General features: G+C 46.7%; 1 protein-coding gene across 1 annotated transcript; it reads left to right on the forward strand.

The window, feature by feature from the left end:
- The first annotated feature begins 32,931 nt into the window (after nt 1-32,931).
- LOC134902353 (serine protease ami-like) lies at nt 32,932-49,045 on the forward strand. The gene is made up of 5 exons (XM_063914381.1): nt 32,932-33,036; nt 37,009-37,165; nt 37,303-37,438; nt 46,037-46,294; nt 47,771-49,045. Exons 1-5 carry the CDS (start codon nt 32,979-32,981, stop codon nt 48,020-48,022), a joined length of 861 nt encoding a protein of 286 aa, XP_063770451.1. The 5' UTR covers nt 32,932-32,978; the 3' UTR covers nt 48,023-49,045.
- Nucleotides 49,046-72,089: the final 23,044 nt, after the last annotated feature.

Genomic DNA, 72,089 nt, shown 5'->3' on the forward strand with positions numbered 1-72,089 from the left:
CCTGGAGACAGCGGATGATGTGGCCCTGTGCAGCCTCCTGATGTTCTAGTCGGGCTGCCAGTTCTTGCATCGGCCTGGCCGCTTGATCCTGGTCTCCGGCTGGATTCATTAGGTCAGTGCTTACTGTCACAACTGAGGGCCTGAGCTGACGGGAGGCAGCCTCAGTTGTAGGGGCTGAGATGTACCGGAACCTGGGAGGTTGTATCAGACCCCTGGACATGTAAGTAACATGAAGAAGAACCGCCCGAAGGCGTGACCACGACAACTTGAATAAAAGTCAATGATGTTTATTTATGACAAACTCCATGCATCACAGTAGCAGTAAAAGAAACATAAAAGTCAGCAAAGAATAAATACAGTTCCTGGGAACTACAGGGTGGCAGGAGCCACAGGGCACTGGTAGTGTGAGATAGTTCTTATAATCTTCTAGATGGAAAGTCCTTACCAGGCCCGACTGTAGCAATGGAGATAACCCAGGATTGTACCAGCTGGTGTTCCAGGAAAAGCTGGGCTGCTGTAGATAAAACGGCTGCTGTGGATACTGGCTGGAACCAGACTGTTGTTGGCACGGAGTGGATACTGGCTGGAACCAGTTAAATAATAAATGAACTTGGGAGCGATGAAATATGAGCTGAAGTTAGGAGTTTGAGAGCGGTGAAATTATAATACCGGTGGAGAGTGGTAAACTGTAGAAAGGACACCGGCCCTTTAAGAGAAGCTGTACTCTGCTGGAAGCTGGGCTGGAAGCAGGTAATGTTGTAGCTGGAAACAGATGAATCCAAAATGGATCGGAGAGTCAGGCTACACCGCAGGTGGAATGCTGGTGCGGGTCTCTATGGTGGAAGTCTTGAGACAGGAGCTGGAACCTGGAAGACAATCACAGGAGAGAGACAAACAGGACCTAGGTTTGACAACCAAAGCACTGACGCCTTCCTTGCTCAGGCACAGTGTATTTATACCTGCAGCAAGGAAGGGATTGGCTAGGCAATTATGCAGATTATCAATACTGAGAACAGATTGGTGGAAATGATCAGCTGACAGAATCCAAGATGGCTGCGCCCATGCAGACACTTGGAGGGAAGTTTGGTTTGTAATCCATGTGGTAATGAAAACAGTAATGGCGGCGCCGGAGACAGGAGGCGCCAGGCTGACAGATGCACATCCAACCACGCGGACACAGCGGAGGCCGCGGCTGACGTAATCGCCACTCAGACACTCTGCATGCAGAAGTTCAGGGACGGCGGCGGAGGCCGCGGGAGACGCCATGCCAGGTGTAATATGGCATTTTCTGTGACAGCGTCCCAGAGTGACAGGAGAGGATACAGGAATGTACACATCAGGATAAGAGATGGGATCCGGTCCTGGAGCGCTGAGCCAGCCTTAGGAGGCATCTGATGGGTAAGAAATGGCGTCCAGATACCCGGATCGTGACAATAAGCATATTAAACTAGTGTTACTCTGAATAAGTCTGCAGTGCTTTTTACCTTCCTGATTATTGTATAAAACCTCAAATAAATGTGCCACCAAGAGGAGATTGGAAGGCCCTACACTGTAGATACATTGGTGGGTTAACCAGCAATAGTCACCATCAGTGTTTCCATAGGTGCTAAGAATTGAAGTATGAAACCATTGATGGGGAACTAGTGGATGGCTAGCTTGATGTGGGTGTGCCGGTGACAGCGTCTGTGTTTGCGCTGACACTGGACACCATGGGGGTGGATCAGACCTGATTGTAGATGTGCTAAATGTAGCACATCTACGATCAACTTCCCTGACGTGGGGGGAAGCCCAGCACAGGTCTAGTCCGGCCATTCCTGGAGGGTAGGCAAGTCTGACTAAAGTGCGTATTTATAGAAGTAGAGATCTGGCCCATAGCAACCAGTCAGATTCTACTTATAATTTTATATAGTACCTTCTTTTTTTTTTAATTCAACAATTTTTATTAGATTTTTTATAGAAATACAAGAACAGAAAAGACCTTCATGATACGGACATACCAAAAACCGGAGAGAAACCGGTATAGTTACAATAATCCATCAAAAGGTGCTTTTAAGCCACATCAGTGAAACCACAGTTACATAGTCGGTACTTGTAGGCTTGAGTAAGAGGTAAAGGATAAACAATCTTAACCTACATGAGATCTAGGAAATGGTGAAAACATTACCGACGTGCGTCTTAGCATAAGAAATCACCATATACCTAAGGCTAAGCATACAATTCTACCTGAGGATTCACAGGACATCAGTATACCCGAGAGGTCAGTAAAGAAGACAGACAGGAGGGGGGGGGGGGTGGAGAAACAAATGAGGAAAACAATACAAGTATAATCATATCATGAATGAGTAGCGGCCAAAGAAGTCCTAAGTAAAATATAAAAGAAGTAATTCAGGCATGGTTAGCCATTCTAACCAAAGAGAAGGTTCAGTACCCATATGGCATCAGACTAAACATACAGCATGGGGGTATTAAAATTAATATAATTGCATTTCCTAAGAAAACAGCAGGGGATCCCAAAGGAACAGTACATGGGCCTAGGTTGTCAAGAGGTCCTATCGATTTGTCTATATAGATACCACGTTGTGGTCTCAAAAAGTTTATAGATGAACGACTGTACATCCGGGTCTAGAGTATCAATATACCTCTCCCACTTCTTGGCAAACCGCCTGACCCCCAATTCAATATCAGGAAGAGTAGCACGCCTCTCAAAATAAATAATCCGGAGGGTCATGTGTTTCACAGCCATCAAAGAAGGGGTAGACGGTTTGATCCAATTATTAAGAATTTGTTTCTTGGCAATTGTCAGGATAACAGAGAGTACCGGAACAATGTCTCTATCTTCAGGCCCAAGAGACTTTTCCTAAAATCAAGTAGCAAACAAGCCCTCGGGCGTTTTATTAACCGTAAGTTAAATACTGTGTTGAGATAAGCGACCACCTTGTACCAAAACTTAGATATTTTCCGGCAAGACCACATATTGTGGTACAAGGTGGCACTCTGCGCAGTACATTTGATGCAACAGCCAGTGTCGTCTGGGACCATGTGTGCCCTCTGATTAGGCGCTATATATGCCCTTTGGAGCGTCTTCAAGTGAACCTCTTGCAAAGAGGCAGAGTATAAGAACCTAAAAGTGGGTAAAATGTTATCTAACAATTCAGCGCACGATCCCATATTGGGGATATCTCTGGCCCATGAAGACAAAACGGAATCCCAGAGCCGGACTCTATATGAGACCCTAAAGGTGTTTCTGAAGTAACTAAGATGGTAAGGACAATCTTTAGTAAGTACCATTAAGGTGCGCAGTGGGTCTGTGGTAGCCTCAGAAATCATTGGGTGAGACTGGGATTGAGCAAAGTGTTTAGCCTGCAGGTACATAAAAAATTCCCGGTGGGAAATACCAAATTTTATCTGGATATCAGAGAAAGAAAGCACTGCGTTGCCTCCTGGGTCGTATATGTCTCTAATAGCTGCGATCCCCTTTTCTCTCCAACTCAAAAAATGTGCGTTATCAAGGCCAGGAAGGAAACATGGGTTACCCCAAAACGTAGTGTGAAGAGAGGTGTCAGGTTTTCTCTGGGCTTTAGTGTGAGTGGCCTGCCATGCTCGATATGTATGCCAAAATAGAATATTATGTTTTATCTCAGATGGGAGACGGGATTTTGGGGTGTGTAAGAGTGCAGCAGGGGAGAAAGGATGGAATACGGCCAGTTCAAGTGGCAAGTTCGTAAATACTGATCTGCCCCAAAGCCAGTCTGTGATATAGCGGTACATCGCTGCTCTACTAAATAGAACAGGATCCGGGATTCCCATACCTCCCTCTTCACGTAATAGCTGTAACCTAGCGTAGGGGACTCTTGGTCGTTTACCTGCCCATAGAAATCTAGTGAAACACTGTTTAAGAAAAAGGACATCTTTCTCAACAAGGGCAATAGGGAGCATAAGAAGAAAATAAGCAATCTTGGAAAAAACAACAGATTTAATAACTTCTGCGCGACCCATAAGAGACAAGGGCAGAGACGCCCAGTCTGTAAGGATTTTAGACACCTTGGACAAAATAGGGCCAAAATTAACCGCATATAGATCCGGGAGGGAAGTAGGGATCTGAACTCCTAAATATCTAAGACTATCTCGAGCCACTGGGAATCGGGACAGGACCGGGTGTAATGGAAAGAGGGAAGAGTCTCCTGAAAGGAGGAGAAGTTCGGATTTAGATATATTCATTTTGTATCCCGCAAAGGAACCAAATTGTTCAATCAGGGAGACAATCGCAGGGATGGACGTATCAGGCTGAGAAATAAATAGAAGCATGTCGTCAGCATACAGTGATAATTTTACCATGGTGTCCATTATTTTTATGCCTGTAAATCTGGGAGAATTTCTCAGGGAAACAGCTAGGGGTTCTAAAGCTAAGGCAAATAATAAAGGTGACAAGGGGCAGCCCTGACGTGTGCCACTCTGGATAAGAAAAGGGGATGAGAGGATACCATTCCCCAAAACTTGAGTGGAGGGAGATTCATATAATCGGGAAATAATAGAGACAAAGTCCTCAGGTGCACCAAAGCGGTGAAGCGTTTCATAAAGATGGTCCCAGGTGACCAGGTCGAACGCCTTTTCGGCATCAAGTGACAATAATACATTAGTGTCAGTGGGTTTGGAAAGCTGAAAGGCCTGCATAACAGTCAAGACCTTTCGGATATTGCTCACTGATTGCCGACCCCAGACAAATCCAGTCTGGTCCGAATGAACTATATCAGGGACTATGAATTTGAGTCTATTCGAGAGGATTTTAGTGAACAATTTATAATCCGTGTTTAGAAGGGAGATCGGACGATAAGAACTGGGAGACTCAGGATCCCGGCCAGGCTTCGGGATAACCTTTATGACCGCGGAATTAAAATATTGGGGCAAGGAAGCACCCTGCATAAAAGAATTAAATAAGACAGAAAGAGGTTCGCACAGTCTAGTAGATAGAATTTTATAGTAGTCATTGGCAAAACCGTCAGGGCCCGGAGTCTTCCCAGTCTTCAGTCCAGCTATTGCTAAAGAAACTTCCTCAGTGGTGATAGGTGCAAGAAGAGAGGTACAGTGCGACTCTGACATTTGAGGCAGATCAGTAGAAGACCAAAAGCTAGACTTGTGGGTCTGGTTAATAACAGGACGTGCATAAAGAGTGGTATAAAAAGACTGTAGCACCTCAGCAATCTCGGCCGAGGTCCGTACTCTGGGGGTCATTCCGAGTTGTTCGCTCGGTATTTTTCTTCGCATCGCAGCGATTTTCCGCTAACTGCGCATGCACAATGTTCGCACTGCGACTGCGCCAAGTAAATTTGCTATGTAGTTAGGTATTTTACTCACGGCATTACGAGGTTTTTTTCTTCGTTCTGGTGATCGTAGTGTGATTGACAGGAAGTGGGTGTTTCTGGGCAGAAACAGGCCGTTTTATGGGAGTGTGTGAAAAAACGCTACCGTTTCTGGGAAAAACGCAGGAGTGGCTGGAGAAACGGAGGAGTGCCTGGGCCAACGCTGGGTGTGTTTGTGACGTCAAACCAGGAACGACAAGCACTGAACTGATCGCAGATGCCGATTAAGTTTGAAGCTACTCAGAAACTGCTAAGAAGTGTCTATTCGCAATTTTGCTAATCTTTCGTTCGCAATTTTGATAAGCTAAGATTCACTCCCAGTAGGCGGCGGCTTAGCGTGTGCAAAGCTGCTAAAAGCAGCTTGCGAGCGAACAACTCGGAATGACCACCTCTATCCCCGCCTTGGGTGAGCAGAGAGTGAATGACCACTTTAGGGTGTCTGCCTTTTAACAAACGGGATAACAGTTTGCCAGACTTATTGCCATATCTGTAAATGCCACAGTCTCTTGAAAATGAATATTTAGCTTCCATTTGAGAAAGGAGGGTATCAAACAGTGTTTTTTGTGTAAGGTAGAGATGAGCGCCGGAAATTTTTCGGGTTTTGTGTTTTGGTTTTGGGTTCGGTTCCGCGGCCGTGTTTTGGGTTCGACCGCGTTTTGGCAAAACCTCACCGAATTTTTTTTGTCGGATTCGGGTGTGTTTTGGATTCGGGTGTTTTTTTAAAAAAACCCTAAAAAACAGCTTAAATCATAGAATTTGGGGGTAATTTTGATCCCAAAGTATTATTAACCTCAAAAAACATAATTTACACTCATTTTCAGCCTATTCTGAACACATCACACCTCACAATATTATTTTTAGTCCTAAAATTTGCACCGAGGTCGCTGTGTGAGTAAGATAAGCGACCCTAGTGGCCGACACAAACACCGGGCCCATCTAGGAGTGGCACTGCAGTGTCACGCAGGATGGCCCTTCCAAAAAACCCTCCCCAAACAGCACATGACGCAAAGAAAAAAAGAGGCGCAATGAGGTAGCTGACTGTGTGAGTAAGATTAGCGACCCTAGTGGCCGACACAAACACCGGGCACATCTAGGAGTGGCACTGCAGTGTCACGCAGGATGTCCCTTCCAAAAAACCCTCCCCAAACAGCACATGACGCAAAGAAAAAAAGAGGCGCAATGAGGTAGCTGTGTGAGTAAGATTAGCGACCCTAGTGGCCGACACAAACACCGGGCCCATCTAGGAGTGGCACTGCAGTGTCACGCAGGATGTCCCTTCCAAAAAACCCTCCCCAATCAGCACATGATGCAAAGAAAAAGAAAAGAAAAAAGAGGTGCAAGATGGAATTATCCTTGGGCCCTCCCACCCACCCTTATGTTGTATAAACAAAACAGGACATGCACACTTTAACCAACCCATCATTTCAGTGACAGGGTCTGCCACACGACTGTGACTGATATGACGGGTTGGTTTGGACCCCCCCCAAAAAAGAAGCAATTAATCTCTCCTTGCACAAACTGGCTCTACAGAGGCAAGATGTCCACCTCATCTTCACCCTCCGATATATCACCGTGTACATCCCCCTCCTCACAGATTATCAATTCGTCCCCACTGGAATCCACCATCTCAGCTCCCTGTGTACTTTGTGGAGGCAATTGCTGCTGGTCAATGTCTCCGCGGAGGAATTGATTATAATTCATTTTAATGAACATCATCTTCTCCACATTTTCTGGATGTAACCTCGTACGCCGATTGCTGACAAGGTGAGCGGCGGCACTAAACACTCTTTCGGAGTACACACTTGTGGGAGGGCAACTTAGGTAGAATAAAGCCAGTTTGTGCAAGGGCCTCCAAATTGCCTCTTTTTCCTGCCAGTATAAGTACGGACTGTGTGACGTGCCTACTTGGATGCGGTCACTCATATAATCCTCCACCATTCTATCAATGTTGAGAGAATCATATGCAGTGACAGTAGACGACATGTCCGTAATCGTTGTCAGGTCCTTCAGTCCGGACCAGATGTCAGCATCAGCAGTCGCTCCAGACTGCCCTGCATCACCGCCAGCGGGTGGGCTCGGAATTCTGAGCCTTTTCCTCGCACCCCCAGTTGCGGGAGAATGTGAAGGAGGAGATGTTGACAGGTCGCGTTCCGCTTGACTTGACAATTTTGTCACCAGCAGGTCTTTCAACCCCAGCAGACCTGTGTCTGCCGGAAAGAGAGATCCAAGGTAGGCTTTAAATCTAGGATCGAGCACGGTGGCCAAAATGTAGTGCTCTGATTTCAACAGATTGACCACCCGTGAATCCTTGTTAAGCGAATTAAGGGCTGCATCCACAAGTCCCACATGCCTAGCGGAATCGCTCCGTGTTAGCTCCTTCTTCAATGCCTCCAGCTTCTTCTGCAAAAGCCTGATGAGGGGAATGACCTGACTCAGGCTGGCAGTGTCTGAACTGACTTCACGTGTGGCAAGTTCAAAGGGCATCAGAACCTTGCACAACGTTGAAATCATTCTCCACTGCACTTGAGACAGGTGCATTCCATCTCCTATATCGTGCTCAATTGTATAGGCTTGAATGGCCTTTTGCTGCTCCTCCAACCTCTGAAGCATATAGAGGGTTGAATTCCACCTCGTTACCACTTCTTGCTTGAGATGATGGCAGGGCAGGTTCAGTAGTTTTTGGTGGTGCTCCAGTCTTCTGTACGTGGTGCCTGTACGCCGAAAGTGTCCCGCAATTTTTCTGGCCACCGACAGCATCTCTTGCACGCCCCTGTCGTTTTTTAAAAAATTCTGCACCACCAAATTCAAGGTATGTGCAAAACATGGGACGTGCTGGAATTTGCCCATATTTAATGCACACACAATATTGCTGGCGTTGTCCGATGCCACAAATCCACAGGAGAGTCCAATTGGGGTAAGCCATTCCGCGATGATCTTCCTCAGTTGCCGTAAGAGGTTTTCAGCTGTGTGCGTATTCTGGAAAGCGGTGATACAAAGCGTAGCCTGCCTAGGAAAGAGTTGGCGTTTGCGAGATGCTGCTACTGGTGCCGCCGCTGCTGTTCTTGCGGCGGGAGTCCATACATCTACCCAGTGGGCTGTCACAGTCATATAGTCCTGACCCTGCCCTGCTCCACTTGTCCACATGTCCGTGGTTAAGTGGACATTGGGTACAACTGCATTTTTTAGGAGACTGGTGAGTCTTTTTCTGACGTCCGTGTACATTCTCGGTATCGCCTGCCTAGAGAAGTGGAACCTAGATGGTATTTGGTAACGGGGGCACACTGCCTCAATAAATTGTCTAGTTCCCTGTGAACTAACGGCGGATACCGGACGCACGTCTAACACCAACATAGTTGTCAAGGACTCAGTTATCCGCTTTGCAGTAGGATGACTGCTGTGATATTTAATCTTCCTCGCAAAGGACTGTTGAACAGTCAATTGCTTACTGGAAGTAGTACAAGTGGGCTTACGACTTCCCCTCTGGGATGACCATCGACTCCCAGCGGCAACAACAGCAGCGCCAGCAGCAGTAGGCGTTACACGCAAGGATGCATCGGAGGAATCCCAGGCAGGAGAGGACTCGTCAGACTTGCCAGTGACATGGCCTGCAGGACTATTGGCATTCCTGGGGAAGGAGGAAATTGACACTGAGGGAGTTGGTGGGGTGGTTTGCGTGAGCTTGGTTACAAGAGGAAGGGATTTACTGGTCAGTGGACTGCTTCCGCTGTCACCCAAAGTTTTTGAACTTGTCACTGACTTATTATGAATGCGCTGCAGGTGACGTATAAGGGAGGATGTTCCGAGGTGGTTAACGTCCTTACCCCTACTTATTACAGCTTGACAAAGGGAACACACGGCTTGACACCTGTTGTCCGCATTTCTGGTGAAATACCTCCACACCGAAGAGCTGATTTTTTTGGTATTTTCACCTGGCATGTCAACGGCCATATTCCTCCCACGGACAACAGGTGTCTCCCCGGGTGCCTGACTTAAACAAACCACCTCACCATCAGAATCCTCCTGGTCAATTTCCTCCCCAGCGCCAGCAACACCCATATCCTCCTCATCCTGGTGTACTTCAACACTGACATCTTCAATCTGACTATCAGGAACTGGACTGCGGGTGCTCCTTCCAGCACTTGCAGGGGGCATGCAAATAGTGGAAGGCGCATGCTCTTCACGTCCAGTGTTGGGAAGGTCAGGCATCGCAAACGACACAATTGGACTCTCCTTGTGGATTTGGGATTTCAAAGAACGCACAGTTCTTTGCGGTGCTTTTGCCAGCTTGAGTCTTTTCAGTTTTCTAGCGAGAGGCTGAGTGCTTCCATCCTCATGTGAAGCTGAACCACTAGCCATGAACATAGGCCAGGGCCTCAGCCGTTCCTTGCCACTCCGTGTGGTAAATGGCATATTGGCAAGTTTACGCTTCTCCTCCGACAATTTTATTTTAGGTTTTGGAGTCCTTTTTTTTCTGATATTTGGTGTTTTGGATTTGACATGCTCTGTACTATGACATTGGGCATCGGCCTTGGCAGACGACGTTGCTGGCATTTCATCGTCTCGGCCATGACTAGTGGCAGCAGCTTCAGCACGAGGTGGAAGTGGATCTTGATCTTTCCCTAATTTTGGAACCTCAACATTTTTGTTCTCCATATTTTATAGGCAGAACTAAAAGGCACCTCAGGTAAACAATGGAGATGGATGGATTGGATACTAGTATACAATTATGGACGGACTGCCACGGTTAGGTGGTATAAAAAAACCACGGTTAGGTGGTATATATTATAATAATAATACAATTATGGATGGACGGACTGCCTGCCGACTGCCGACACAGAGGTAGCCACAGCCGTGAACTACCGCACTGTACACTGGTTGATAAAGAGATAGTAGTATACTCGTAACAACTAGTATGACACTATGACGACGGTATAAAGAATGAAAAAAAAACCACGGTTAGGTGGTATATATTATAATAATAATACAATTATGGATGGACGGACTGCCTGCCGACTGCCGACACAGAGGTAGCCACAGCCGTGAACTACCGCACTGTACACTGGTTGATAAAGAGATAGTAGTATACTCGTAACAACTAGTATGACACTATGACGACGGTATAAAGAATGAAAAAAAAACCACGGTTAGGTGGTATATATTATAATAATAATACAATTATGGATGGACGGACTGCCTGCCGACTGCCGACACAGAGGTAGCCACAGCCGTGAACTACCGCACTGTACACTGGTTGATAAAGAGATAGTAGTATACTCGTAACAACTAGTATGACACTATGACGACGGTATAAAGAATGAAAAAAAAAACCACGGTTAGGTGGTATATATTATAATAATAATACAATTATGGATGGACGGACTGCCTGCCGACTGCCGACACAGAGGTAGCCACAGCCGTGAACTACCGCACTGTACACTGGTTGATAAAGAGATAGTAGTATACTCGTAACAACTAGTATGACACTATGACGACGGTATAAAGAATGAAAAAAAAACCACGGTTAGGTGGTATATATTATAATAATAATACAATTATGGATGGACGGACTGCCTGCCGACTGCCGACACAGAGGTAGCCACAGCCGTGAACTACCGCACTGTACACTGGTTGATAAAGAGATAGTAGTATACTCGTAACAACTAGTATGACACTATGACGACGGTATAAAGAATGAAAAAAAAACCACAGTTAGGTGGTATATATTATAATAATAATACAATTATGGATGGACGGACTGCCTGCCGACTGCCGACACAGAGGTAGCCACAGCCGTGAACTACCGCACTGTACACTGGTTGATAAAGAGATAGTAGTATACTCGTAACAACTAGTATGACACTATGACGGTATAAAGAATGAAAAAAAAACCACGGTTAGGTGGTATATATTATAATAATAATACAATTATGGATGGACGGACTGCCTGCCGACTGCCGACACAGAGGTAGCCACAGCCGTGAACTACCGCACTGTACACTGGTTGATAAAGAGATAGTAGTATACTCGTAACAATTAGGATGACACTATGACGGTATAAAGAATGAAAAAAAAACCACGGTTAGGTGGTAGGTATATAATAATAAATAATACAATTCTGGTCGGACGGACTGCCTGCCGTGTGCCGACACAGAGGTAGCCACAGCCGTGAACTACCGCACTGTACACTGGTTGATAAAGAGATAGTAGTATACTCGTAACAATTAGGATGACACTATGACGGTATAAAGAATGAAAAAAAAACCACGGTTAGGTGGTAGGTATATAATAATAAATAATACAATTCTGGTCGGACGGACTGCCTGCCGTGTGCCGACACAGAGGTAGCCACAGCCGTGAACTACCGCACTGTACACTGGTTGATAAAGAGATAGTAGTATACTCGTAACAATTAGGATGACACTATGACGGTATAAAGAATGAAAAAAAAACCACGGTTAGGTGGTAGGTATATAATAATAAATAATACAATTCTGGTCGGACGGACTGCCTGCCGTGTGCCGACACAGAGGTAGCCACAGCCGTGAACTACCGCACTGTACACTGGTTGATAAAGAGATAGTAGTATACTCGTAACAATTAGGATGACACTATGACGGTATAAAGAATGAAAAAAAAACCACGGTTAGGTGGTAGGTATATAATAATAAATAATACAATTCTGGTCGGACGGACTGCCTGCCGTGTGCCGACACAGAGGTAGCCACAGCCGTGAACTACCGCACTGTACACTGGTTGATAAAGAGATAGTAGTATACTCGTAACAATTAGGATGACACTATGACGGTATAAAGAATGAAAAAAAAACCACGGTTAGGTGGTAGGTATATAATAATAAATAATACAATTCTGGTCGGACGGACTGCCTGCCGTGTGCCGACACAGAGGTAGCCACAGCCGTGAACTACCGCACTGTACACTGGTTGATAAAGAGATAGTAGTATACTCGTAACAATTAGGATGACACTATGACGGTATAAAGAATGAAAAAAAAACCACGGTTAGGTGGTAGGTATATAATAATAAATAATACAATTCTGGTCGGACGGACTGCCTGCCGTGTGCCGACACAGAGGTAGCCACAGCCGTGAACTACCGCACTGTACACTGGTTGATAAAGAGATAGTAGTATACTCGTAACAATTAGGATGACACTATGACGGTATAAAGAATGAAAAAAAAACCACGGTTAGGTGGTAAGTATATAATAATAAATAATACAATTCTGGTCGGACGGACTGCCTGCCGTGTGCCGACACAGAGGTAGCCACAGCCGTGAACTACCGCACTGTACACTGGTTGATAAAGAGATAGTAGTATACTCGTAACAATTAGGATGACACTATGACGGTATAAAGAATGAAAAAAAAACCACGGTTAGGTGGTAGGTATATAATAATAAATAATACAATTCTGGTCGGACGGACTGCCTGCCGTGTGCCGACACAGAGGTAGCCACAGCCGTGAACTACCGCACTGTACACTGGTTGATAAAGAGATAGTAGTATACTCGTAACAATTAGGATGACACTATGACGGTATAAAGAATGAAAAAAAAACCACGGTTAGGTGGTAGGTATATAATAATAAATAATACAATTCTGGTCGGACGGACTGCCTGCCGTGTGCCGACACAGAGGTAGCCACAGCCGTGAACTACCGCACTGTACACTGGTTGATAAAGAGATAGTAGTATACTCGTAACAATTAGGATGACACTATGACGGTATAAAGAATGAAAAAAAAACCACGGTTAGGTGGTAGGTATATAATAATAAATAATACAATTCTGGTCGGACGGACTGCCTGCCGTGTGCCGACACAGAGGTAGCCACAGCCGTGAACTACCGCACTGTACTGTGTCTGCTGCTAATATAGACTGGTTGATATTTAAAGAGATATTAGTAGTATACAACAATACTATACTGGTGGTCAGGCACTGGTCACCACTCCTGCAGCAAAAGTGTGCACTGTTAATTAATATAATTGTACTCCTGGCTCCTGCTAACAACCTGCAGTGCTCCCCAGTCTCCCCCACAATTAATTATAAGCTTTTAATTTATACATTGATGACTGTGCAGCACACTGGGCTGAGCTGAGTGCACACAGACTGAGTCACACTGTGTGACTGACTGTGCTGTGTATCGTTTTTTTTTTCAGGCAGAGAACGGATATAGCAGAGAGAAGTGAACGGATATATTATATTAAATAAAAGTTAACTAGCAACTGCACTGGTCACTGACTGTGGTAAACTAACTCTGTCTGCGACTCTGCACAATCTCTCTCTATCTAATCTATCTATCTCTATTCTAATGGAGAGGACGCCAGACACGTCCTCTCCCTATCAATCTCAATGCACGAGTGAAAATGGCGGCGACGCGCGGCTCCTTATATAGAATCCGAGTCTCGCGATAGAATCCGAGCCTCGCGAGAATCCGACAGCGTCATGATGACGTTCGGGCGCGCTCGGGTTAACCGAGCAAGGCGGGAAGATCCGAGTCGCTCGGACCCGTGGAAAAAAAAGTGAAGTTCGTGCGGGTTCGGATTCAAAGAAACCGAACCCGCTCATCTCTAGTGTAAGGTACCGTTCCCTAGTAGAAAGGGAGGGGGAGGACTTAAATTCCTGAAAAGAGTGAGTAAGAGCCGCCTGGGCTTCCAAATATTGTGAGTTTAAATCTAAATCCCTTTTTTTACTATAGGACATAATGTGCCCCCGAATAACTGATTTTGACGCCTGACAGAAAAGAGCAGGATCATTGCTCAGGGTTTCTCCATTGTGCGTATGATAATCCAGCCACGCTGCATCTAATGAGGAGCGGAATTTCAGAGAGCCACTTAAATGAGAGGGGAAGTGCCAGGAGCGAAAAGGGGATTTTTCTGAGAGGAGCATCAATTTCATCCAGCATAAAGCATGGTCCAAAATACAGATATCCTCAATTTTAGAGTCAGCCACTTTTGAGAAAAAGGAGTCAGATAACAGCAGATAATCAATCCTCGAGAACGTGTGGTGCGCAGCTGAGAGGCATGTAAATTCCCTTTCTAATGGGTAGCATGTGCGCCACATATATATATACAGGTTGAGTATCCCATATCCAAATATCCGAAATACGGAATATTCCGAAATACGGACTTTTTTGAGTGAGAGTGGGATAGTGAAACTTTTGTTTTTTGATGGCTCAGTGTACACAAACTTTGTTTAATACACAAAGTTATTAAAAATATTGTATTAAATGACCTTCAGGCTGTGTGTATAAGGTGTATATGAAACATAAATACATTCTGTGCTTAGACTTGGGTCCCATCACCATGATATCTCATTATGGTATGCAATTATTCCAAAATACGGAAAAATCCCATATCCAAAATTCCTCTGGTCCCGAGCATTTTGGATAAGGGATACTCAACCTGTAGTACCTTCTAATAGATAATAGAATATTTACTTTAGTAAAGATTTTAGTACTTTAATTAGTATACCCCCTAGTCTCAGAATTCTCTCTCAACCTGTATCTGACAGGACATACAGAAACTTGTAGATCTGCAACAAATGAACAGCCAAAAATTGTCCAAGGCTAGGATAGAGACTAAGGGGGAGATGTACTAAGCAGTGATAAAAATAGAGAAATTGCCCATGGCAACCAATCAGCACTGACGTAACATTTATACATTGCATACTATAAAAGTATATAGAGCAGCTGATTGGTTGTAATGGGCAGTTTCTCCACTTTTATCACTGCTTAGTACATGTCCCCCTTAGGTGGAGCATAAGAAGTGCAAACAGTAATTAATAAGAGGGGAATTTTTTATTTTTTTTATTTTTTTTAATTCTTTATTTATACGTGGTTAAGCATAGTATGGAAACATTACATGAACATAAGGGACCGGAGGCCAACGGGACCAACGTCCAGCATAAACTACAAATTTTCAGATAAACAACAAAGTTAATCAAAAAAGAAAGAACAGTAACATTCAAGTATGGAATTCAGGGGGGGGGGAGGGGGGGGAACCACGGTATAATCTGTGCGCAGTGTATATCCTGGAAATGGTAGGATTAAGAGAAAGAGTGAGAGGGGGATCAAGGGGGAGACAAAAGAAGAGTAGAAAATGGGAAGGAGGAGAAGAGAGTGAGAGAAGAAAAGAGGGGGAGGAAAACATAGGGGGGGAGCAGTAGGCAGTGCCCATGGGTCTGCGGAGTAAGTTAGGGGCAAGGGTGGGTGGCTGGGCCTCTACGTTCAGCAGCGAGCCAGGGGGCCCAGACCTGCTCAAAGATGTGGCCCCGGTCGTGGAGATAGTATGTGATCTTTTCCATTGAGGCAATGTGCCAAATTTTTGTTTTAAGGGACGGGAGAGAGGGTGGTGAGGGGTTCTTCCAATTAAGAGCTATCAGCGACTTTGCCGCCGCCAGGATGTGTGTGGCCAGCTTTTGGGAAAAATTATTGAGCAACGGGGGAGGGAGACATAGCAAAAAGATCCAAGGATCTTTCAGCACAGGAGAATCCAGAAGCGAATTGAGGAGGGAATGGACTAGGTCCCAAAAGGGAGCGATGGACAGGCAGGTCCACCATATGTCGAGCATAGTGCCCCTGGCCCCGCAGTTCCTCCAGCAATTAGGGGAGGAAGATGGAAAGAATTTGTTAAGTCGGTCAGAGGTGTAGTACCTGCGGTAGTAAACTTTGTAGGCTGTTTCTTTAAAAGCAGTAGTGATAGAGGATTTAGCAATCCCCAGTCTCATGTCCTCCCAGTCCTCACTCTCCGGTGGGGGTCCAAGATCACGTTCCCATGCGAGCTCGTGCGGCCGGGAGGGGGGAAGGGAGGCATCTAGTAAAAGGGAGTACAGTTGGGAGATTAGGCCTTTGGATAGATGGGAGTTAATGCATAAGCTTTCCAAGGGGGTGAGGGCACGAAGCAAGGCGGAGGAGTGGAGAGAGCCTAGGAAGTGGCGTATTTGTAAAAATTGGAAGGGATTAAGTGGGTGTGAAGGGGTCTTTTGTTGAAGGTCAGGTAGGGACAGCCATTGGCCCCGATCGGCAAAATTGGTCGGGAATTTGAAGCCCAGCGTTATCCATAAACGGAACCTCGCAGTTGAGAGTCCAGGAGGAAACATAGGGTTCTGCCAGATAGGGGTCAAGGGCGAGGGGGTAGTGGTGAGACCCTTCTTCAGGGAGAGGGAGTCCCAAGTTTTAAGGTTAAATTTAATAGTGGGGAGAAGTTTAGAGGTTGGGGGTCGGGAGGTGGAGGGCAGACCCCATAAGGGGGTCAGGTCCGGGAGGCCAATGAAGGCTGCCTCAATATCCAGCCAAGATACAGAACCCGGAGGAGCATAAGAGGTGACAATATGGGATAAGTGGGAGGCGAGATAGTAAAGTTTGATATCAGGAAGGCCCCTACCTCCCGCGGAGGTTGGCCTTTTCAGGGTATTGGCGGTGATGCGGGGGGGTCTGTGATTCCAAATAAAACGCACAAGGGCTCGTTGGATAGTGCGAAGAAAGGAGGCCGGGACTGCTACTGGGAGGGTCTGGAAAAGATAAAGCCATTTGGGGACTATGGTCATTTTAACTGCTATGACTGTTCTAGGAGGTCAGGTCAGCGAGTGTGTTGGTGAGAAGGGATGGAAAGTTTTCCCGGAAGAGAGAATCATAGCGTGAGGTCAGGTAAATCCCCAAATATTTAATCTTTGTGGGCTGCCATTTAAAATTAAAGGCAGCGCGAAGAGACTCAGCTTCTCGGTGAGGGATATGAAGCAGCATAGCCTCGGATTTGGAGTAGTTGATCTTGTATCCTGATATAAGGCTATAAGAGTGCAGGACTGAGAATAAGTTTGGGAGTGAGATAAGGGGTTTGGTCAGGGAAAGTAGGATGTCGTCAGCGAAGAGGGAGATTTTAGGGTCGGTATGGTCTACTTGTATTCCGTGTATATCTGGATGGGCTCTAATTTGAGAAGCAAAGGGTTCAATAATAAGGGCAAAAATTAGTGGTGAGAGGGGGCAACCCTGACGTGTACCATTTGAGATGCTAAGTGGGGCTGACGGGACACCATTGATTAAAACTGTGGCAGAGGGGGCGGAGTATAGAGCCAGGACGCCAGTGAGGAAGCCACCAGACAAGCCATAGGCCTCCAGGGCGGCTCTCAGAAAACTCCAGGAGATCCGGTCAAATGCCTTTTCAGCATCTAAGGAGAGCATGATGGTGGGGGATCTCCTGGAGTTCGAGATGTGTATAAGATCGACAGCACGTCTGGTGTTATCTCTCGCCTGACGGCCCGGGATAAACCCCACCTAATCATAATGAACAAGAGAGGGGAGGTATGGGTTAAGACGGGTGGCCAGGATCTTAGCGAAGATTTTCAGATCCAGATTCAAGAGAGATATAGGGCGGTAGCTAGCGCAGTTAAGGGTATCCTTGCCTTCTTTAGGGATCACCACAATTCTAGCCTCCAACATCTCAGGGGGGAAGGGGTCGCCATGAACAATCCTATTGAACAGTGACTGCAGGTGGGGGGCGAGAAGAGCAGAGAATTTTTTATAATAAAGAGCTGTAAACCCGTCCGGGCCCGGGGATTTGCCAATTTTTTGCATAAGTATAGTCTGAGCAATTTCTTCTACCGAGATCTTACTGTTAAGATGGTCCATGGCGTCCTGGGCAATCTAGGTAGGTTAGAAGCTGAAAGGAAGTGAGAGACTAGATCAGAGTGGGGCAGAGGGGAGGAACCAGGTGAGGGGGGCGGGAGGTTGTATAGGTCAGCATAGTAGGATTGGAAGGCAGCTCTAATGGCTGCGGGGTCTTGAACGAGTTGGTTGAGGGAGTTTCTGATAGAGACAATATTAGTTTTGGCTCTCGTGGAACGGAGTCGTGCCGCTAGGATCTTGTCCGCCTTGTCTCCCTTCTCATAAAAGGATTGGCGAAGCCACTTAAGACGCTTGGCCACCCGGCCAGAGAGAAGGAGATCAAGTTCCGCCTTAACAGTACGAAGTTCGGACAAGACAGCCTGGTCGGAGGACGCCTTATGCTGGGTCTCAAGTGCGTGGAGTTTAATAGAGAGTTTGTTAAACTGGGTGAGAGATTGTTTTTTAGCTTTTGAAGCTAGGCTGATAACGCGTCCGCGAAGAACTGCCTTGTGTGCAAGCCAGAGAGTGGACCTAGAAATATCAGGGGTATCATTCAGGGAAAAGTAGTCGGAGATCGTATCCCGAAGATGGGAACATATCTCCGGGTTATGGAGGAGAGAGTCGTTAAGGCGCCACGTCATGGGGCGAGGGCGTGAGGCCAGACCTAAGAGATCACAGGAGATAGGGGCATGATCGGACCAGATCAGTGGATGAATGTGGGCTTTGTGGAGATTTAAGGCGAGGTCGTGGCTGAGCAGGACCATGTCAATGCGGGAGTAGGAATTATGAGGGGCAGAGTAAAAGGTATAGTCACGAGCGGAGGAGTTTTTTATCCTCCAGGAGTCATAGAGAAGCTGGGATCGCATGAGACTGAGGAGGGATCTGGAGCGGAGGGAGTCCGACGAGGAAGCAGTAGGGGGAGAAGGAGAGCGGTCTATCTGAGGGTTTAGAACGGAGTTAAAGTCCCCAGCAAGTATGAGGTCGCCTTGCCGGACTCGAGTGAGGAGGTTATCTAGTTTTGTAAAGAATCGTTCCTGACGTTGGTTAGGGGCATAAACGTTGCTAGAGTACAGATCTTGTTATTCAGTTTCCCCACCAAGACTAGAAACCGGCCGTCTTTGTCAGCATATGAGTCTAGAAGCTCAAAGGTAAGGTGGCAGGCAAATAAAATCGCAACCCCTCGTTTCTTGGCCGAATGGTCACAAGCATGGAAGCAATCAGGGTATGGCCTACACTGCAACGTAGGGTGGGAGTCATGTAGGAAATGAGTCTCCTGTAGGAAGACCAGGTCACCTTTATGGAGTTTAAGGGAGGCAAAAAGCTTACCTCTCTTTTGGGGGCTGTTCAAGCCCTTCACATTAAAAGATAGCACCCGGAGACCCATGGGCAAGCAGCGAAGAGGCAGGCAAAGTAGAGAGAGCGGAAAGCACTGAGAGTAAAGGAAAGAGGCAGGAAGAAAGAGAAGAAGGATATAGAGCGAGGGAGAGTGTGGTCAGGAGGAAAGAGGGAAGGAAAGGAGACCGGGAGGGGAGGGAGGGTGGTTGGTCATCCGGCAATAGGGGCCAGGACCGGTGGTGCTGACAGGGGAAAGGGAGACTAGGTGTCAGGAGGGCACCTAGGCCAGCAAGAGGGCTCGAAGCCCTAAGGGGGCGCGGCATGGGGTCCGGACAGCGGATCACAAACCACTTAGCGAAGGATAGGAGGCGAACCTCCCCTGGGAGGGCCTGAGGGAAAAAACTGGAGAGAAAACAGGAACAAAGGACAGGTGGAGCGCCAGCTCCAGAAAGGAAGGGAGAGGGGGGGGGGGGGGGAGTAGGTAGAAAACAAAAAGTCCAGTTTCAGCAGGTTAACATTTTAGCAGCATAACTTTTCAGCAGGAAGTAACGACAGAAGGGTCATAAGGTATCTAAGGGGCCGGGAAATCAGGATACGGGGGGCCTAAAGTGAAACAGCTCCCGGGGTAGGGGAGTGCGACCAGGAAGGGTCGACCCAATTAGAGAAAACATTGAGTTAGAGAACTGAGAGTTCATTAGGGAACTGGAGGTGGAGCCTGGGAGGCCGCAGAGGCCGGGACCACGAACCACTCAGATCGAGGGGGTTGAAGCGGGTCCCGCTGTGTCCGCGGTGGCAGGCCTTGAGTATGGATATCCTGTTCAGCGGTGTGGATGCCCAGCTTGGAGAGCAGCTTTTGAGACTCGGATAGATCCCTGGCCGTGAGGAGCTTCCCTTGGTGCCATACCATGATACGAAAAGGGAAACCCCAGCGGTATTTTACATTATGACGGGAAAGCAGGGAAGTAATGGGCTTGAAATCCCTGCGTTTGGCCAGAGTGAGTGGGGATAAGTCTTGGAAGATCTGGAGAGGGGTATTCTGGAAAGTCACAGAGCCCAGTCGTCGGGCCTCCCTCATGACAGCCTCCTTCGCAGTGAAGTAGTGCAGTCGGGGGATGACATCTCTTGGCTGGGAGGAGTCCTGAGAGCGAGGTCGCAGGGCTCGATGCGCTCGGTCCAGGAGCAGATGTTCCTCAGGGGTGTCAGGTGACAGGTGGGCGAAGAGGCGCTTGAGGTAGAGGTCAAGGTGGGCCGTCTCGACCTCCTCGGGGATACCCCGGATCCTCAGGTTGTTTCTCCTTGCCCTATTGTCCTGGTCCTCATGCTCCTCCCGCAGGTGGGCGACATCTTGGCGGAGTTGATGGAAGTCGGTCTCGACCGTTTGTTGAAACGACACCACCTCCTCCACTCGACGTTCAAGTTGATCGGTTCTGGAGCCGATATCGGCAATATCGGATTTCAAGGAGTGGAGAGCCTGGACTGAGGCTTTAACATTCCGCATCTCCTTAAGGAGGGAGAGAAAGTCCCTGCGGGTGAGGGGCATGAGATCGTCGTCCTCGGCCTCTGAGTCGGAGGGACTATGGGTGGGCTCGGGAGCATCAGGTCTGCGCTTGGCCGGGGTGTTTTTTCTGGTAAGGAATGGTGTGAGGTCAGACCCCTGTGACTTTTTGCCACCCTTGGGCATCGTGAACTTATGAAAAGGGGGGTGGACAGGAGGGTGGGAAGTAGAGGTGGCGCTCCAGCAGTGAAGCTCAGGACCAGGGGAGGTAAGGCGAGGGCCCTAGAGAGGCATCACGGTGTGGTCAGCCAAGCACAGCAGACGGGGCAGGTCTAGGGAGCCCCAGGAGAGCGAGGGGCCTACGCCGTCCCCGAGAGGAGCCAGACAAACAGAGGTGGTATGAGGCGGGATTCCGTGGAGGACCACCCCCGCCGATGGGCCTCGGAGATAAGCCCCGGGCACGGACCAGCCAGTGACCAGGGCAGTACCGAGGTCAGAAAGCAGGGGGAGGGGGGGTCCGCGGCTGGCAGCGGCAATGGCCCCCAGATGGCATATGATGTAGACTCCGGAGGACTGCAGCAGGGGGGAGCACTACTTGGAGGTATCAGTGGATACGGGTCTGGAGGCCTGCAAGATGGCCGCTGTTAGTGTGCCACAGAGGGAGCCGCCGGGTGGTCCAGCGCTATTCCAGGGTCCTGCAGGAGGATCCCAGCCGTCTGGGGGCGCCAGGAGGGCCGGGGCAACCAGCAGGTATGTGGGGAGGAGGGAGGGGTCCACCGGGCGCCCGCGGGAGCCCCTTGCGAATGCAAACCGGGTCCGGAGCTCTCGGCCGGGCCGACGCTAAAATCGAGGCCCCGGCTTCAGATCAGGGGGGAAGGCCGCAACCCCCGGGAGCCGCCGGAAGCCTCTTGAGCGCTCAGGGTCGGGTCTCAGGGCAGGGGGCGCAGTGGGCCGCACCTACCAGGGGGGTCCCCGCTGACCGCTGTCAATTCCGGGCCTCCTTATCAGCCTCCCGGCTCCCGGCGTCCTCCAGCGAGACGGCCGCTGCTCGCACCGCGGCCCCCAGGAACCGTCCACTGGCCGGCCGGCCCCGGGTCCCAGCCTCCAGGAGTAGATGTGGGGAGATGCAGGCAGGATGGCCGGGAGGGTGCGGCTCACAGCGATGTCGCGGCTCCGGTCCGCCACTCCCGCCCGGCTCCAAACTCGAGCCCCCGGCTTCAGGCTGGTGGGAGGCCGCAATCCGCAGGAGCGCTTAAAAGCACTCCCCGACTCTGCGGGTCCCCCACAGCAGCTGCGGACACACACAGGGGGTCACGGCAGGGAATTTGGGGCAGCCCAGTGCAGAACAGGGGAAGGAGAGGTAACTTAAAAGGCCTGTGTGTGCAGGAGCTGGGGCGGGAATTTTTTTAAAAGATTTAACAATAGGTGATAGACATAGGCGTGTGCAGCAAAAAAAAATTGGGTGTGCACTGCTGATGCAGGGTTGACGACTTTCTGGCTGCCCTCTCCAGGAAAGGGCAGCCAGCTCAGCACAGCAGGGGGTGGGGGGCAGACGTGACTCGAAATAGGGATAATGTGGGCATTGCAAAGCAGTGGTGGGGCTATGATGACGTGAACACATTGTCACACCCCTGTACCACCTCCTCCACGCCCCCTCCTATGGGATCTGGCTGCTTCCTCCCGGAGGGAGTAGTCTCATTGTAGGCAAGTATGCATCACAACTGGGCGGGCATTTACATGTGCCCCCCGGTTCTGATGTCAGTCACTGGTGGCCTCTGCAGCAAGTGTGCGGGCTGTCCGTACACACAGCACGATGTGCCGATATATAACTGCAGCTATATTGCCCATTGGCTGTGCTGCAGGGCTGACGCAATAGGTCTGGGAACAACGTTGTTCATAGACAAATTGGGGGTACACCCCCGCCTATGCGCCCATGATATATCGGCTGTTCAATCGAGCGGCCGATATATCGGCCAGTGCAGGGCCGGCTCCAGGCATTTTCCAATAGAGCAGCCGAACAGGGCGCCTCCCTTAATGGGCGCCGCTAGTTGTAGCCACCTTATTGGAGCCTGGAGCCGGTCCCTACAGCAGCAGCTTCCGGCCCGCCTCCTAGCTGTGGCTGTGTGACGACGAGAGGGAGTGCTGTGGGCGGGTCAAAGGTAAGCTATGTGCGCTCTGTGCGGTGCCGACGTCAGATGCCGGTGCCGCACAGCGCGCACATAGTTTACCTTTGATCCATCCACTGCACTTCTCGTGCAGCCAACCTTCTCCTCCACTGGGTGTCCTGGGGCCGGCAGCCGAGCTGCGTGATAGCCAGCGCTGGCTCAGTGCATCACACTGGCCGCGCCAACTGTAGTGAAGAAGGGGGCGGGGTCATCTGGAGTTCCGTGCAGCGTGGCCGGTTTCCTAGACTACCAAGCTGTATTGCTGGACATCCGCTGCTATACATAAGCTAGCAGTGTGTCTGGCTATGGAATGAACCCCCACGCAGCTTTGGCAGCCACCTAGAGAGCCACTCACTCCGGCAACTGATACCTGGAAGCAGCAGGACTGGACACTGATGGGAAGGCAGCCACTTCCATATGAAAAAGGACATCCATGTCAGTGGCTAATGGGGTGAATGAGCCAGCAGGGGTAGGGCACAGTAACATGGGAAATGGCAGACCCTGTGCATGACCCATTTCCGCCTGGGTGGTCTTCAGTATGCCGACTGACAGGATCCCGGCGCCCAGTATACCGGCGCTGGAATCCCGACAGCCGGCATACCGACACTTATTCTCCCTCGTGGGGGTCCACGACCCCCCTGGAGGGAGAATAAAATAGCATAGCAAGGGGCTCATTTGCGCTCGCCACACTGTCGGTAAGCCGGCAGTCGGGCTCCCGGCGCCGGTATGCTGGTCGCCGGGAGCCCGACCGCCAGCATACCATACTGAACCCTTTCCGCCCTGTGTGCCTGTCCCACCGTCTCCCCGTGTGCCTGTCCCACCGTCTCCCTGTGTGCCTGTCCCACCGTCTCCCCGTGTGCCTGTCCCACCGTCTCCCCGTGTGCCTGTCCCAATGTGGCCATGTATATGATCCTACTGTGTCCAGACCACATGCAGGAGATGATGGTATCTTGACACTGGGGGGGCATATAATGTGTATCTGGAACTGCTAGGGGGGCATATCATGTGTATCTGGCAGTGCTGGGGGCATATGTGTATCTGGCAGTGCTGGGGAGGCATGTCATGTGTATCTGGCACTGCTGGGGGGCATGTCACGTGTAGCTGGCACTGCTGGGGGGCATGTCACGTGTAGCTGGCACTGCTGGGGGCATGTCACGTGTAGCTGGCACTGCTGGGGGGCATGTCACTTGTAGCTGGCACTGCTGGGGGGCATGTCACGTGTAGCTGGCACTGCTGGTGGGCATGTCATGTGTAGCTGGCACTGCTGCGGGGCATGTCATGTGTAGCTGGCACTGCTGCGGGGCATATCATATCTATCTGGCACTGCACATTATGTGTATCTGGCACTATACTGGAGACATTATGTGTATCTGGCACTATACTGGAGACATTATGTGTATCTGGCACTATACTGGAGACATTATGTGTGTCTGGCACTATACTGGAGACATTATGTGTGTCTGGCACTATACTGGAGACATTATGTGTATCTGGCACTATACTGTAGACATTATGTGTATCTAGCACTATACTGGAGACATTGGCCCTCATTTCGAGTTGATCGCTAGCTGCTTTCGGTCGCAGCGTGGCGATTAGGTGAAAAAGCGACATTTCTGCGCATGCGTACGGGCCGCAGTACGCACGCGCAAAGTACTTTCACACAAAACTATGCAGTTTCACACAAGGCCGAGCGACGCTTTCCAGTTGCAGTGCTGATCGGTGAGTGATTGACAGGAAGTGGGTGTTTCTGGCGCGGTAACTGAACGTTTTCGGGGAGTGTGCTGAAAAACGCAGGCGTCACGGATAAAAACGCAGGCATACCTGGGGAAACGGGGGAGTGGCTGGCCGAACGCAGGGCGTGTTTGTGACGTCAAAGCAGGAACTAAACTGACTGAGGTGATCGCAAGATAGGAGTAGGTTTCGAGCTGCTCAGAAACTGCATGAAAAGATTTTCGTGCAGTTCTGCTAACCTTTCGTTCGCACTTCTGCTAAGCTAAGATACACTCCCAGAGGGTGGCGGCCTAGTGTTTGCACTGCTGCTAAAAGCAGCTAGCGAGCGATCAACTCGGAATGAGGGCCATTGTGTATAAGGAACACTACTGTGGCTGTTATGTGTAAGGCTGCTAACAGTGTGCGTAGAGGGGGTGTGAAAATATATTTATTTATTGATAGTTTGATGATATGAAGTTACAAGGCCACGCCCACTATTCCAGGAGGCCACGGCCACTTTTAAATTTTCTCGCTCAGGGTGCTAGTAGGCCTGGAGCCGGCCCTGGGCCAGTGTGTTCCCAGCTTAAGTCATTGCACTCAGCTCATCATTTCACCCTACAATATACCTCCTTGTCCCTAGTTCCTCCCAACTTCTCTCTCTCCCCCTCTGCATGTCCACCCCAATAATAACACTAGTTACTATGTAATATGCAATACTGCACAATTGTATATAGTATTTACAATTACTATATACAAATATATGAGGTCAAAGTTATCAGTTCTTTTAAATTATACACTTTCCTGCCCTGTTGAACAATAAAAATTAAAAACAGAGATATGTTTATTCTTCTAAAGACAATCATAGTGTGACCGTTCTATTGTATTATTCTTAGTATGTTCATTACATAAAGTATTAGAAACTGGTTTCACCACTACATCCTTACATCCTCTGAAATGTCTTTCTAAAGAATGTTATCATTGTTATTACCTGTAATCTCCAGGTAGGTATATTGTTTATTCATCCATAGGAATTCTAAGCAGAAATTTAGATACTCCTGGACTCCATCTACTGCAGGTAGGGCAATACAATACAAAGATTGGACTTCCCCTTTATATAAGTTATTCCTTTTGCCTAAAGATATATTGTACGAATGTTCTTTCAAGATTCACTACATGAAGAATGTTGCTAGATTTGCAAAAGCGCAGATGTGGTACTGGTGGCCTTATGTGTAACACTTCACAGAAGTAGAAAGGGCTGACAATAGAGCATTGTTGGATCCTAACATATAGTGGGAGTGATAGGAAGTGTGTGGCAGAGTTTACACAGGGGTAATGGGTAAGAAAAAAAACATACATGGAAGATGGTGAGTATGCTAGCTATTCTGGATGCGGGAAAATGGATATGTTATTTTTGAGGACCCGCTTACAGTCAGCATATTCCACCCAAATGGGAATATATTATATATATATATATATATATATATATATATATATATATATATATAATCACCTACAATACTATTATTGTATCATACCTTCTGACATTTCCAATAAAAATTAGTACCACTAAAATAGGAACCGTTTTGGGATATGATGTTTTTTACATGATGCTTCTTTTATAAGACAGCAATATCTGTTTTGTTCAAAAGTGGTGAGATGAAGTGGACAAGTGGAACCAATCAGTTTCTAGCTATCATCTTTATAGTACAGTCTATAAAATGATAGCTAGAAGCTGATTGGTCACTATGGGAAACTTCTCAACGCATATTCTTTAGAAGGTTTGATCTCCCTCTTAGTGATGTGAGATAAGTTAAACATGATATTAATTACTTTGCAAATACATACACAGTAATAAGTGTATCTTTATAAATTATGAGAGACCCAACATTCCTTTTGTGATCACATAAACCCCACAGAATTCTGGAGAGCTGCAGAAATGTGTCTTTACTAGCTGCAGTCATGCTGAACAACGAAGGCTGCCGAGGCATTTCCTGTACAACAAACACTTCCTGTATAACAAGTGGATGGCAATGATGAAAATTCCACCATCCACATACAGCATACATCTTCATCCCCCTTTTTCAACATAATGAACAATAAACGGATGTGTGAGTTTAAGACAGTGTGCAGGTGATGGACGTGGGGACAATGCACAACAAAGAACAAACAAACTGAAAAAATGGGAAGTTAAGTAACATAGGGGTATATATATATGAACAGTGAAAAGAGTGGAGATGTGAGCCAGTGGAGAAATTGCCCGTGGCAACCAATCAGCTGCTATTTATAATTTTATAGAATGCACTTATAAATGTTACTTCAAAGCTGACAGGTTGCCATGAGTAACCTCACCACTGACTCACTTCTCCACTCTTTTCACTGCTTCATACATCTCCCCCATAGTCTTGGATTTTTGGATTAAGCCTGGAAATTCTCCCAGACCTGGTGACAAAAGAAAGGGGCTAATTGTGTGTCTGGTGTCAGAATAGGCTCATTAAGCAAAGGGATGGGGATCGGGTGACCGGCGGTCTGGATCCCGGCCGCTAAATTGCCGGAGGGGGGGTTTGGGGTCGAGGGCAACGAAGCCCCTTGCGGGCTCGGTGGCTCACTGCGCTGGGAATAGTCCCTGTTAGCCAGCATGCCGTCAGTCGGGATTTCCAGCGGTCGGATTCTGGCATTGGTAAACTGACCGGCGGGATCCCGACCACCGGTAATATGATTACATCCCTAAGCAAGGGCATGGGACTGTTCTGCACCCCAGTAGGTGCTTCAGGGGACTCATTGTCCATGATGATGGGTGTTCTGACACCTTGAGTCGTGTCAGGTGAGGTGAAGTGGAAGTGGCGCCTAATGCACTCATACAAAGCACTGTCAGATTTCACCACATTGCTGTTGGTCCTGTTGAAAGATCCCTGCATAGTCCGAACTCTGTCAAATTTGATAGGGGTTTGGATGTGGACGGTCTGCCCAAGGGACAATGGTTTTAAGTGATGGGATGGAATTTATGATGCAACCTTGAATTCTGCACACTGGTGGTCATTCCGAGTTGATCGCAGCCAGCAACTTTTTTCTGCTGCTGCGATCAACTAGTACACGCCTATGGGGGAGTGTATTTTAGCATAGCAGGGCTGCGATCGCTTGTGCAGCCCTGCTATGCTAAAAAAAATTCAAGCAAAAGAAGACTAGGCCTATACCTAGTACTTACCCTGTGTGACGGTCTCTGCGATGCTGGAGCCGGTTTTGACATCAGACATCCGCCCTCCGTTCTTCTGGACATGCCTGCACTTTACTCACCACTCCTCGAAAACGGCTTCAAACGGTCTGGATCCACCCTGGAATGCCTTCTTCCTGTCAATCTTCTTTGCGGTCGGCTCTGCGACCGCTTCCTTTGTAAGTCGCGACTTAACCCAGCGACCCCTGTCGCCGGTCAACATTGCGCACGTGCACTGCAGCCGCTGCGCATGCGCAGTCCGCACCTGTTCGCACCGCTGCGATAAACCGCTGCATGCGAATGGGTCAGAATGACCCCCATTGTTCCCAACTTGTGGTCTAACTTGGTGGTGGGAATGATGGTGCGAGTGCACCTGCACAGAAGGCATTGAGCAGGAGAGAGAAGTCCATCTCTCAGAGTATTTCTCACTTTGAGATGCACCAGAAAAATACGCTAGAACCATCACTAACATTTATCTAACAAGTGCCATGCCAGTCCGTTGGGCTGTGAATAGTGATGATTACCTCCTGTATAGGTGATTTGAGATTTAACCCTCTACACTGCTGAATAATAACATAATTAAATATTTCTGCATATTATCCTAGCCTACATAGTACATATATTGGATTCAGATATATGCACTTATTTATCAATGAGTGATACATTTCACTGTGAGTGATAAATTGCACCAGCCAATCAGCTCCTAACTTGCATGTCACTGGCTGGGTTTAAAAAAAAACAGTTAAGGGGGGTACTGATGGGAGAGATGTGTGCTGAGCGATCTTAACACAGACCGCTCAGCACACATCTCTCCCCCCACTCAGCACAGCGCGATGTGCTGAGCGAGGGGACGGACGGACGGGGGGCCACTCACTTCACACAATGGTGAAGTGAGCGACCCGTTAGATTGAGCCTGCATGCGGGGCCGCGCTTCACTATCGCTGGGGGGCACGCACACGGCAGATCCGTGCTTAAAATCTAAGCAATCTAGTCAGATTAGGAGTAGATTGGCTGGTGCAATTTATCACTCTCAGTGAAATTTATCACTCATTGATAAATAAGGGCAATAGTGCCAGTCCCAAAGTTAGTTTTTTTTTTTTCTCCATGCGGAGTTGGATAAAACTTCCATTAAATTCACAAGTGATAAATGCACCTCATAAATGTGCATTTTGGTAGATGTTACCTGCCAGGGTAGCATATGTGCCTGCCTTATTCCAGGACAGAACAGTAATATATGCTTCTGCAAGGAGATGTGGCTGCACACAGATAGAAGTCAATTTCAGTACATAGGGGGTCATTCCGAGACGTCACGCAGCCACCACGCCCCCCCCCCCCCAACGGTCCAGCCACGCCTGCGTTGGCCGGACCGCTCCCCCTAAATGGCAGGCTTAACACCACCGTCCAGCCCCCTCCCGCCCAGCGACCGTCTCTGTCTCAGAGGCGATCGCTAGGCAATGAAGTCTGCCATACGCCGGCGCTGGCGCATGCGCAGTTCCGACCCGATCGCTGCGCTGCAACAAACTGCAGCGAGCGATCGGGTCGGAATGACCCCCATAGTTCATACACAATATATTATATGTACACACAGTGTTATTAATGTAACTAATAATGTCAAAATTACTATGTAAAAGGAAATTAGTTGCAAAGACAAAATAAAAGTACTTATCAAGTTCAACTGAATACACACATCTTTGGCTTTTCATTTAAAAGTTTAAATAGGAATCCATACCTCCCAACATGACCTTCTCCAGGGAGGACACAATGCTCTGCTTCTGGACTTTCTCTTTCTCTATGATTGCCGGCACCTGTGTTGAACAGGTAAATGGATAAGAAACGTGTTTCACCACAGGTGCTGGAAATCATACATTATTAGGGAAGTCCAGGAGCAGAGCATTCTGTCCCTCCTGGAGAGGGTCATGTTGGGAGGTATGGGAATCTGCTTTATTACAGCAGATCAAAAGGAAATATCATTGTGATAGTGTGTCAGCCACATTACAGTAGTATATGTGGGAGGTTTTAAGATGCATTCAGCCAATCAGAAACAGTAGCTGACTGTCATCATCATCATCAGTTTTGCATTTTGCACCAGGGGTCAGCTCACACTTGCCTACCTGACCCTCTCCATGAGGGAGAAAATGCTCTGTTCCTGGAATTTCCTGGTAATGTATGATTGCCATCACCTGTGGCATGCTTACCGATATTTTAAATCTCTTCTCCGGGAGATGACTATAGAGGAGAAGCAGGTGGGCGGGGATGAGGGAGGAGCCAAGCTGATTACATCAGTAGGCTCCGCCCACTCCCCGGTAAGCGACTGTAATTGGATTAAATCTGGCTAGGGGCGGGGCTAAAATTACACGATTAGCATCTGATCGCGTCATTAGGCTCCGCCCCCCGCCGGGTCCGTGATTTTACTTTGTTATTCTCCCTATTCTGCCCACTTCACTAGGAAGTGGGCAGAATGCGGGAGAGGTGCCCACTCTTCCGGGGGCTGCGGGGGGACTACCCGAAAACCGGGTGTCTCCCGCAGAATCCGGGAGAGTAGGTAAGTATGACCTGTGGTGAGCTAGTTAATTGATAAGAAAGGTGTTTCACCACAGGTGATGGCAATCATATATTACCAGGAAAGTCCAGGAACAGAGAATTTTCTCCCTCATGGAGAGGGTCAGGTAGGCAAGTATGGGTCAGCTACTATCCGTCTCCTAATAGGCACATACATATGTGTCCTCATATACTGTTGCTGTAGTTACGCCAAACAGCCTTTCTTGGCCATCCAGGTCCTGTGCGACTCAGCTTGTGACAATTGTATTTTGCTCAAATGTGCACCTTAGTCGCACAAAAAAAAAACAATTGGATGCGACATAATTGAAACTACACTGATTTTGATATGTAACATTTGTAAATCTGTGTGCGAATAAGTCTGAATCTGTGGGCTTAATTCAGACCTGTTCGTAGCAGCAAATTTGGTAGCTGATGGGCAAAACCATGTGCACTGCAGGTGGGGCAGATATAACATGTGCAGAGAGAGTTAGATTTGGGTGGGTTACATTGTTTCTGTGCAGGGTAAATACTGTCTGCTTTATTTTTACACTGCAATTTAGATTTCAGTTTGAACACACCCCACCCAAATCTATCTCTCTCTGCACATGTTATATCTGCCACACCTGCAGTGCACATGGTTTTGTCCATTAGCTAACAAATTTGCTGCTGCGATCAGGTATGAATTAGACCCAGTATTCCGAAGTGCTGCTATGCAGCGGCCGTGACCTTTTTTCACGCCAAGTTCCATTGTGCTTCATCTGCTACTTTGTACATATTTAAAACCAATTCCTATGCGGTTTAAGGCGTAGCCCGGTGTCTGTGGTACATATTGAGCAGTGTTTCACTGCATCTGCAGTGCAAATACGATGCAAATTGAAAGAAATAGTCACTATGCTACATTGCTCGGTGTAGCTTACTCGTGCAGGGTGCCTCGCGCTGCATGGCGTATTGAGGATGAGTGTCTGAGGAAACATCTGTATGTTGTTGTTTTTTGTGGTTAGCATGGGATGCATTTAGTGCCCTTACTGTCAAGGGCGTAGCTACCATAGGTGCAGGCAGTGCAGCTGCTATGGGGCCCAGAGCTGAGAGGGGCCCACCTTCCCTGTCAAAGTTACATGTGTTATATACATTTTTGTGATTGGGTGGTACATAGGGGTCCTTTCAATCTTCTTCCTTAGGGCCTGCAATATATCTAGGTATGCCCCTGGACTTGCTCATTGTAGTGTGGTATAATATGAACTGGAGGGCATTTTTGTAATTTTATAATATATGAACCGGGGCACTGTAATACGGCACAATATGAATGGAGAGCACTATATATCATAATGGGAGTTGGGGGTACTGTGCGGCAAATGTATACTGGCAGCTCTGAAATGTGACATAGGGTGAACTTAAGCACTACTACGATTCATAAAAGAAACTAGGGCACTACTATGGGGCATAACATTAAATAAGGCTCTACCATGGTTCAGAAAATTAACTAGGGAACTATTATAGGGCATAAAATTAACAACTGCTGCAGAGAAGTGTCTCTCTAGAAGCATTGGGACGGGGGCCCCTTCAAAATGTTGCTGTGGGGCCCACAAAGTTCTGGCTACGCCCCTGCTTACTGTAATATGGCTGTACTTACACGCACCCTCTAAACCACAGGTTCTCAAACTCGGTCCTCATTACCCCACACAGTGCATGTTTTGCAGGTAATCCAGCAGGTGCACAGGTGTATTAAATACTCACAGACACATTTTAAAAGGTCCGCAGGTGGAGTTAATTATTTCACTTGCGATTCTGTGAGGAGACCTGCAAAACTGTGTGGGATAATGAGGACCGAGTTTGCAGACCTATGCTCTAAACCACAGTTTCTCAAACTCGGTCCTCAGGACCCCACACGGTGCATGTTTTGCAGGTCTCCTCACAGATCACAAGTGAAATAATTAGCTCCACCTGTGGATCTTTTAAAATGTGTCAGTGACTAATTAATACACCTGTGCACCTGCTGGGTTACCTGCAAAACATGCACTGTGTGGGGTCCTGAGGACCGAGTTTGAGAACCACTGCTCTAAACTAAAGTGTAAGAAGTAGTAAGCGCAAAATGCGCCCCAATCGCCATAGCGACATATGTGTAAGAATTTATGGTTCTCATTTACAGTAGAAAAAACAATTGGTTGGGGGGCACAAACTATTTTTTTCCAACTCTACATGTTCAGATATGGAAACTGAAAAAAATGGAAAGATATGCTTATAAGTTCAGCTATACTGTACATTTATTTCTGCAACAGCATTTCCCCCCTTTTTATGTATTCTCTGTGTATTTCTGTACTTGGCTGTTGTTCTGTAGAGCAGGGATGTCAGTATCATTCTCTGCACTTTAAGTGAACTTTACTTGCCTCCATAAGTGTTCTGCAGAAACCTTTGCTATTGTTTGCATGTTTCCTGTTTATATAGCAGATTATACTATGTCAGCACAGGGAGGTGTTTAATTAGGTGGGGGAGCAAATTCAGCCTTATATATCCATAGAAGGAAAGCTCAGGGAATCACACTTGGTATCCAACATGACGGCGACATACCTTTTATCTGCTTTGGTAGTTGTACTTTGTATCACATCTAATGGTAAGTGTAACATCATCACCATCATCATCATCCAAATGATAATAAGGAGTATTCTAGTATCTAACAGCAGTTGTATAATACAGTATATTGGGGTTTCAAGTTCTAGTCACATAATGACTCAGATCCCTATGTGTGTATTGATAGAATAGGGCATAACAAAATTATACTTGCCTACCTGACCCTCTCCATGAGGGAGAAAATGCTCTGTTCCTGGACTTTCCTGGTAATATATGATTGCCATCACCGGTGGTGAAACACCTTTCTTATCAATTAACTAGCTCACCACAGGTGATGGCAATCCTACATAACCAGGAAAGTCCAGGAACAGAGCATTTTCTCCCTCATGGAGAGGGTCAGGTAGGCAAGTATGTCACAAATTCTACAGCAGCGCTCTAAAATAATGTACTTACCTGCTTCAATGTGCAATACAGTTTAAGTCATATTACTTGAAGCCTATTTTCAATTAAGAAATAAGGCATGATAGAGGCTAATTACATATTCATCTTAAACATTCAGTCTAATCAAGAAGATTATGTCAGCAGTTTCCACACATCATTCAGAATCAGTACTTTAATGTGTTATCATCCCATGTGGCTACACAGTGATAAATTATGGCTGAAAAATAAAAAAAACTGTACACACAGTGGCTCACCCAACTCTTTTGGCATATATCTTCTTCCAATTTAATTATTAGCAGAGTGGCAGTTGGATGTTGCTGACAAAGCTGGGAGAAGAGTTGTCACGGTCATTATAGATAAGGCCTCAGTGCAGTATTCAGATCCTTTTCATATGCTACCCTTATTTTCCACTGTATTTGCCACTCTGTTATTAATATATTACTGAGAGGTTGTTGTGATATTTGTACTCTCCATTTACTCACATATTTAGGATATACACTGTCATAAATTCAGCTACAAAAATCACCAACACATGCCATAACGGGAGGCGGTCAAGATCCCGCTGGACGGGATCCCGGCGGTCGAAATATCGACGCTGGAATCCCGACCAGCACAATCCCGACATATTCTCCCTCCGTGGTTGTTCACAACACCCATAGAGGGAGAATATCATAGTGTGTCGAGTGTAGCGAGGCACCGTGCCCACAGCGTGGCGAGCGAAGCGAGCCCGCAAGGGGCCACTTTCCGCTCGCCACCCCTGTCGGGATTGTGTGGTCGGGATTCCGGCGTCAGTATTTCGACCGCCGGGATCCCGTCCAGCGGGATTTAGTACTGATCCCGCCATAACCATAGTCAGTACTATTTTATAAATAGGGCATTCTCCCTGGGCACACACAACCAGGCTTTGCGACAGGGAGAACTAGGGGCATATTTGTACCAGGCCCCCAAGGTTTTCGTTTATTGGGACAATACACCACTCCGCTGATTCCTGAAAAGCAGATGAGCTGTGTGCAGGAAGAGGAGTAGCCAGAAGACGGTAAATCAACTATCCGAGGGATGTGGGGACTGGGGAGACAGAAGGGAGCTGGAGAGACATTGTGAGCCCGGAAAGACACTGTAGGGCTGGAGAGAGACACTGTGTAAGACAATGTGACACTAGGTAAGGCAGACCTCAAGCGACTGGCCTATACCTGATTGGGGGCCCCCAAATATGCGGGTGTACCGGGTTACAAGATACAAGATTTCTATTGCTGCTCCTGCACATAATAAGCTGTCAATCGCATTACACTCTAGGTAAACTTTATAGATAGAGGAGACAATAAATAATCCCTTGCTTAAACAGAATAATAAGCTCTCTGCTTAAAATAAAAATAGGCCTAAATAAAATTGGAAAAAAAAGCCAACAACTTTATTTAAATGCTAAGACCTTATATAGTCTTAACGTTAGCAAGTGTCTTAAAACTAGACCTTAGCACTCAGTGGCAAACGCAGGATTTGCATGGGGGGGTTTCCAGAACTGGGCGGAGCCAATCACGGGGGTGGGGACTGAGGTGACCCAGTATATGCTGGGTCCGTAAAACTAGTGTGTCTGTGTGTGTGTGTATATAGATAGATAGATAGATATATATATATATATATATCTATCTATCTATCTATCTATCTCTCTCTCTCTCTGTATATATATATATATATATATATATATATATGTATCTCTATCTATATATATATATATATATATATATATATATATATATATATATATACATACACACACACACATACATATACACGGGTGGTATTCAGTATGCCGGCGGTCGGGCTCCCGGCGACCAGCATACCGGCGCCGGGAGCCTGACCGCCGGCATACCGACACTTATTCTCCCTCGTGGAGGTCCACGCCCCCCCTGGAGGGAGAATAGAATAGTGTGGCGTGCGTAGCGCGGCGAGCGCAGCGAGCCCGCAAGGGGCTCATTTGCGCTCGGCACACTGTTGGTAAGCCGGCGGCCGGCCTCCCGGCGCCGGTATGCTGGTCGCCGGGAGATCGTAGTGAACCCATATACACATATGCATAGCATATTAAACATGCATATATATATACACACACATACAGTACACATATATATACACATGTGTGTATATATATATATATATATATATATATATCATGTGTGTGTATGTATATATATGTAGGCACATGGATATATATGTACTATAATTAAAATAAACTTTTATTGCACTTGCAAGTGCCACCAGGAAGACAGCAGGCTGCAGAGGACGCTAGACAGTCATTAATAATACTCATGCAGCTAAAAAAAAAAAAAAAAAAAAAAAAAATTTTTTTTTTTTTTTTAGTGGAGGGGGGTTTCTGGGTACTCGGAAACCCCCCCTGGGTGCGCCACTGGCACTGCAGCTGCTATGTACGTACACAACCCACCATGTCCTGCAAAACTGTGACAATGCATGATGGGATGTGTAGTTCCACAGCAGTTGGAGTGCCACAGGTTGCCCCTGTTCTTTAACACTTGACAGGGCACTGATCTAGCCTAACTTCTCAGACTCGCATTACATTTGTATCAGTGAAAATGCCTGGTTTTTTTTTAATTGCTTGTGTTGCATAACAGCCTATGGAAGCCAAAGTGGTCCTACATGGTTACTACAGTACAATTACAGGTTACAAAATTGGTAGAGGAGTTTTTTGATAAATAGCTCAACAATCGGTGGGAGCAGCTCTAGGCCAGGTTATTACAGCAATCAAAATTGTTATTCATTCTCATCCCCCCCCCCCCCTTCCTCAAAAAAAAAAAAAATTTGATCATGTTATTAACTTTATAATTAACCTTTATTTGTATTGTGGCAATATATTTACAGATAATGTTTAATCATTCACATCATTCCCTGCCTGATTGCCATAGTCTACATTATCTACCACACAGATGCTTACATTTACCTACACCAGTGTGAGAGATAACGGGAGCACCCAGACATACAAACAAGGGGAACACTGGCCCCAGCTTTGTGGCTTTGTGAGGCTGCAATTTAACAAATATGCCTTTGTGCTGCTTATTTATTCATTTATACTAAATTTATTATATACAGGGTTTTTTGTTATTTGTTAATGCATACACATCTAAGTTCTTTACACTGTACCTATGCAAATAGAATAATTTTACATATAATTAATCACACGTTTTTGTATGATACACACCTGTTTATTCAGAAACGGACTATAAATGGTTCTGTGCTTGTGACACCTGTGCTGGTACTTTTAGCACAGTGGGGGTCTATATTTAAGTCAGTACCCCAAACATAGGGGCAGATGTATTAACCTGGAGAAGGCATAAAGAAGTGATAAAGCAGTGTTAAGTGCAAGGTGATAATGCACCAGCCAATCAGCTCCTACCTGTTAATTTACATATGGGAGCTGATTGGCTGGTGTGTTTATCACCTTGCACACATCACTGGTTTATCACTTCCTTATGCCTTCTCCAGGTTAGTACATCTGCCCCATAGGTTGTTATTGTTGTTGTTATCTGTGTTTACATGTGATACTTTAATTTTTCTTTTTTCCTCATAGACTGCCGCCCCCGAGGACGAATCTTGGGTGGGGAGGAATCTGCATTACATAGTAGACCATATATGGTGTCACTGCAGGTGAATGGAACCCACCAATGTGGGGGACTGCTAATCTCTGATGAGTGGGTGCTTAGTGCAGCACATTGTGCCATTGACAGGTAAACATCTCATCATGTTATAATATAAAATACAGTGAGTGATACATCTATACATATCATAATATACATCATAGAGTTACATATAAACACATTATCCATAATCGATGAACACAGAATAAATAATGTTTCTCTTCCAGTAATAATAACACTCGTGCTGTCGTGGGGACTAACTCTCTATCCGAATCTTCTAAATTTGCTTATGATATTGAAATGCAAGTCACTCACCCGCTGTATAACAGAACTACCAGACACAACGACCTACTTCTGCTGAAGGTAAGAATTATAGTGGAGCTTTGTCATACCTGCCAACATTACCAGCATTGCAAGGCAGGGTGCGGGGCCACGATGATGCCATTCAGTGCGAATTGGACGATTGCGCGGGGGTGTGTGGATATTGGCAAATGTGCGTGGGGGGGGGGGGGGGCATCAAACTTGCCCACTGTTCCGGGAAATTTGTCCATAATTATGTTATGCTAAACAACAACAACAAATTAGCTGATCATATTCTCCCGTGGATCTGCCCCTGGCTGACGGATAAATAGCATCCCCTTGTAAGTATGATTTATTTTTGAGAAGCCATGACCCCTGCATTACCGGGGCCCAGTCTCGCTCACTGCACCCCTGCATGTGAAAGTAGATATGGTAGTCACACTTGTGTCTCTTTATAAATGGAGATGTGGGATGGGTGAGAGAAGGGGCGTGCAAACACAGACTGAGTAGTGTAAGGGTGTATTCATGTAATTGTGAATAGGTGCAGACCATTGCAAAGATGGAATACATAGTATATCCTGGTGGTCGGGATGTTGGCATTCACATGACCGAAATTGAAGATCCTGACATTGGAGGGGACAAATATTCCTACCCATCCCCTACCCTAACACCCCAGGGGGTGGTGGCTAGGGCTAACCCTCCAGGGCTGTTGGCTATGGCTAACTTGGGGGGTGGCAGCTAGAGATGAGCGGGTTCGGTTCCTCGGAATCCGAACCCGCCCGAACTTCATGTTTTTTTACACGGGTCCGAGCGACTCGGATCTTCCCGCCTTGCTCGGTTAACCCGAGCGCGCCCGAACGTCATCATGACGCTGTCGGATTCTCGCGAGGCTCGGATTCTATCGCGAGACTCGGATTCTATATAAGGAGCCGCGCGTCGCCGCCATTTTCACACGTGCATTGAGATTGATAGGGAGAGGACGTGGCTGGCGTCCTCTCCATTTAGATTAGAAGAGAGAGAGTGAGATTGAGACAGAGACACTTGATTTACTGGAGCTTAGGAGTACTAGAGAGTGCAGAGTTTACTAGTGACTGACCAGTGACCACCAGTGCAGTTTTATTTAATATAATCCGTTCTCTGCCTGAAAAAAACGATACACAGTGACTCAGTCACATACCATATCTGTGCTCAGCCCAGTGTGCTGCATCATCTATGTATAATATCTGACTGTGCTCACACAGCTTAATTGTGGGGGAGACTGGGGAGCAGTTATAGGTTATAGCAGGAGCCAGGAGTACATACATATTATTAAAATTAAACAGTGCACACTTTTGCTGCAGGCAGGAGTGCCACTGCCAGTGTGACTGACCAGTGACCTGACCACACTGACCACCAGTATAGTATACTATATTGTGATTGCCTGAAAAAGTTAAACACTCGTCGTGTGACTTGTGTGGTGTTTTTTTTTTTTATTCTATAAAAAACTCATTCTGCTGACAGACAGTGTCCAGCAGGTCCGTCATTATATAATATATACCTGTCCGGCTGCAGTAGTGATATATATATATTTTTTATATCATTATTTATCATCCAGTCGCAGCAGACACAGTACGGTAGTTCACGGCTGTAGCTACCTCTGTGTCGGCACTCGGCAGTCCATCCATAATTGTATACCACCTACCCGTGGTTTTTTTTTTCTTTCTTCTTTATACATACTACATCTCATTATCATCCAGTCTATATTAGCAGCAGACACAGTACAGTACGGTAGTCCACGGCTGTAGCTACCTCTGTGTCGGCACTCGGCAGTCCATCCATAATTGTATACCACCTACCCGTGGTTTTTTTTTTCTTTCTTCTTTATACATACTACATCTCATTATCATCCAGTCTATATTAGCAGCAGACACAGTACAGTACGGTAGTCCACGGCTGTAGCTACCTCTGTGTCGGCACTCGGCAGTCAGTCCATAATTGTATACCACCTACCCGTGGTTTTTTTTTCTTTCTTCTTTATACATACATACTACATCTCATTATCAACCAGTCTATATTAGCAGCAGACACAGTACAGTACGGTAGTCCACGGCTGTAGCAACCTCTGTGTCGGCACTCGGCAGTCCATCCATAAATGTATACCACCTACCCGTGGTTTTTTTTTTTCTTTCTTCTTTATACATACTACATCTCATTATCATCCAGTCTATATTAGCAGCAGACACAGTACAGTACGGTAGTCCGCGGCTGTAGCTACCTCTGTGTCGGCACTCGGCAGTCCATCCATAATTGTATACCACCTACCCGTGTTTTTTTTTTTCTTTCTTCTTTATACATACATACTACATCTCATTATCAACCAGTCTATATTAGCAGCAGACACAGTACAGTACGGTAGTCCACGGCTGTAGCTACCTCTGTGTCGGCACTCGGCAGTCCATCCATAATTGTATACCACCTACCCGTGGTTTTTATTCTTTCTTCTTTATACATACATACTACATCTCATTATCATCCAGTCTATATTAGCAGCAGACACAGTACAGTACGGTAGTCCACGGCTGTGGCTACCTCTGTGTCGGCACTCGGCAGTCCATTCATAATTGTATACTAGTATCCATCCATCTCCATTGTTTACCTGAGGTGCCTTTTAGTTGTGCCTATTAAAATATGGAGAACAAAAATGTTGAGGTTCCAAAATTAGGGAAAGATCAAGATCCACTTCCACCTCGTGCTGAAGCTGCTGCCACTAGTCATGGCCGAGACGATGAAATGCCAGCAACGTCGTCTGCCAAGGCCGATGCCCAATGTCATAGTACAGAGCATGTCAAATCCAAAACACCAAATATCAGTAAAAAAAGGACTCCAAAACCTAAAATAAAATTGTCGGAGGAGAAGCGTAAACTTGCCAATATGCCATTTACCACACGGAGTGGCAAGGAACGGCTGAGGCCCTGGCCTATGTTCATGGCTAGTGGTTCAGCTTCACATGAGGATGGAGGCACTCAGCCTCTCGCTAGAAAAATGAAAAGACTCAAGCTGGCAAAAGCAGTAGCACCGCAAAGAACTGTGCGTTCTTCGAAATCCCAAATCCACAAGGAGAGTCCAATTGTGTCGGTTGCGATGCCTGACCTTCCCAACACTGGACGTGAAGAGCATGCGCCTTCCACCATTTGCACGCCCCCTGCAAGTGCTGGAAGGAGCACCCGCAGTCCAGTTCCTGATAGTCAGATTGAAGATGTCAGTGTTGAAGTACACCAGGATGAGGAGGATATGGGTGTTGCTGGCGCTGGGGAGGAAATTGACCAGGAGGATTCTGATGGTGAGGTGGTTTGTTTAAGTCAGGCACCCGGGGAGACACCTGTTGTCCGTGGGAGGAATATGGCCGTTGACATGCCTGGTGAAAATACCAAAAAAATCAGCTCTTCGGTGTGGAACTATTTCAACAGAAATGCGGACAACAGGTGTCAAGCCGTGTGTTCCCTTTGTCAAGCTGTAATAAGTAGGGGTAAGGACGTTAACCACCTCGGAACATCCTCCCTTATACGTCACCTGCAGCGCATTCATAATAAGTCAGTGACAAGTTCAAAAACTTTGGGTGACAGCGGAAGCAGTCCACTGACCAGTAAATCCCTTCCTCTTGTAACCAAGCTCACGCAAACCACCCCACCAACTCCCTCAGTGTCAATTTCCTCCTTCCCCAGGAATGCCAATAGTCCTGCAGGCCATGTCACTGGCAATTCTGACGAGTCCTCTCCTGCCTGGGATTCCTCCGATGCATCCTTGCGTGTAACGCCTACTGCTGCTGGCGCTGCTGTTGTTGCTGCTGGGAGTCGATGGTCATCCCAGAGGGGAAGTCGTAAGCCCACTTGTACTACTTCCAGTAAGCAATTGACTGTTCAACAGTCCTTTGCGAGGAAGATGAAATATCACAGCAGTCATCCTGCTGCAAAGCGGATAACTGAGGCCTTGACAACTATGTTGGTGTTAGACGTGCGTCCGGTATCCGCCGTTAGTTCACAGGGAACTAGACAATTTATTGAGGCAGTGTGCCCCCGTTACCAAATACCATCTAGGTTCCACTTCTCTAGGCAGGCGATACCGAAAATGTACACGGACCTCAGAAAAAGACTCACCAGTGTCCTAAAAAATGCAGCTGGACCCAATGTCCACTTAACCACGGACATGTGGACAAGTGGAGCAGGGCAGGGTCAGGACTATATGACTGTGACAGCCCACTGGGTAGATGTATGGACTCCCGCCGCAAGAACAGCAGCGGCGGCACCAGTAGCAGCATCTCGCAAACGCCAACTCTTTCCTAGGCAGGCTACGCTTTGTATCACCGCTTTCCAGAATACGCACACAGCTGAAAACCTCTTACGGCAACTGAGGAAGATCATCGCGGAATGGCTTACCCCAATTGGACTCTCCTGTGGATTTGTGGCATCGGACAACGCCAGCAATATTGTGTGTGCATTAAATATGGGCAAATTCCAGCACGTCCCATGTTTTGCACATACCTTGAATTTGGTGGTGCAGAATTTTTTTAAAAACGACAGGGGCGTGCAAGAGATGCTGTCGGTGGCCAGAAGAATTGCGGGACACTTTCGGCGTACAGGCACCACGTACAGAAGACTGGAGCACCACCAAAAACTACTGAACCTGCCCTGCCATCATCTGAAGCAAGAAGTGGTAACGAGGTGGAATTCAACCCTCTATATGCTTCAGAGGTTGGAGGAGCAGCAAAAGGCCATTCAAGCCTATACAATTGAGCACGATATAGGAGGTGGAATGCACCTGTCTCAAGCGCAGTGGAGAATGATTTCAACGTTGTGCAAGGTTCTGATGCCCTTTGAACTTGCCACACGTGAAGTCAGTTCAGACACTGCCAGCCTGAGTCAGGTCATTCCCCTCATCAGGCTTTTGCAGAAGAAGCTGGAGACATTGAAGGAGGAGCTAACACGGAGCGATTCCGCTAGGCATGTGGGACTTGTGGATGGAGCCCTTAATTCGCTTAACAAGGATTCACGGGTGGTCAATCTGTTGAAATCAGAGCACTACATTTTGGCCACCGTGCTCGATCCTAGATTTAAAGCCTACCTTGGATCTCTCTTTCCGGCAGACACAAGTCTGCTGGGGTTGAAAGACCTGCTGGTGACAAAATTGTCAAGTCAAGCGGAACGCGACCTGTCAACATCTCCTCCTTCACATTCTCCCGCAACTGGGGGTGCGAGGAAAAGGCTCAGAATTCCGAGCCCACCCGCTGGCGGTGATGCAGGGCAGTCTGGAGCGACTGCTGATGCTGACATCTGGTCCGGACTGAAGGACCTGACAACGATTACGGACATGTCGTCTACTGTCACTGCATAGGATTCTCTCAACATTGAAAGAATGGTGGAGGATTATATGAGTGACCGCATCCAAGTAGGCACGTCACACAGTCCGTACTTATACTGGCAGGAAAAAGAGGCAATTTGGAGGCCCTTGCACAAACTGGCTTTATTCTACCTAAGTTGCCCTCCCACAAGTGTGTACTCCGAAAGAGTGTTTAGTGCCGCCGCTCACCTTGTCAGCAATCGGCGTACGAGGTTACATCCAGAAAATGTGGAGAAGATGATGTTCATTAAAATGAATTATAATCAATTCCTCCGCGGAGACATTGACCAGCAGCAATTGCCTCCACAAAGTACACAGGGAGCCGAGATGGTGGATTCCAGTGGGGACGAATTGATAATCTGTGAGGAGGGGGATGTACACGGTGATATATCGGAGGATGATGATGAGGTGGACATCTTGCCTCTGTAGAGCCAGTTTGTGCAAGGAGAGATTAATTGCTTCTTTTTTGGGGGGGGTCCAAACCAACCCGTCATATCAGTCACAGTCGTGTGGCAGACCCTGTCACTGAAATGATGGGTTGGTTAAAGTGTGCATGTCCTGTTTATACAACATAAGGGTGGGTGGGAGGGCCCAAGGACAATTCCATCTTGCACCTCTTTTTTCTTTTATTTTTCTTTGCGTCATGTGCTGTTTGGGGAGGTTTTTTTGGAAGGGCCATCCTGCGTGACACTGCAGTGCCACTCCTAGATGGGCCCGGTGTTTGTGTCGGCCACTAGGGTCGCTTATCTTACTCACACAGTCAGCTACCTCATTGCGCCTCTTTTTTTCTTTGCGTCATGTGCTGTTTGGGGAGGGTTTTTTGGAAGGGCCATCCTGCGTGACACTGCAGTGCCACTCCTAGATGGGCCCGGTGTTTGTGTCGGCCACTAGGGTCGCTTATCTTACTCACACAGTCAGCTACCTCATTGCGCCTCTTTTTTTCTTTGCGTCATGTGCTGTTTGGGGAGGGTTTTTTGGAAGGGCCATCCTGCGTGACACTGCAGTGCCACTCCTAGATGGGCCCGGTGTTTGTGTCGGCCACTAGGGTCGCTTATCTTACTCACACAGTCAGCTACCTCATTGCGCCTCTTTTTTTCTTTGCGTCATGTGCTGTTTGGGGAGGGTTTTTTGGAAGGGACATCCTGCGTGACACTGCAGTGCCACTCCTAGATGGGCCCGGTGTTTGTGTCGGCCACTAGGGTCGCTAATCTTACTCACACAGCTACCTCATTGCGCCTCTTTTTTTCTTTGCGTCATGTGCTGTTTGGGGAGGGTTTTTTGGAAGGGACATCCTGCGTGACACTGCAGTGCCACTCCTAGATGGGCCCGGTGTTTGTGTCGGCCACTAGGGTCGCTTATCTTACTCACACAGCGACCTCGGTGCAAATTTTAGGACTAAAAATAATATTGTGAGGTGTGAGGTATTCAGAATAGACTGAAAATGAGTGGAAATTATGGTTTTTGAGGTTAATAATACTTTGGGATCAAAATGACCCCCAAATTCTATGATTTAAGCTGTTTTTTAGGGTTTTTTGAAAAAAACACCCGAATCCAAAACACACCCGAATCCGACAAAAAAAATTCGGTGAGGTTTTGCCAAAACGCGGTCGAACCCAAAACACGGCCGCGGAACCGAACCCAAAACCAAAACGCAAAACCCGAAAAATTTCAGGCGCTCATCTCTAGTGGCAGCTAAGGCTAACCTCTCCTTAGTGGCCACTTTATGGGATAAAATCACAACAGGTTCTTTTCCACACAACTGCCTTACACGATTTGCTGTGCATATCACAGTTTCCTGGATAATACTGGCTTCAACAGCATGGGAATTCCCAAAGCTAAGACACTTACATATATCCCCCTGGTTACATTCGCATCAAGGTGTCTATATTTCAACAAACAGCACCACTGTATAGTCCCAATCTGACTTTTTAACCCTCATTTGTTAAGTACAAGTATTCAATATTCTGGGAGCGGTGCTGTAGCGATCCCCATCTGGATATCTCACACTCCGGTCTCTATACAGGCATACCAGTCCTCATACATACTATATGTATGCACATATAGGGGAAGAGAAACCTTCTCTGTAGTAACAATGATTTAATAAAACAACCCAAGGAGGAGGCTGCGCACTGTGTCCTGGAATGTCCCAGCTTGTAACAGGTTAGATGATCCGGCTGTAGCCTAGAGATTATGGAGTATAAATGTCTCTTCAGCAGTACAACAGTCACTACAACAGCCATAACGTGTTACTATGATATATCATTCCTATTTTATATTTGTTACAGTGTTGCATGATATATAGTTCAGCACTGTGGTCTGTTACTCTTTTTCCATTGTATATGACTCTGAGCGGTGTGTATAGGGTTGGGAAGCCTGTTTCTGACTTACAGTGACTCTTGGACCTACAGTAGCATGGGGCTGGTACGGGTGGTCTTCAGTATACCGCTGGCCGGGATCCTGGCGACCAGCATACCGGCCCCGGGATCCCGACCGCCGGCATACCGACACGTATTCTCCCTCTTGGGGGTGCCTCCCTGGAGAGAGAATAAATAGTGTGGCGAGCGCAGCGAGCCCGCAAGGGGCTCATTAAAGCTTGCCCAGCTGTCGGTATGCCGGCGGTCAGGATCCCAGTGTGGTATGCTGGCCCTTGGGATCCCGGCCGCCGGCCACGCATACTACACCCGGCTGGTGCAAGTGCCATACCAACGATGGTGGTTATGATGGTGGGTGTTTCATCAATGGCCGGCAAGGGTTTCCGCTTGCACACAGAACAACCCCCCCCCCCTTTCCCCCAATATTTAAACAGAATGTCAGATTAACATAAGGTAGACAATCAGGCTCCATGGTTGCTCGCAGCTACAGCCACTTTGCATGCGACTCAGGGGTCTATTTACTAAGCCCTGGATGCACATAAAGTGGACGGAGATAAAGTACCAGCCAATCAGCTCCTAACTGCCATGTCACAGGCTGGGTTTGAAAAATGACAGTTAGGAGCTGGTTGGCTCGTAGTTTATCTCCGGCCACTTTATCTCCACCCTAGTAAATAGACCCCTAAGAGTCAGCTCCGTGGTGTGCACAATATAAATGTCTGTTTCATAAAATAAATAATGAACTTCTGCTGTAAATCTGGGGTATATGCATCTGGTGCAGCAGTACACACAGCGTGCAATAGATTCAACTTTGCATACTCACACAATTGTAGTTTTTAAGGCATTTTTGTTCAAACGCAACATCAGCCAGAATGGCACTATTGAATTAATCTTGTGCTTTTACTGCATTTTTACTAAGGTAAAACCCAAGGTTCCACTCAGCAATACAGTGGAGCCTCTGCAATTCCAAACTGAAGATATTGTGATTCCTGGTGGTACGAAATGCCGCGTAGCTGGCTGGGGGAAGATAACACGCACAGGAAGGAGGCCAGTCATGTTACATGAGGTCATGGTCCCTATAATCAGCAATGAGATATGTAATGGCCGAGCCTACTACCAGGATAAAATAACTTCCAACTTGATGTGCGCAGGGGAGGGTAAAAAGGATTCATGTGATGTGAGTATGAAAACTTGTAACCTGTCAGTAGCCCCTCCAGGGAGTCACATATTACACTTAGAACTTTGCCACACCTTTTCTGCAACACTAGGCAGACAGATAGTTGGTATTGCCACCACACTGCCCAGGATTTTAGAAATGTAAAGGAAAACAAAATTACCTAATTTCTTTCATATGGGACATGTAACTATGTGGGTGCATTTACTACATGAAGGGGCCTGTGCGAAATATTCAGGGCCCCTAGAAATACAGAGCATTCACAGAAGGGATACGACGCATGCACAGAAGGGATACGGCTCATGCACAGAAGGGATACGGCTCATGCACAGAAGGGATACGGCTCATGCACAGAAGGGATACGGCTAATGCACAGAAGGGATATGAGGCCTAATTCAGATGTGGTTGCTCTTACGATGGCTGTCACAGTTGCAATTATATGCTAATATGGGCAGAAGATAACTTGAGTATAGGGACACCATCTGCTGTCTCATCATTTCCATTTGACGGCATATAATTGCTGATACATCAGTACCATCATTGCAAATTGGGTCATAGCGCAGAGTCTGAGTGCCTCTGTAGACACGCAGGCTGAGCTGCTCTCCAGGGACGATCACAAGTAAGATCACGACTGCTAATTTCCGCATGCCCGGAAGACGCTGTCTGAATGACCGTAACATGCCTGTGTTTACCCGACCCCTACCTGCTACATACCCTCCAACATGACCCGCCCCACTAGGTACAAAATGCTCTGTTTCTGGACTTCCCTCTTAATTTATTATTGCCATCACCTGTGAAGAAACAGCTTTCTTATACATCTTATCTAGTTCAACACAGGTGATGGAAATCATAAATTAAGAGGGAAGTCCAGAAACAGAGCATTTTGTACCTAGTGGGGCGGGTCATGTTGGAGGGTCTGCTGCTACCACCCGCAAGCTCAGTCTTCCTGTCACTCACTTTGCAACTAATTACTCACAATCACAGTTCACTAGCTGCATGTGTGCACTGTGGCTCAGATGCATGTGCTGTAAGATAATATCGACCGATATGTGTACAATAGCCGCTTTGCGACTGCATCTGAATTAGGCACTTGGCGCATACACAGAAGAGATATGGAGTATGCACAGAAAGTGACCGAGACTCTAGCACCAGTGCCATATTTCAGAAGACTATGTAACTGAGTATGTTTGTAAACATGGACTGTACTATGCATTTAGCTGTCAACCCAGATGCAGGTACATGAAAAAAAGATTAATCACCTCACATGTAGTTGCCCCATTTTCTTTTGTGTGGAAAATAATAATAATAATAATAATAATAATAATTTAATTTATATAGCGCTCTTTCTCCATTAGGACTCAAATGTCAAGTGATAAAATGCCAACTCCACTGTCACCTAAGGAAGAGGCAAACAGGCTTAGGTAGTATATACAGTGTGGATATATAATGGTAATAATTCTTACTTTTTCCATCCATCAGGGGGACTCCGGTGGACCTTTAGTATGCGATGGAGTAGCAGAAGGAATAGTGTCTACTGGTTTTAGCGTCTGTGGCAATGCCAAACGGCCTGGCATCTACACTCGCATTTTTCCCTACAAAGACTGGATTTATAACACCATGCTTAATGCCACCCTGCCCAGAACAGCAGAAGCAACAGCAGTGCTATCCAATGGTGCAAGTAGAAAAAATGTCTTACAGGCCAATGAAAATGGGGGCGTGATACACATATGACCCCAATAGTGCCAGATACACGTTGCCCCAGAGTGCCAGATACACGTTGCCTCACAGTGCCAGATACACGTTGCCTCACAGTGCCAGATACACGTTGCCTCACAGTGCCAGATACACGTTGCCTCACAGTGCCAGATACACGTTGCCTCACAGTGCCAGATACACGTTGCCTCACAGTGCCAGATACACGTTGCCTCACAGTGCCAGATATACATTGCCTCACAGTGCCAGATATACATTGCCTCACAGTGCCAGATATACATTGCCTCACAGTGCCAGATATACATTGCCTCACAGTGCCAGATATACATTGCCTCACAGTGCCAGATATACATTGCCTCACAGTGCCAGATATACATTGCCTCACAGTGCCAGATATACATTGCCTCACAGTGCCAGATATACATTGCCTCACAGTGCCAGATATACATTGCCTCACAGTGCCAGATATACATTGCCTCACAGTGCCAGATATACATTGCCTCACAGTGCCAGATACACATTACCCCACAGTGCCAGATACACAAATGCCCCCACTGTGTCAGATATACATTGCCCCCCAGTGCCAGATACAGAAGTTCCCCCACAGTGCCAGATATGCCCCCAGTGCCAGATTCAGAAATGCCCCCAGTGCCAGATACACATGTCCCCCCCAGTGCCAGATATGCCCTCAGTGTCAGATATGCCCCCAGTGCCAGATACACATGTCCCGCAGTGCCAGATATGGCCACAGTGCTAGATACACATGTCCCCCCAGTGCCAGATACACATGTCCCCGCAGTGCCAGTTATGCCCCCAGTGCCAGATACACATGTCCGCCCCCAGTGCCAGATATGCCCCAAGTGCCAGATATCCCCCAGTGCCAGATATGCTCCCAGTGCCAGGTATACATGCCCCCCAGTGCCAGATATGCCCCCAGTGCCAGGTATACATGAATCCCCCCCCCCCCACCTTCCCCTGCTGCTCACCGCTGCTGCTGTCCTGTGTGTGTGTGTCGGTGTGAGGAGAGGAGAGCGCAGCCTGCGCCTCTCCTTCCCCTCAGTCACCTGCGGGTGTCTCAGTTCAATTCAGCCCCGATCCGTGAGCCAATCAAAGCTCGCAGTCTGGCAGCCTTGGCTCTGATTGGCTCACGGGTTGCGCTGAATTGAACAGAGACACAGAGGGGCAGGAGAGGCGCAGGCTGCGCTCTCCTCCCCTCACATCAGTGGGAGCGGCGGTGAGCAGCAGAGGGAGGGTGGGACGGAGCGGCGGCCCGTCGGTGTGGGTACGGCATACCCACAGCTAAATTCTTAAGGGTACGCAGTACCCACCCGTACCCGCACACTGACACTGCTGGTGCTATCCTAAATGTCGTCCCAGTGGCAGAACAGGAAAAAAAAAACTATTTTGTAACACAAAGTATTCTACTCAAAAAAAAAAATGAAATATTTTTAGTCCAACTTTACCTCAAGTAACAAATATTCATGTGTTCATAACAGGTTATAGATATGATGTGGCCCCAAACTGCAGGCGTATTTATGGTCACTAAACCAATTGTGTGTAAATGCAAAGCTATCACTAGGTACATGCAGGTCAGACTCAGCATGAGTAGCGTATGTGCCCTGTTTTATGCCATCATACCTCACATACACTGACAAAAAATACTAAGTAAGAAAACTAGCACACAATATCATAAAATGTGGCAGGCAACAGAGAAAGCAACAATCTGTGTCATTGGTGCATTGGAACAGCCAATCACAAGCAGTTCACTTGTACTGGTGACTGCTGTTTTCATTATCTGTTATATAATGTATACCAGTCCCTGACCATCTTAATACCGCTTTGTCAGATGTGTTTGTGCTTTGGCCTGCATCTGTTTCCAATTACATCAAAAGGCTTTTACTGTTCTACATCAGAACGCCCCTTAAAATACCTATGCTTGTCATGAGGTACAGAAGCACTACCCTGTGAGGGGATGGGTCGTTGGGTTGACACTCATTAGGTCGACCACTGAAGGTCGACATTAGGTTGACATGCATTAGGTCGACATGGGCGTTAGATTGACATGTACTAGGTCAACAGGTCGACATGAGGTTTTTGACTGTTTTTGGTGTCGTTTTCTCTGTAAAGTGACGGGGAACCCGCATTAGTGCACCGTGTCCCCTCGCTGCGCTCGCCATGCTTCGGGCAAGGTGCCTCGCTGCGCTCAGCACAGGTTACCATTACAATCATAGTCCACGTGGATTGTTAAGTATGAAAAAGTCCAAAAAATTTTTTTCTAAATTGAAAAACTCATGTCGACATTTTGGCCTGTCGACCTAATGGCAATGTTGGCAATGTTGACCTTCGGTGGTCAACCTAATTGGTGTCGACTTAAGTTGGGTCGACCTAATGACAGTATTTCCCTGTGAGCCATTGGTCCAATGAAGGGAAGAACAGGATAACCGCTAGAGATGCTGCAGTAAGAGGGCTATTTTATTTTCTCCAAATGTATTTCCTTTTTTCTTTAAAAAAATATAGTTATGTTTTAAATGAAAAAGAGAGATATCTTCTGTACCATTCTCTTAGTTTATGCGATTACTAAATAAATAAAAAAAATAGAAAAGTCTGATAACGCTCCTACACACTTGTAACTTGTTAATGTGTTTTTCAGTCTGCAACTAACACTGAAAACAGCATTATAGTGTACATAGGATGATTGGTTTCTTATTGGTCTTTACTCACTATTGTGTTGTTAAACTTTAATAGTACATAACTTTAGACTGCAGCAGGAACTATGGCCCTCATTCCGAGTTGATCGGTCGCAAGGCGAATTTAGCAGAGTTACACACGCTAAGCCGCCGCCTACTGGGAGTGAATCTTAGCTTCTTAAAATTGCGACCGATGTATTCGCAATAATGCGATTACTAACTACTTAGCAGTTTCAGAGTAGCTCCAGACTTACTCTGCCTGTGCGATCATTTCAGTGCTTGTCGTTCCTGGTTGACGTCACAAACACACCCAGCATTCGCCCAGGCACTCCCACCGTTTCTCCGGCCACTCCTGCGTTTTTTCCGGAAACGGTAGCGTTTTCAGCCACACGCCCCTGAAACGCCGTGTTTCCGCCCAGTAACACCCATTTCCTGTCAATCACATTACGTTCGCCGGAGCGAAGAAAAAGCCGTGAGTAAAAATACTTTCTTCATAGTAAAGTTACTTGGCGCAGTCGCAGTGCGAACATTGCGCATGCGTACTAAGCGGATTTTCACTGCGATGCGATGAAAAATACCGAGCGAACAACTCGGAATGAGGGCCTATGTCTCGTGCTACCATGCTGGTACATTGTTTTGTGTTGGTGAAAGAACAATGGGGGTAATTCTGAGTTGATCGCAGCAGCAAGTTTGTTAGCAATTGGGCAAAACCATGGCCCTCATTCCGAGTTGTTCGCTCGCAAGCTGCTTTTAGCAGCTTTACACACGCTAAGCCGCCGCCTACTGGGAGTGAATCTTAGCTTCTTAAAATTGCGAACGAAAGATTCGCAATATTGCGAAAAGACATCTCTGTGCAGTTTCTGAGTAGCTCGAGACTTACTCTGCCAGTGCGATCAGTTCAGTGCTTGTCGTTCCTGGTTTGACGTCACAAACACACCCAGCGTTCGCCCAGACACTCCTCCGTTTCTCCAGCCACTCCCGCGTTTTTCCCAGAAACTGTAGCGTTTTTTCCCACACGCCCATAAAACGGCCTGTTTCCGCCCAGAAACACCCACTTCCTGTCAATCACATTACGATCACCAGAACGAAGAAAAAAACGTGAGTAAAATACCTAACTGCATAGCAAATTTACTTGGCGCAGTCGCAGTGCGGACATTGCGCATGCGCACTAAGCGGAAAATCGCTGCGATGCGAAAAAATTTACCGAGCGAACAACTCGGAATGACCACCCATGTGCACTGCAGGGGGGGCAGACATAACATTTGCAGAGAGAGTTAGATTTGGGTGGGTTATTTTGTTTCTGTGCAGGGTAAATACTGGCTGCTTTATTTTTACAATGCAATTTAGATTTCAGTTTGAACACACCCCACCCAAATCTAACCCTCTCTGCACATGTTATATCTGCCCCCCCTGCAGTGCACATGGTTTTGCCCAACTGCTAACAAATTTGATGCTGCGATCAACTCAGAATTAGGGCCAATGCATTTAATGTGTATGGAAAACAAAGTAATGCATCAGACAGAGGGTCTAAAGCTCTTTTTTTAATGGCTCAAATCAGCTCCGATCTGTCCCTTTCTATCTTGCCTGGTGGCAGTTAAAAAGTCATTAGCATTGGAAAGCTCCATTGTAGTCTCTATGGAGGTACACCCATATCAAGGGTGTAGCTACCATAGGAGCAGGCAGTGTAGCTGCTATGGGGCCCAGAACTGAGAGGGGCCCACCTTCCCTTTCAGAGTTACATGTGTTATATACATTTTTTACCATTGAGTGGTATGTAGGGGTCCTTTCAAACTTTTTCCTTGGGGCCTGTAATATATCTAGGTATGCCCCTGGACCTACTCATTGTAGTGTGGTATAAAATGAACTGGAGGGCATTATAATGTTATATAATATGAACCGGGGCACTGTAATAAGGCACAATATGAACGGGGAGCACTATATATCATAATGTGAATTAGAGGTACTGTGCGGCATAATGTGTATTAGCAGCTCTGAAATGTGACATAGGGTGAACTTAAGCACTACTACGATTCATAAAAGAAAACTAGGGCACTACTATGGGGCATAACATTAAATAAGGCTCTACTATGGTTCAGAAAATGAACTAGGGCACTATTATAGGGCATAAAATGAACAACTGCTGCAGACTCAGAGAAGGGTCTCTCTAGAAGCATTGGGATGGGGGCCCCTTAAAAATGTTGCTATGGGGCCCACAAAGTTCTGGCTACGCCCCTGACCCATATATTTTGTCTGTGCTATCATGAGTACGTATACATTCAGCAGGCTTCCTCAGGTCACAATTTCATAGAATAGGGGGATGGATATAAGAAGCAGTGATAAGAGTGGAGACGTTGCCATGGCAACCAATCAGAATTGAGGTAACATTTATCAAGTGCATTCTATAAAATTATACATAGCAGCTGATTGGGTGCCATGGCACACTTCCCCACTGTCTCACTTCTCCACTTGTATTACTGCCTCATACATCTAACAAATTCCATGAACAGTTACTCCACCTATACATAGTTTTATAAAATTGTAATTTCTGGTGATGATTTACTGTATGGAAGAATTGTACTTATCCTCTGATAAGTGGCCACATCATTTTTTTTTATCACTGAAAAAAGTTTTTCAAGTGAAGAAAACAAAAAATATCAGGTAAAAAGGAGAGGGACACCTGGACCATGGGAGAACACACAATCACAAAAACCCTACATACAGTCAATGCAGGTTATAATGGGTTTGTATAGCGTATGGCTCAGTATGGTTATTTCCAAGTGTACATGTTTATAAGCTTGAATAATAGAAAACTCTAGCTAAAACCTATGATTTAAATAATGCTGCTGATATAGTTGAACATGTTTAAATCTTGTGACTTTGCTTTCAACTAGAAAAGTTTGATGAGTTATTAGGGGACATATTGCTTGTATCCTTTGGAGACAGACCCCTCCCCCCCCCCCCCCCCCTATGCTATAGGTAGACCATTTATACCAATCCGTGAGTGGTGAGGAAGATGAATATGGGTGACCATCTCATTTATATTGGATTTCAGTTATTTAACCATTATGATTATAGATCGCGTGAGGAATTTTTCCATTGCAGAAGCATATAAATGTTGTGTTTCAAAGGATAGTCACCTATGGGTAGTTGTTTATATTATACATATATTTTCTGTAGACAGGGGTGCAGAAGGAGGGGGAAGGGGGGCAGGTACTATTTACCCGTGCCCAGACCTGATAGAGGGACCCAGTGGGGGCCCAAGTCCCTCACTCCCTTACCTGGCAGCAGCAGCAGCTTTTCTCCTAAGCCCAGTACATACTGCAGTGTGCTGGGCTGCCATGTTGCCAGGGAGGTGCTTAAAGTACTTTTTCTGTATTTTATTCTAAGTGTGCAGGGCCGCACCTCCTGTGATTAAACCACGCCACCTGAAAGTACCTGGGTCCGGACAGGCTCTCTACTGCCCTGTCTGTAGATAGTGGTTGATAGCCTATTATAGGGAAGAAGGTAATTTCTCACCCCACTCAATGGTCATGGTCGCCCATGTCAGTGGGGTAGGTAGGCTTCCCCTATCTCAGTACCCCATGTATTAGCACATTGGTACTACAGACACTATTTTCCCTGGACCCCATATCTTGTATCAGAAGAAAGGGTATACGTGGACTGGGATATGGCAGGTGGAGGTAGAGAGAGTAGAGACAGAAATAATAAAGCCCAAAGGATTAAGAAAAGACAGCATGTAACTGGAAAATGTAAAAGCACAAGGGAAGAATTGGGAAAAGCAGCTATAAAGTACTGTTCCAAAGACTCTGCACAATTACATCTGTGTCAGTTATCTTTTAGAGAATAACATAAAAGTGCATGGGTAAGACCGTTCTATAAAACATTTTTTTTTTTTTGTGTCCGCACACTTTTTCAAGGTGTTTACCTGCCAAGCTAGGACATAGGTACACAAAGGCTAACTAATACAGACAGCTGTTAGTATGGTGCGGTATGTAAGTACAGTTTTTTACCTAGAACAAAACATATTGTTACATTTGTATAAAGTTCTTTTTAACTGCAGAAACCCTTTAAATGGTTAAGATGGAGATCTTTATAGTTGTGTAGATGAAATTTGGAATAGTTTCGAACCTCCAGAAGACTTCAGTCAAGTGTGCTAAGCAATTTTACATTTTGGTGGCGTGGCCTGTGCACTGATATCAAAAGGGAAAGTGTGTAAGTAAAGAAGAGAGCCCCCTATTCCAGCAGAAAGACTGAATGGTTAAAGCACTCAGAGTCCTATGCCAGCTACTTGAATGAACGGTTAAGTATGGATGACACTATGCTTACTTACAAGTCCCACAGCTGCCTCTGGATGCTCTAAGTGCATGTGCAGTCCTGCCAAATTAATATATATATATTTTTTTTTTAAATCTTCCATATGTGTAACAGCGGCATTCACTAGCATATATGCTTCAAGATAACAGAGGGACAGAGATCGCCACAGGGTGCGAAACACCTCTCTATGGTCTCTGTTTTTGGTACATTGCAGTTTTAAGACATCTTTGATCAGTGCAATAAGTACTAAGATAAATGATACTTTGATACAGTACACTTATTTGTGCTAGACTTATAGAGGAGTCCTACTACCTATCATCACTGATGATCACAGCCACATACTGCCTTTAATTAACAGATAGCTGATTCACTGCTGTAAGTGAATTAAACACAGCCACAACCGGAGTAACTGATACTGTCAGAGTTTGCCTGACCAAGTGCCAAACTGAGGAAAGAAATAGGGACCCCTGTCACAGAGAGAGCAGAAGCCGCTGTGTTCTTGCCCCCACAAGGTACATGCCTCCTGATCTCTGAACCATGCAGGACATTGTGCTTGTACTTCTGTCATTCCCTGTCTCTCCCTGTCATCTACTATCTCTCCCTGTCATCCACTGCCTTCTCATGTCACCCTCTACTTCCCACTGCCTGCCGCTGTCAGCCTCTGACTCGCCTTGCCTTCCGTTGTCACCTTCTGCCTATATATGTCAACCTCTGCCTCTCCCTGCCTTATGCTGTCACCCACTGTCCTGTGGCACATTGTGAACTTGGGTTGCGGTGGAGGAGGGGGAGCACAGTTAAATTTATGTATCTGGGCCCACCCCTCACAAGTTCTGCCACTGGACAGTGCCTCCTAATCTAGGAGGAAGAATGTATAGTTAAACAGGCTCACTATTACAGCTGCTGTTTTATGTGGAATTGATAAAATAACAACGATCATAACTTTTGGAATGAATGGTTAAAATACTCAGACACCTATTGTACTTTGGCTGGCAGAATGGATGATTAAAGCACTCAGAACCCTTCTCCTGCTTCCAAAATGGATGGTTAAACCGCTTCAGCCCCTATTCTGACAGACAGAATGTGTGGTTAACTACTCAGACAACCTGAACGGATGGGTATAGTTAGGGCCACCAAGGCATTGTGGAAGGCTGACAAATATTGGGTTCTACATAGCTATGGTGCACAATACTGCACAATGGGGGAATAGTTGTGCCTAATCTCTACTCTTGGACCTCTACAGTGTCCTGGGTAAGTTGTACCCATTGCCATCACCCTAACTCCTGTCGAAGTCGAAAATATTACACACACACCACGTGCAAACACCACACAGAGTGGCCTCTGTGCGGGCGCGTTCTTGCCATGTGTACGCATAAACGCACGCTACGTGCATTGGTTCACGAGCCTGGCGTATTGGCGCGTGGTATGAGTATATACGGTAGCATACGCATTCGCACAGAAAAGCTACAAAGACATATTCAATCCATATAGTGCACAATTTACACATAGGGTATATTCAATTAAAGTCGGATCCATTTCGACATGTACTTGTCGGAATGGATCCGGCAACCCCTATTCAATCTCATCTCAATTCAACTTTTTCAAGTTGAATTGAGATGAGGGAGACAGAGGAGGAGGGGGGGGGCGAGCTGCGGGGAGACCAGCGGGGACAGCCGGTGGGCATACAGGGGAGATCAGCGCTACAGTAGCGCTGCACGAGGATGTCACACAGCCGCCCGACCTCATGGCAGTGTCCACCCGGCTCCAGCAAGCGTGCTGGAGCCGGGTGGATGCTGCCATGAGCAGCGCGGCTGTGTGACATCCTGCTGTAGCGCTACTGTAGCGCTGATCTCCCCTGTATGCCCACCGGCTGTTCCCCCATCTCCCTGCGGCTCTCCTCCCTCTCCTACTCTGGGTCCGCATCTCAGTCCGACATCTTTTGATGTCGGACTGATATGGTCGAAAAGGGGGCCAAGACCTATCGGTTTTAGCTCCATTTTCGACACAAGCACGTGGATCGGCAGCTATTCTGCCGATCCACGTTCTTTTCGACAAGTCGAATTTATTGACTTGTCGAAAAATTTAGGGATATATTGAATAGGTCGAATCAGGATTCGACCTTAAAAGTCGAAAACCGACGTCTTTTCGACAGACCGCAGTTTTCGACTTCAATTGAATATACCCCATAGTCTCCACACACATTGCTAGCAAGTTACAAGTACTCAAAGGGCAGAACAATAGAGATATTCAGCTTTACAGGATGTGAGGGGACAGAACAAGGTTAGGACTTAGTGTTTGGTATCCAGATGTGCAGTATTTTGAGATCTATGTTCCGGTTATTATGTGCAGTTAATCGCATGTTTCTGCGCATAGATATGCGCAGAACTGTAATATTCACCAATACTGTAATTACTGTACTCATGATATTCGGCGGGAACCCGGTGGTGGAGACCTGCAAGCACACCTGGACCAAGCAACGCCCACTCATTCAAACCAACCTATGACCCCTCATGTACTGTAAATGACCTGCCCCTTGACCTATGGAAGAAGGACTTACATTTCCTATTGTATTGTATTTGGACCTATTGTATAAAAGAGAGGCTCCCTGACCAGGCACCAGTCTATTCTCTGGAGGTCATCTTGCTAAGACTGACTGAAACCTGGATCCGGGAGCGCTGGCGAACAAACGTATGTACTATTGGTTGTAGCTCTTCTCTGTAATATTGTTCTATTTTCTACTTGTATCTTTTTGAGTAAATATTGTTGCTGTGTTGGACCACAACATAACATTTAACTACTGGTGTCGCATTCCATTCTTTTTTGGGGAACAAGGTGTATTCAGCCACACGTGTCTCTGCATTGTGCGTATAGCGTGTCGGTGTGTATACGCAACGCGCATACACATCGTAGGGGTTATTGTTTGCATTTAGCGGCCGCAGCGGCCCGAACCACAGTGTGTTTAGGTATTGTTTTTCCTTGAAAGTAAATCGACCTTTACACACCCTATTTAATTTGCATAAATAAATAGTTAAAATACTCACCATATTTGGCTGCCAGAACGGATAGTCAAAACAAATCGAATACTATGCCAGCAGTCAGAGTGGATGATTAAAGTAATCACATTCTTTTTCCAGTTGCTGGAATAAATATTTAAAGTGCTCACACTCTCTATGGCAGCTGCCAGAATAGATGGTTATGGTCCTGATTCACAGTCGGACACTGGACTTATTCAGTCGCCTCTGTCCAATGGATTGTTTGCTGCACATGCGCTGGAGCCGCAGTAGACATGTGCCATGGTGCTGCTGTGGCTCAGGACATAGTGTGGGGGAAGCCAAAACCAGATTGACAGACTGCAGATGTTTAGGGGGAGGGGGGGGGGGGGGGGTTAATGGGGCGTGGCTTCATGTGCCCTATGGTCCCAATGGTCAGATGTCTTATGGTCTCAATGGTAATTTGATGCTGCATCTTCGGACACAAGCAGCAGTGTGCCTCCTGCCGCATTAGCATCAATTCTCAGATCCACTGTGTGAGGATACGGGTGCTTCTAATCACTCAGACACAGAGCCGATGAAACCAAAGTGATGGTTTATTTCTCACCGCACACAGGAATAGATCATTCACAGTAAACAGAAATAAATATAGCCCAGAAACAATATGCTGGTAGCAGCCCAGATAGTAAGTCCCAGTAGATGATTTAAGTCCACAGCAATTCCACACAGAAGTTACAGATAAACAGGTCCACACAGCAGAACTGTCACTGAGTCCACACAGCAGTGATAGCAGATTAGTCCACAGGAGAATATGTGTAGAAGTCCATGCAGGAGTAAATACGTATAAGTCCACACAGCACTGGTGATGCGTTCCACAAGGTACCCTGGCAGAGATCACCCCTTAGCCAGAGTCCTGCAACTAACATCATCATGAGCTGACCTGCGCAACCTCTTTTAAAACCTTCCAAATGCCCATGATTCCGTGCTCACCTGGGGAGGATACACAGGTTCCTGATTGGTGGGATCCCACCTCAGGTATTTCCCTTCTCCCTCCCACAGCTGGCCTTCTCCTGCTGACCACATGCAGGGTCAGGGTCCAAGTTGTCTGTCAGAGACCAGAGTTTAACAAAGGACAGTACACAGAAGGAACAATGACAGGGAAATTGGTTTAAGTACTGATTGTCCCCTGTGGAGGTGCATCTTCACAGAGACATTACATGGCCCTCAAATTTGTTTCCTGTGTGACCATGCTGGAGGAAGAGAGATGCAGATGCACACTCTTAGCACTAAGAACACTGATAATAAAAATAATTTAAATAAACCCTCACAATTAACATGGAGTATAATTGAAGTTCTTAGCACTCATTTGCGCAAATATGCGGGCCCATGTACCGCGGCCAGGTGACTTCATCACATGGGTCCCTAACATTCCTAATACTATCACATTATATAAATTTATTCAGGACTTACCTGTAAATAGGGTCCAATCAATGTGTGATCTGAAATGCAGGAACCCAGCTAATTAAAACACCTGAGGGTGAATGGGAGAAGGGCCAATACAAGAGGAAGGAAGCCTTGCCTTCCAGTGTACAATATATACACAAATATAGAGGAAAAGGGGGAGGGGGGGGGGGGGGGGGGCTGGACTGCACATCCTATTACTAAAGATATCAAGAGGTGCTATCATGCTGAGGCTTCTAATACTATGCTGGAGGAAGAGAGATGCAGATGCACACTCCTAGCACTAAGAACACTGATAGTAAAAATAATTGAAATAAACCCTCACAATTAACATGTTTGCATGTTTCCACTATATTTGTGTATATATTGTACACTGGAAGGCAAGGCTTCCTTCCTCTGGTATTGGCACTCCTCCCATTCACCCTCAGGTGTTTTAATTAGCTGGGTTCCTGTATTTCAGATCAGCCTTATTTAGAGGCAAGTCCTGTATAAATTTATAGAATATGATAGTATTAGGAATGTTAGGGACCCATGTGATGAAGTCACCTGGCCGCGGTACATGGGCCCGCATATTTGCGCAAATGTGTGCTAAGAACTTCAATTATACTCCATGTTAATTGTGGGGGTTTATATAAATTATTTTTACTATCAGTGTTCTTAGTGCTAAGAGTGTGCATCTGCATCTCTCTTCCTCCAGCATAGTATTAGAAGCCTCAGTAGCGGATCTTGCCACGGCAAGCAGGACTTTTGCCCGGGGCGCCGCCTTCCGGGGGGCGCAGGGCGCCGTCCGGAGGGCGCCGCACCAGGGCAAGATCCGCTGCTGCTGTGTGCCCCCCGCTGCCTGCTGCCCCCCTGCTGCCGCTGGCCACTGCCCCCCCCGCTGCCGCTGGGAAGGGAAACTAGACGCGTACGCGTCTAGTTTCCCTTCGTGGAGAGGTCCTTTACTGTGCGGTGCTACGCGTCTAGTTTCCCTTCGTGGAGAGGACATTCGCTGTGCGGTGCGCGATGACGTCGTCGCGCACCGCACATCATTTCAGTCTGTACAGGGGGCGTAAATGACCACGCCCCCTGTACGAAGCCACACCCCCTAATGCCGCCCGGGGCGCCAGAAGCCCCGGAACCGGCCCTGAGAAGCCTCAGCATGATAGCACCTCTTGATATCTTTAGTAATAGGAGGTGCAGTCCAGGTCCCCCCCTTTTACCTGTGTGACCATATACCATATAAAGATAATAGATGGGTTAAACAGGATTATCCATGATAACTTGTAACCTCATACACAGAATCGCATCCTCCTAACATAACATAACATGACAGCACTATGTAAGATTATAGGGGGTAATTCTGAGTTGATCGCAGCAGGAACATTTTTAGCAATTGGGCAAAACCATGTGCACTGCAGGGGAGGCAGATTTAACATGTGCAGAGAGAGTTAGATTTGGGTGGGGTGTGTTCAATCTGCAATCTAATTTACAGTGTAAAAATAAAGCAGCCAGTATTTACCCTGCACAGAAATAAAATAACCCACCCAAATCCTACTCTCTCTGCACATGTTATAACTGCCTCCCCTGCAGTGAACATGGTTTTGCCCAATTGCTAAAAAAATTCCTGCTGCGATCAACTTGGAATTACCCCCATAGTACAGAATATATAGTCTAACGAATAAACACGCACATGGGGTAATAGTGACACAAGCCAGATAGATAATGGAACAAAAAGTACTTTAAACGCTATAAAGATTGAAACGCCATAAATACAGTTTTACTCTCTGTCTCATATCTTTACACACTGTGACCGAGGACACAGCACTGACTCGAACTGTGTTCACCTCTGAATCAGTCCCTAAGTAATAAGACCTCTACTCTGACAGCCAGAATGGAGAATTAAAGTATCCAAACCCCTACTCCACTGCTTCGTTCTATTCAGGAAGGGGGTTACAAAGGACAAGTTCCTGACTTCTCCAACAGTGTCGCTGCTACGTTGCTAGACTGCTTCCCCATACAGTTGTATATGCACCTGGTTTGTATGGATAGTACGGATAGTATATGCACCTGGTTTGTATGGATAGTATGGATAGTATATGCGCCTGGTTTGTATGGATAGTATGGATAGTATATGCACCTGGTTTGTATGGATAGTATGGATAGTATATGCACCTGGTTTGTATGGATAGTAGAGATGAGCGCCTGAAATTTTTCGGGTTTTGTGTTTTGGTTTTGGGTTCGGTTCCGCGGCCGTGTTTTGGGTTCGACCGCGTTTTGGCAAAACCTCACCGAATTTTTTTTGTCGGATTCGGGTGTGTTTTGGATTCGGGTGTTTTTTTCAAAAAACACTAAAAAACAGCTTAAATCATAGAATTTGGGGGTCATTTTGATCCCAAAGTATTATTAACCTCAAAAACCATAATTTACACTCATTTTCAGTCTATTCTGAATACCTCACACCTCACAATATTATTTTTAGTCCTAAAATTTGCACCGAGGTCGCTGTGTGAGTAAGATAAGCGACCCTAGTGGCCGACACAAACACCGGGCCCATCTAGGAGTGGCACTGCAGTGTCACGCAGGATGTCCCTTCCAAAAAACCCTCCCCAAACAGCACATGACGCAAAGAAAAAAAGAGGCGCAATGAGGTAGCTGTGTGAGTAAGATTAGCGACCCTAGTGGCCGACACAAACACCGGGCCCATCTAGGAGTGGCACTGCAGTGTCACGCAGGATGGCCCTTCCAAAAAACCCTCCCCAAACAGCACATGACGCAAAGAAAAAAAGAGGCGCAATGAGGTAGCTGTGTGAGTAAGATTAGCGACCCTAGTGGCCGACACAAACACCGGGCCCATCTAGGAGTGGCACTGCAGTGTCACGCAGGATGGCCCTTCCAAAAAACCCTCCCCAAACAGCACATGACGCAAAGAAAAAAAGAGGCGCAATGAGGTAGCTGTGTGAGTAAGATTAGCGACCCTAGTGGCCGACACAAACACCGGGCCCATCTAGGAGTGGCACTGCAGTGTCACGCAGAATGTCCCTTCCAAAAAACCCTCCCCAAACAGCACATGACGCAAAGAAAAAAAGAGGCGCAATGAGGTAGCTGACTGTGTGAGTAAGATTAGCGACCCTAGTGGCCGACACAAACACCGGGCCCATTTAGGAGTGGCACTGCAGTGTCACGCAGGATGTCCCTTCCAAAAAACCCTCCCCAATCAGCACATGATGCAAAGAAAAAGAAAAGAAAAAAGAGGTGCAAGATGGAATTGTCCTTGGGCCCTCCCACCCACCCTTATGTTGTATAAACAAAACAGGACATGCACACTTTAACCAACCCATCATTTCAGTGACAGGGTCTGCCACACGACTGTGACTGATATGACGGGTTGGTTTGGACCCCCCCCAAAAAAGAAGCAATTAATCTCTCCTTGCACAAACTGGCTCTACAGAGGCAAGATGTCCACCTCATCATCACCCTCCGATATATCACCGTGTACATCCCCCTCCTCACAGATTATCTTCACGTCCAGTGTTGGGAAGGTCAGGCATCGCAACCGACACAATTGGACTCTCCTTGTGGATTTGGGATTTCGAAGAATGCACAGTTCTTTGCTGTGCTGCTTTTGCCAGCTTGAGTCTTTTCATTTTTCTAGCGAGAGGCTGAGTGCTTCCATCCTCATGTGAAGCTGAACCACTAGCCATGAACATAGGCCAGGGCCTCAGCCGTTCCTTGCCACTCCGTGTCGTAAATGGCATATTGGCAAGTTTACGCTTCTCCGACGACAATTTTATTTTAGGTTTTGGAGTCCTTTTTTTTCTGATATTTGGTGTTATGGATTTGACATGCTCTGTACTATGACATTGGGCATCGGCCTTGGCAGACGACGTTGCTGGCATTTCATCGTCTCGGCCATGACTAGTGGCAGCAGCTTCAGCACGAGGTGGAAGTGGATCTTGATCTTTCCCTAATTTTGGAACCTCAACATTTTTGTTCTCCATATTTTAATAGGCACAACTAAAAGGCACCTCAGGTAAACAATGGAGATGGATACTAGTATACAATTATGGACTGCCTGCCGAGTGCAGACACAGAGGTAGCCACAGCCGTGAACTACCGTACTGTACTGTGTCTGCTGCTAATATAGACTGGTTGATAAAGAGATGTCTATGTAACTATGTATGTATAAAGAAGAAAGAAAAAAAAACCACGGTTAGGTGGTATACAATTATGGACGGACTGCCTGCCGAGTGCAGACACAGAGGTAGCCACAGCCGTGAACTACCGTACTGTACTGTGTCTGCTGCTAATAATATAGACTGGTTGATAAAGAGATGTCGTAGTAGTATGTATGTATAAAGAAGAAAGAAAAAAAAACCACGGTTAGGTGGTATACAATTATGGACGGACTGCCTGCCGAGTGCAGACACAGAGGTAGCCACAGCCGTGAACTACCGTACTGTACTGTGTCTGCTGCTAATATAGACTGGTTGATAAAGAGATGTCTATGTAACTATGTATGTATAAAGAAGAAAGAAAAAAAAAACACGGTTAGGTGGTATACAATTATGGACGGACTGCCTGCCGAGTGCAGACACAGAGGTAGCCACAGCCGTGAACTACCGTACTGTACTGTGTCTGCTGCTAATATAGACTGGTTGATAAAGAGATGTCTATGTAACTATGTATGTATAAAGAAGAAAGAAAAAAAAACCACGGTTAGGTGGTATACAATTATGGACGGACTGCCTGCCGAGTGCAGACACAGAGGTAGCCACAGCCGTGAACTACCGTACTGTACTGTGTCTGCTGCTAATATAGACTGGTTGATAAAGAGATGTCTATGTAACTATGTATGTATAAAGAAGAAAGAAAAAAAAACCACGGTTAGGTGGTATACAATTATGGACGGACTGCCTGCCGAGTGCAGACACAGAGGTAGCCACAGCCGTGAACTACCGTACTGTACTGTGTCTGCTGCTAATATAGACTGGTTGATAAAGAGATGTCTATGTAACTATGTATGTATAAAGAAGAAAGAAAAAAAAACCACGGTTAGGTGGTATACAATTATGGACGGACTGCCTGCCGAGTGCAGACACAGAGGTAGCCACAGCCGTGAACTACCGTACTGTACTGTGTCTGCTGCTAATATAGACTGGTTGATAAAGAGATGTCGTAGTAGTATGTATGTATAAAGAAGAAAAAAAAACCACGGTTAGGTGGTATACAATTATGGACGGACTGCCTGCCGAGTGCAGACACAGAGGTAGCCACAGCCGTGAACTACCGTACTGTGTCTGCTGCGACTGGATGATAAATGATATAAAAAATATATATATATCACTACTGCAGCCGGACAGGTATATATTATATATTATATAATGACGGACCTGCTGGACACTGTCTGTCAGCAGAATGAGTTTTATTTTTATAGAATAAAAAAAACAACAACACACAAGTGAAGTCACACGACGAGTGTTTAACTTTTTCAGGCAATCACAATATAAGTATACTACTAACTATACTGGTGGTCAGTGTGGTCAGGTCACTGGTCAGTCACACTGGCAGTGGCACTCCTGCAGCAAAAGTGTGCACTGTTTAATTTTAATATAATATTATGTACTCCTGGCTCCTGCTATAACCTATAACTGGCACTGCAGTGCTCCCCAGTCTCCCCCACAATTATAAGCTGTGTGAGCTGAGCAGTCAGACAGATATATAATATATATAGATGATGCAGCACACTGGGCTGAGCCTGAGCAGTGCACACAGATATGGTATGTGACTGAGTCACTGTGTGTATCGCTTTTTTCAGGCAGAGAACGGATATATTAAATAAACTGCACTGTCTGGTGGTCACTCACTATATAATATTATGTACTCCTGGCTCCTGCTATAACCTATAACTGGCACTGCAGTGCTCCCCAGTCTCCCCCACAATTATAAGCTGTGTGAGCTGAGCAGTCAGACAGATATATAATATATATAGATGATGCAGCACACTGGGCTGAGCCTGAGCAGTGCACACAGATATGGTATGTGACTGAGTCACTGTGTGTATCGCTTTTTTCAGGCAGAGAACGGATATATTAAATAAACTGCACTGTCTGGTGGTCACTCACTAGTAAACTCTCTGCACTCTCTACACTTCTACAGTACTCCTCCTAGTCCTAAGCTCCAGTAAATCTCTCTCTCTTATAATCTAAATGGAGAGGACGCCAGCCACGTCCTCTCCCTATCAATCTCAATGCACGTGTGAAAATGGCGGCGACGCGCGGCTCCTTATATAGAATCCGAGTCTCGCGAGAATCCGACAGCGTCATGATGACGTTCGGGCGCGCTCGGGTTAACCGAGCAAGGCGGGAGGATCCGAGTCTGCTCGGACCCGTGAAAAAAACCATGAAGTTCGGGCGGGTTCGGATTCAGAGAAACCGAACCCGCTCATCTCTAATGGATAGTATATGCACCTGGTTTGTGTGGATAGTATATGCACCTGGTTTGTATGGATAGTATATGCACCTGGTTTGTATGGATAGTATATGCACCTGGTTTGTATGGATAGTATATGCACCTGGTTTGTATGGATAGTATATGCACCTGGTTTGTATGGATAGTATATGCACCTGGTTTGTATAGATAGTATGGATAGTATATGCACCTGCTTTGTATGGATAGTATATGCACCTGGTTTGTATGGATAGTATATGCACCTGGTTTGTATGGATAGTATATGCACCTGGTTTGTATGGATAGTATGGATAGTATATGCACCTGGTTTGTATGGATAGTATATGCACCTGGTTTGTATGGATAGTACGGATAGTATATGCACCTGGTTTGTATGGATAGTATGGATAGTATATGCACCTGGTTTGTATGGATAGTATATGCACCTGGTTTGTATGGATAGTATGGATAGTATATGCACCTGGTTTGTATGGATAGTATATGCACCTGGTTTGTATGGATAGTACGGATAGTATATGCACCTGGTTTGTATGGATAGTATGGATAGTATATGCACCTGGTTTGTATGGATAGTATGGATAGTATATGCACCTGGTTTGTATGGATAGTATGGATAGTATATGCACCTGGTTTGTATGGATAGTATATGCACCTGGTTTGTATGGATAGTATATGCACCTGGTTTGTATGGATAGTATATGCACCTGGTTTGTATGGATAGTATATGCACCTGGTTTGTATGGATAGTATGGATAGTATATGCACCTGGTTTGTATGGATAGTATATGCACCTGGTTTGTATGGATAGTATATGCACCTGGTTTGTATGGATAGTATATGCACCTGGTTTGTATGGATAGTATATGCACCTGCTTTGTATGGATAGTATATGCACCTGGTTTGTATGGATAGTATATGCACCTGGTTTGTATGGATAGTATATGCACCTGGTTTGTATGGATAGTATATGCACCTGGTTTGTATGGATAGTATGGATAGTATATGCACCTGGTTTGTATGGATAGTATATGCACCTGGTTTGGATGGATAGTATATGCACCTGGTTTGTATGGATAGTATGGATAGTATATGCACCTGCTTTGTATAGATAGTACGGATAGTACATATAGTACATACACCTGGTTTGTATGGATAGTACGGATAGTATATGCACCTAGTTTGTATGGATAGTACGGATAGTATATGCACCTAGTTTTTATGGATAGTATGGATAGTACATATAGTACATGCACCTGGTTTGTATGGATAGTATAGGTAGTATATGCACCTGGTTTGTATGGATAGTACGGATAGTATATGCACCTAGTTTTTATGGATAGTATGGATAGTACATATAGTACATGCACCTGGTTTGTATGGATAGTATGGTAGTGTATACACATGATTTGTATGTATACTAGTATAATGCACCTGGTTTGTATGGATAGTATAGGTAGTATATGCACCTGGTTTGTATGGATAGTATGGTAGTGTATACACATGATTTGTATGTATACTAGTATAATGCACCTGGTTTGTATGGGTAGTATATGCACCTGGTTTGTATTGATAATATAGGTAATATATGCACCTGCTTTGATTGGACACACTGTCACTTTTCTGCCTCACCGGTCATAAATGTAGATGTGATCAATACGCGCTCATTTTCTGGGCTTGTGCAGGGCAATCTGATGCAAGATACACTATGCAAAATGGAGTACATTCACCTCTGCATCCGCCTCAGTCTTTGAGTATGTGTGACCAGGACTTTTATCTGGCTCTGTTCAGGCTGACTCACTGAAGTCTTCAGAATCCAGGGAACAGGATTTTTCAGATATCAGAAGCTGTTTCAGATATCACCCATAACCTTTGATAGTGTTTGATTTAAACCCAGTCATCCACAATTAGTTATAATAGAAATGCAACATAACTTAATATTAAAGTATAATTAATAAATATTACATAATCTCATAACATAGCTTAATGAAATGCAGTGAAGATATTCATACACTTGAACATGATAAAAGGGTCAAATGGGATTTGCCATAATGAACTCAGACATTGGCCACCAGTGGCGTGCGGTGAGACACTGCAGCCATAATGTCCACCGAATCCTGCCGATGACCCCTACCGCCGCCGAGCCACTGCCCGCTACTGCCCCTGAGCCGATGCCCACTGCCACCATCAATGGCCTACAAACTCGCCCACCATCAACTGACCCAGCCCTCCGCCACTAATTTGCATCTCAGTCCGATGCCGCCACTGCCGCCAATGCCCGCTGCCTGCCTGCTCATTATACTTGTGATATATTGTACATTTTCATAGAAAAATAAATAAAAATTAGTGTTTGGGACTGGGAAGGGAGTGGAAGGAGGACATGAATGCAATTTTGTTATCCAGGGCTTCCATTAACTTAACAGCACCGTGGATGCGGCACTATTAAGTTTATGGAAGTCCTGGACAACAAAATAACCAGCAGTGGGTGACAGGGAGAGGGTGACGCCAGAGAGAGGGTGACAGCAGTGGGTGACAGGGATTGGGTGACGCCAGGGAGAGGGTGACAGGAAAAGCGTGACACCAGGAAGAGCGTGATGCCAGGGAGTCACCAGGGAGAGGGTGACAGCAGTGGGTGATGCCAAGGAGAAGGTGACGGGAAGGGTGATGCCAGGGAGAGGGTGGCAGCAGTGGGTGATGCCGGAGAAACGGTGGCTGTAGTGGGTGACAGGGAGATGCCAGGAAAAGGGTAACAGCAGTAGCAGCGAGTGAGAGTGTAAAAGAGAGAAGTAAAGGGTGATGGGAACAGACAGTGAATGATAATTATATTGGTATTTACTTACATGGACCTACCTGGGCCTAGAACTGCGGGGCTCGGCGGTGACAAAAGCAGCCTGAACAGGAATCCGGGGTCAGAAGAGAGAGAGAGTGAGAGAAGAGGGGAGAAGCGGGGGATCGTGGCCCCGCTCCCCCTCTGGCCAGACTGGACTCACTGGGGTATATTTACTAAGGTCCCGATTTCATTCGAGTTGGCTTTTTTTTTTTCTAAGTGTGATCTCGGGAATTTACTAAACACAAATCTCGGCAGTGTTCGGGCTATTCGTATTGAGATACACTGCCGACCACACAAATACAAATCAATAGACCATCGGTCAAACACGGCTGTTATTTAATAGAACTCGGTAATTTACTAAGGATTTGTATTCTCAATCACTGCCGACAATAGCCAAACACTGCCGGGGAAGCATGGAATTCATTAAAAAAATGGAGCTTTCAAATAGACCTGCTTTTTGCTGGCGTGTTGTGATAGTCATGCATGGATCAGTGAGATCTATGCATGTGAATCTGTGGAAAAGGCTGTGAATGTGTTAAAATTTAAAAAAAGAAATGCGTGGGGTCCCCCCATCTAAGTATAACCAGCCTCGGGCTCTTTGAGCCGGTCCTAGTTGTTTAAATACTGGGAAGAAAATTGGACAGGGGTTCCCCGTATTTAGACAACCAGCACCGGGCTCTTAGTCCGGTCCTGGTTCCAAAAATATGGGGCGTGTAGGGGTCCCCCGTATTTTGAAAACCAGCACCGGGCTCCACTAGCCAGGGAGATAATGCCACAGCCAGGGAACACTTTTATATTGGTCCCTGCGGCCATGGCATTACCCCCCCAACTAGTCACATCTGGCCGGGGGGTTCCCTGGAGGAGTGGGGACCCCTTAAATCAAGGGGTCCCCCCTCCAGGCACCCAAGGGCCAGGGGTGAAGCCCGGGGCTGTCCCCAGCACCCCTGGGCGGTGGGTGCCGGGCTGATAGCCATAAGTGTTTAAAAAAATATATTGTTTTTTGTTGTGGAACTACAAGGCCCAGCAAGCCTCCCCGCTTGCTGATACTTGGAGAAGCACAAGTACCAGCATGCGGGAAAATAACGGGCCCGCTGGTACCTGTAGTTCTACAACAACAAAAATACCCAAATAAAAACACCACACACACACCGTGAAAGTAAAAATTTATTAAAACAAACTTACGCACTCACACATACTTACCTACATCAAACGCCGAGAATCACGTCCACTTGTCCAGTAGAATCCAATTAGGGGTACCTGTAAAAATGAGAGAGAGATTACTTACCTACATCCCAAGCCGATCACGTCCACTTGTCCAGTAGAATCCAATTAGGGGCACCTGTAAAAATGAGAGAGATTACTTTCCTACATCCCACGCTGAGAATCACGTCCACTTGTCCAGTAGAATCCAATTAGCGGTACCTGTAAAAATTAGAGAGATTACTTACCTACATCCCACGCCGAGAATCACGTCCACTTGTCCAGTAGAATCCAATTAGGGGTACCTGTAAAAATGAGAGAGTGAAAGAGAGAGAGAGATTACTTACCTACATCCTACGCTGAGAATCACGTCCACTTGAATCCAATAGGGGTACCTGTAGGGAAGAGAGAGAGAACACACACCGAGTGACACTGAGAGAAAGACTAAGCAGGTGATAAGGTGGGTACACACTGATAGATATATCTGCCGATCAATTGATCGGCAGATATATCTATGGACGGATCGGGCAGTGTGCTGTGCATACACACTGCCCGATCCGGCGGGGACTGACGTCATGAACTGGGCGGGCGTGTACACACGCCCGCCCAGTTCGGCTGTCAATCACCGCCGGCTGCCGCAGCATGTGTACGGGCGGCCGGCTGGTCGTCCGTACACACACAGCGACGCGCCAATATATCGGTAGATTTATTGGCCGTCGACTGTGCTGCAGGGCTGACGCGATATGTCTGTGAACGACGGAGTTCACAGACATATCGCCCGTACACACTGGCCGACGGACCCGCGATATATCGGCCAGTGTGTACCCACCTTAAGAGACCGACAGAGAGGGAAACAGAAAAATAGAGAAAGAATCATAACAACAGAAATACAGAGGGGGGAGGGGGGGCGGGGAAACTGACACTGACCTGAATGAAGGTGCAGCCGGCCTCCAGCTGTTCCTTTTCTTTAGCATCGGCCCGGCGCAGGGAGAGTGTGACACAGGAGGGGGGGACATCACGGCCTCCAACTGCTCCTTCACTTAGGCATCGGTCCGGCGCAGGGAGAGCATGCCACAGGAGGGGGGGCGGAAGCGCCCGCATCACATCACGGCCTCGGTCCGGCGCAGGGAGAGTGTGACACAGGAGGCATCACTTAGGCTTCGGTCCGGCGCAGGGAGAGTGTGACACAGGAGGGGGGGGGGGGGGGCGGAAGCGCCCGCAACACATCACCGAGGAGCTTACAGCGGCGGGACGGGAGCTTACATGACGGGAGGTGAGCGCTCATACCGCAGCGTCTGGGTGATTGGACCAGCGGATCCAGCCCTGGATCCGCTGTCCAATCACATGTGCCCCTCTCAACGAGGCACTTATTCTAGTGCAGCTTTCACGTCCTTTATCAATGGACTTTTAGAGCCCAGTGCTTGGCCCCGCCCCCCACATTATCCCCATTCCCATTGACAACGGGAGGCACTGTTATCAGTGCCTCCAAAACAATTTAAATGTCTACAAATGAATACAAAAATATAACGAAGATACTTATGACACAGTATATGTGTCATAAGTATCTTCCTTGTATTGTTTCACTCAGTAATGACAGGGGAGGCACTGCCTCCCCTGCCTCCCCTGACTGCACGTCCCTGTTGGCTACTGAAAGGAAAAAGGAAATGCTTAATTACTGCTTTATTTTCTTTTGTTTTGTTAAAATAAATGTAAAACAGCAAAAGGAACATTTACACAGTTGTAATGAAGTAGTTAGCTCAACGTAAAAATTGATAACATATGCTGAAACCATACAGTATGGTTCAGTGGCAGAACTTGCGAGTGGTGGGCCCAGGTGCAACAATATGCTCTGGGGCCCCCCTTCCTTCACCTTATGGGAGAAGCTGTGGGTGTCAATGGGAGATGTTGTGGGGGACGGAGAGGCAGGTGGTGACTGGAGAGTCAGTGGGTGACAGGTAGAGGTAGCTGGGAGAGGCAGATGGTGACAGGGAGAGGCAGGGGAGATACTATATTAAGTGACGGAAATAGTGCGTGACAGGGAGAGGGCGACAGGGAGCTAGTAGGTAACAGGGAGAGAGAGGGTGACAGGGAGAAAGTGGATGACTGGGGAGGCAGGTGTGATAGAGATAGTGGGTGACAGGGAGACAGTGGGTGACAGG

The sequence above is a fragment of the Pseudophryne corroboree genome, chromosome 1, assembly GCF_028390025.1.
Source record: "Pseudophryne corroboree isolate aPseCor3 chromosome 1, aPseCor3.hap2, whole genome shotgun sequence".
In the NCBI taxonomy this organism is placed as follows: Eukaryota; Metazoa; Chordata; class Amphibia; order Anura; family Myobatrachidae; genus Pseudophryne; species Pseudophryne corroboree.

Excerpts from the sequence above, each read along its gene's own strand:
- LOC134902353 (XM_063914381.1), top strand. The coding sequence starts at position 32,979 with ATGACGGCGACATACCTTTTATCTGCTTTGGTAGTTGTACTTTGTATC. Across the intron at positions 37,166-37,302 it reads GCACATTGTGCCATTGACAG|TAATAATAACACTCGTGCTG; the intron begins GTAAACATCTCA and ends TTTCTCTTCCAG. Across the intron at positions 46,295-47,770 it reads GTAAAAAGGATTCATGTGAT|GGGGACTCCGGTGGACCTTT; the intron begins GTGAGTATGAAA and ends TCCATCCATCAG.